Here is a 70,603-nt window from a genome sequence, read left to right on the forward strand (position 1 = left end):
CCTAGAGCCCCCCAGGGGAATACGGAGTGAGGATTTGCAGTGTAAACGCTGTCCTCACAACCCTCGCTTGAGATGCCCGCTCTCTGTCCTCCCTCTCCTAGGGCCAGGCAAGACAGAGGTTCCCCTTTTGCTGAACTGCGAGAATCATGCTCAGGGTTAAAGTGAGAGAGAGGGGAAGAGACAGACAGACGCAGAGGCAGTGCACGTGTGGGCATTCCTAGAGAGGCAATGAGAGGAAGCCGGGTCACTCTCTGGCTCTCTAGGATGGTACTGACAAGTGGGAGAAAGGAGGGGAGGGGTTTGGGTTTAAATTTCCCTAGAGCAGGAAAAAAAAAGGAAGAGGGAGGCCTGATCTGTCCAAGCCTGGAGAGGTGAGCAGGGAGGTGGGGGTTGGGGGGGATGCATTTGCAAGAGAAAGAGGGGGAGATAAACAGAGCGAACAGCATGTGATTTCCTTCACCTCCTTCTGCCTTGACCCAGAGGCTATCTAGTCCCAGCAGCGTCCCTCTCCCTCTATGCTTCTTTAGGAGCAAAAGTCTTTGCAAGAGCTCCCCGCCGCCCCTTCTCTAGTGCTTAAATGATGCTAAGAATAAGCAAAGATCTGGAAGTCCACCTCAGTCCCCTGAGTGCGTGTGGATTCTCTATCCTTGCTCAACAGGGGAGAGAAATGCCCTTTGCACCCGCTCAGAGGCAATGTCGTCTATGTTTCATAGAATATTAGAGCTGGAAGGGACCTTATTTTTGCATGTATTTTGAACTGATATCCATGGCGCAGTGGGGAAATGCTTGACTAACAAGCAGAAGGTTGCCAGTTCAAACCCCTGCTAGTATGTTTCCCAGGCTATGGGAAACACCTATATTGGGCAGCAGCGATATAGGAAGATGCTGAAAGGCATCATCTTGCAACATAGCAAGGTTGGAGTGGGCCCAAAGACAAGATTTTAAAATCCCCCCCCCCCACTGAAGTTATACACACACACACACTATGTGCCACAATAGAACATCATCCTAAATTATTTTTTATAAGGTTTTGTAAACTGTGGATGATGCAAGTCATTGAATGGTACTAGAGAAAGACATGCTTTTCTGGTAGCTCGAGGTCTTAACACTCACATCAGTTTTGGAGGATGAATACAACTGAAAGAAGCCTGGACGGGTGCGCGGCTGGGGGAGTCAGTCATGTGACTTGCCTCGGGCGGGGGCCAAGGCATTGGGGGCCCCAGACAACTGTCTCCCCTTGCCCTATTACTCCCCTGTCTCATACTGCACGGGAGGAGACAATGGTAAACCCCTTCTGTATTCTACCAAAGAAAACCACAGGGCTCTGTGGGCACCAGGCGTCGAAATCGACTTGATGTTACACTTTACCTTTACTTCCTCCAAGGAACCCAGAGTGGTGAGCATGGTTGTGTTTATTCTCACAACAACCCTATCCCCTGAGGTAGGTTAGGCTGAGAGAGAAGGTAACTGGCCCTATAACTGAACTAGCTTCAATTATATTTTTCCACTGACCACCAGGATCTACCTCCATTGACCTGAAGAGTGTCCATGGACCCCAGGTTAAGAACCCCTGGCCTAACAGTTCTTACAGTAAGCAAATTATTCCTAATTATTTATTATTTATTATTTACATTGTCCCCCATTATTTTTTATTTTATACATTTTTATATCTCGCTCTTCCTCCAAGGAGCCCAAACTTAAGTTTCTCCTCACAACAACCCTGTGATGTAGGTTAGGCTGAGAGAGAAGTGACTGGGCCAGAGTCACCCAGCTAGTTTTTCATGGCTGAATGGGGATTTGAACTCGGGTCTCCCCGGTCCTAGTCCAGCACTCTAACCACTACACCACCACACTGGCTTGTAAAGGTTTCATAAGTGTTCCATTCAGTCAGATCAGAGGACCTTCGAGGCAAGTATCCTGTTTCCTACAGAATGCTGCTGGGAAACTCATAAACTGGGCATGAATGCAATAGCTCTCCCCTACTATTTGTGCATAAGTCACCTAATGGCGCAGCGGGGAAATTATTTGCCTAGCAAGCAAGAGGTTTCTGATTTGAATCCCAGCTGGTATATTTCCCAGACTAGGGAAACACCTAGATCGGGCAACAGATGCACTGACATCTCTAAATAAGGCTGGGAAAGACCACTGCCTGAAACCTTAGAGAGCGGCTGCCAGTCAGTGTTGACAGTACTGAGCTGGATGGATGAAGGCAGCTTCAATCGAAGCAGCTTCATGCATTCAGTAGGAGCATCCATAGGTCTAGGGTAGAGCACCTGCTTTGCATGCAGAAGCTCTCGTGTTCAATCCCTGGCATCTCCAGGTAAAGTTGTGCCCTTGAGTCAGTGCTGACTCCTGGCGCCCACAGAGCCCTGTGGTTTTATTTATTTGTTTGTTTGTTTTTACATTTATATCCCAGAGCGGTGAACTACATACTTAAGTTTCTCGTCACAACAACCCTGTGAAGTAGGTTAGGCTGAGAGAGAAATGACTGGCCCAGAGCCACCCAGCAAGTCTCATGGCTGAATGGGGATTTGAACTCAGGTCTCCCCGGTCCTAGTCCAGCACTCTAACCACTACACCACGCTGGCTCTACAGGAGGGGTTGACTATTTCCTCCTCCCGTGCAGTGTGAGAGGATGCCTTTCAGCACCTTGGCTGGGAAATATGGGCCAAAGGTCTAGCATGAGCAAATCTTGCTGCTACTAACCAAAAGTCCATCTAAGATGGAGGGGGGAATGAAGCTGCCTTAAACTCCATATTCCCTCCACTTCCAATGGGCTTTTGGCTAACAGCAGGAGAATTTGTGTCTGCCTGTCCCCTGATGGTTGTTGCTTTAAAAAAAAAAAAAAGTCTACCATTTATGTTGGATTAACTTGTGCAGTTTATTTTGTAATGACATGTTTGTTTTTTATTTTCTTTTTTGTATACTACATATTCGTTGTATTCATTGTATATTGCCCTGAAGCATCTGAGTGAAAGGCAGTGTATAAAACTAACCATAAATAACTAAAATGAACCCTTGTCCATTTAAACACATGCCTATTTCCATGTCTTTTCAGAAGATCAGCTCAACTCATTCAGATCACAGTAATTTATTCTAGTTTTCTTTATTGCAACATATTTCTGAGGAAGCCTGAGGATGAAAATGGAGGACCAGAAACACACAAGCTCCACATTTTTGGAAGCATCACGTGGGATAAGAAAAGCCCCCCATGTCCTTCAGGCTGGGAGCATCTGGGAATTCCTGCAAAGGAGGCCAGGAGCAACTCTGATTAAACAAGAATCAGGTGAGGGCTCACTGCAGGAGTGGGAAGTCCAGTGGCAGGAGTTCCTAAGGTCCGTGGAGTCCCCTCTCTCAGGGCTGGAAATCCCACAGCTGCCTGAGCAACCCACCCCGTGGGATGACGCAAAGGCCTTCCTGGCCTCCTTTGAACAAGTGGCTGAAGCCTGCCACTGGCCCAAAGAAGAGTGGGCAACCCGACTCCTGCCAGCCCTGAGTGGAGAAGCTGAACAGGCCTTTAGCAAGCTGAAAGTTGGAGAAAGAGAGGATTATGGGAAGGTGAAGGCAGCCATCTTGCGAGGGGATGCCATGAGGCGGGAAAGGCAGCGGCAACACTTCAGGCGCTTTTACTACCAGGAAGCTGAAGGGCCAAGAGGGGCTTATATTCGGCTCCAGGAACTTTGCCATCAGTGGCTGAAGGTCGAAAGACACTCCAAGGAGCAGATCCTGGAGCTGCTGATCCTGGAGCAGTTCCTAATCATCCTGCCACTGGAGATCCAGAGCTGGGTGAGGGAATGTGGCCCAGAGACCTGTTCCCAAGCAGTGGCCCTGGCTGAGGAATTCCTGCTGAGACAACGAGAGGCCCGGAGGCAAGAAAGCCAGGTGAGGCCATTTTGCTGTCTTCTTCCTGTGGGCCTGTGGTGATGTCAAGGTTGAGAGTCTTTCCATCTCAGAAGTAAGGATGTGCCAGCTGGCTTGATTTGAACTGTGGTTCTAGTTGAACCAGCCCAGTTTGGCTGGTCCGAGTTCACTTGCCAGGGAAAGCAAGCAAAAGGGTACTTGGTACCTTCTATTTTCAGGTGCAGCAGCAGCAGTCTGGGTTTTTAAAATACCTGTCCCCAAAGGAAGGTCCTCAAAAGTGTATGTGTATCTTAAAGAGTCTCAGTGCTCATTTCTCCCCTTTCAGCAATGAGGCTGTGGAGTTCACCATAGGGGATATAACAGGACTCTTCTCTGCTGCTGCAGGTGGCATTTGAAGAGGCAGCAGCTTCGTCAGATGTCGAGCAGAGGCAGCTGTGCCTGGAAACCAAGCAAGAAGATGACAGTGGAGAGGCCAGCCTCTTAGGTAAGGAGCAGGAAGGCTTTTTGTGCCAGAGTCCTGGGGTGCTCCAAAGTTGCTTCCTAGGCTTATTTTATATATGGCTGATTCTTCTCCCTTTAGGGAGCTCAAGAGTTGCTCCGTCTCTGAACCCACAGAATCTGATGTCTTAAGGGAAATGATAATGTGAGGGGGAGAAGACAAGCTGAGAAATCACTCATGAGTTTCTGTAGAGTATTCTAGAATATATTTCTTTTGGCACTTTAAAAAAAAATATTGTTTCAGTTGCAGTGGGAGGCATATTCCTTAGCATGCCAGAAGGTTGGAGGATATTCTATGACATCATAGCAGTTCACCCAATGGCTAGGGGCCAACTTGTAGACTAGCATCATTTCTAGCTGGTTATACAAGGTAATATGTTTGACTTCATGTAGGGTAAGGTGAATGTATTTATTTAGCATCTTTGTATAACTCCCAAAATTCGTGCCTCTAGGCAGTTTACAATAAAACAGATTAAAAACAAAGTTAAAACATTAAAACAATTTAAAACAATGATAGATTCTAAAAGTTAATTAAACTTTTAATTAAGTTAATTAAACTGGGGGAATACATTAGGGGTGTGCACGGAACCGCGGAGCTGCGATCCGGCACTGGGGTGGGGGGTTCCAATAAGGACGGGGGGGGGCTTTACTTACCCCTCCCAACAACCGCGCCGTATTTTCTGGAGCAATCGGGCAGCAGGATACCTCCTTGCCGCCCGCTTCATTCCCCACTTGGCTGTGGCTCCTCCTGAAGTATTCAGAATCGGGCGGCAGGATACCTCCCTCCTGCCCCCTTCAAAACCCCGCTCGGCTGGCGGCCGCCCCCTTCAAGCCCCATGCCGCCCCCTTCTCCCCAGTGCCCCCATTGCAAACAGGCGGCAGGAGAACTCCCTGCCTCCCTTTGCCGTTTTGGCTGCAAATGGCTTCTAAGAAGCCATTGGCTGCCATTTGCAGCCAAGCAGGCAAAGGGGCGGCAGGGAGTTCTCCTGCCGCCCATTTTCTAAAAGGAACAACTCCCTTTAGAAATCGGGCGGCAGGAGAACTCCCTGCCTCACGCGCGCAAAAGGCTTCTTAGAAGCCATTTGCAGCCAAGACAGCAAAGGGGCGGCAGGGAGTTCTCCTGCCGCCCGTTTGCAATGGGGGCACTGGGGAGAAGGGGGCGGCAGGGGGCTTGGGGGCAGCAGGGGGCTTGGAGGGGGCGGCCGCCAGCCGAGCAGGGTTTTGAAGGGGGCGGCAGGGAGGTATCCTGCCGCCCGATTCTGAATACTTAAGGAGGAGCCACAGCCAAGCGGGGAATGAAGCGGGCGGCAGGGAGGTATCCTGCCGCCCGATTGCTCCAGAAAATACAGCGCGGTTGTTGGGAGGGGTAAGTAAAGCCCCCCCCGTCCATATTGGAACCCCCCACCCCATCTTCCCGAACTGAACCACCCCGTGTCCGGACTGGTCCGGAGGCCTTTAGAATGGCCTCCGAACCGGTCCGTGCACATACCTAGAATACATTTGTCTTAACAGCCCTTTTAAGAGCTGTCAGAGATTAGAAGGCTCTGCTTTCGACAGGGCATGCATTCCAAAGCCTCAGAGAGACAATGGAAAAGGCCCATCCCTAAGTAGCCACCAGACCAGCTGGTGACAGCAGCAGACAGCTCTCCCCAGATGAATAGGTGGCGGGGCTTATAGTGAAGAAGGCATTCTCTTAAATGCCCTGGGCCTGAACTGTTTAGGGCCTGTAAAGGGCCTTTGTTTTCTCTTACTTAAGTAAGATTCTCAGGAACCTGATGTGTGGGTTAGACATCTGCCAAAACTCTCTAATGTCTGTCCAGCAGGAACTGCTTCTCCCACAGAACTCCTTTCCTACTAGGTCTTTGAGAACAGAGGTGCACCTTGCTACTTTTGGAGCCTGAAACTAAAGCCCCCCCCCCCAAGTTAAACATCTCACACACACACACACACACACACACACACACACACACACACCATGACACACGCAGTATTTTTAACACATGGGTTCTTGAGGGCACAAACAGCAACAGAACTCACAAGAATGTAAGAACAGAAAGCAGGTATATTTATGCCAATATGCATTAGCGGAAATACTTCAGCACACAACTTAACATCTTTCCCCACTCCCCGCTCTGTCTCTAAAGCAGAAGTCACACTCTGCCATCTAGCTTAGGTCACAGTAATGCTTAGCTGCCCAGGCCGGCAGCAACCACACCACCCAGAGCAGACTAAAGAGGATTTGGGGGGCCCCAGGGGGTTTGGAGGCCCTGGATTTTGGCCCAGAAGTCTAGGGGTAAGAGCGCCTGACACCCATGCCATTAATTTCTTGCTTTCAAATTCAATTTCTCCCTAATCCGGGGCAGCCCAAAACGTTGGGCTGCCTAAGGTCAAGGTCAATAGGACAACCCACATCTGTGTGTGAGTGTCCCTGACATGGCAGGGGGCAGGGTTTGCCACTCCAGGCACTCCATTTCAGCTGCTTGCCTGAGGCTTCTGTCTTGTCCTGCTCTAGCCCAGAGACTGAATTATTTGGGATTCTCATTTCTCCCGCAGCCAAGCGGTGGATGGCCATGGACGAAGGAGAGGAATATGTGCCAGAGGATTCTGAACTGGGGGGGCCGCGCGGGGTGTCAACTTGGAAAGTAGAGGCACACCTCTCCCAGTGTTGTGTCCACGAAACTGCCTCAGCAAGTCAGGAAAGATTAGAGGGCCAGCCGGAAACCTACGTTGTGGAGAAAGCTGTTGATCCCGTTCCCTGTGGGGGAAGTTACAACAAGGCCCCCAGTGAAACCACTATCCCGACAGCAGCAGAAGTTGGTAAGAAACAGAACGTTTGCACCCCTTACAGCAAGAACACAGGCCTCCCATTGAGAACTCGTGCAGGAGGGAAACCCCTCAAATGCCAAGTCTGTGGGAAGTGCTTTCTCTGTAGCTCCAAGTTGGTCGTCCACCAGAGGTCCCATGCCGGGGAAAAGCCATATAAGCGGTTGTACTTGTGTAGCACTCAGCACATGTGCCCACCCAGCCTCCAGGTCGAGAGCCCGGAGCGGCCCACCGTCCTTGCCAAAATGGCTCCTCGCATCCGTGGGCAGCGGTGGGAAGGCAAGGAGGTGGTGGCCTTGTTGAGCAGCATCAGAACCAGCCCCGCCCTGGCCCTGCTCATGAGCAGCAGCTCACAGAGGGGACAGCAGCACTGGGAAAGGATTCGGGACCAGCTCCTTGCTCAGGGCTTCCACAGGAACATCGACCAGCTGCGGTCAAAGTGGAAGCAGCTGAAGACGGACTTTTTCGCTGCGGGCCGGCCTGCTGCGGAGGGCAAAGAGAGGCCCACCAATATACCCCCTTATTTCAACCGGATGCGGAGTCTGTGGGATGCAGCTGGGCGCCCCCCCTTCAAAGATCGTCACCTGCCAGGTAGGTTGAAACAGGGCTATTGTCCCCCTTTATTATTGGTTAACAGCAAATCCCATAGCTGCGTAAAATATCCAAATGGCTCACTTGTGCTACTGTGCCAGCGCTCCTTGCCATTAAAATGGACAGAGGAAGCGGTTTTTCTGCTTCCACGGGTTGCACCTCATCGGCCCTGTGTTTGCAAATATTAAGGTTGAAAGAGGGGAGAGGGGTTGTGTGGGAGCCAGGAACCAGGTAGGACAGGCGCGACCAACTTGCAATCTGTCCCCAGCGCAGGGGCGTAACTATAATAGGGCAAGGAGAGACAGTTGTCTGGGGGCCCACAGCCTTGGGGGCGGCCCAGAGGCAAGTCACATGACTGACGCCCCCAGCCGCGCACCCGCCTGGGCTTCCTTCAGTTGTATTCATCCTCCGAAATGGATGGGAGTGTTAAGACCGGGAGCTACCGGAACAGCATGTCTTTCTCTAGTCCAGGGGTTCTCAACGTTAGGTCTCCAGATATTATTGGACTTCAACTCCCATAATCCCCTGCCCCAGGGGCCTTTGGTTGGGAATTATGGGAGTTGAAGTCCAATAACATCTGGGGACTCAACGTTGAGAATCCCTGCTCTAGTCCCATTAAATGACTTGCATCGTCCACAATTTACAAAACCTTTTAAAAAATAATGTAGTATGATGTTCTATTGTGGCACATGGGAGAGATATAGATGTAGATATAGATATATAGATTTTACTGTGCTTTTTGTTACTACTATTCAGCCTCATTTAAGATTTCTTTACTTCATGAGCTGAGCTTCAGTGTGGAGGGGTCGGGCATTTTAAAATCTTGTCCCTGGGCCCACTCCAACCTTGCTACGCCCCTGCCCCAGTGTTTCCTCAAAAGTGGACAAAAAGCTATCCTCCCAGCTCCTGGCTCCCACACAATTCTTCTCCCCTCGCTCTTTCGATTCACGCGGCCACTGATCAGGAACGTGTATGGCTCTCCTCCCCTGGCTGGGTATTTTGATCGCAAGAATGAGCCTGTTGTCTCCATGAGGCAGGTGAGGTCTCCACACCAAGCCCAGGACATTTCAGCAAGCGGCAACTTGACCTTTTCTTATTACCTGCTTCCTTCCAGCCTCTTATCGGGCCCGAAGGCGTGAGCTGGAGAGGTGCCAAGAGGACGACGGCGAGCTGGAGGCCCAAGGTCCTTCCTGCTGACGGGTAACTGGCATCCAGAAGTGAGAAACAACCACCCGTCGCATCGCCTTCTGTGTGTTCCCGTGCACCAGTAGCAGAGAGATGGATGAGGGGGGCATCACTGGGAGGACAAGTGACCAGCGTAAGAGTGAATAATAGAACGGTTGTTATCATTAGTCGCTGACATCCAGATTAATGCTGGACTTGTGCAATCATAGGAACACAGGAACCTGCCTTATACCAAGCCGGACCATTGGTCCATCTTGCTCAGTATTGTCTTTACAGACTGGCAGCGGCTCTCCAAGGTTGCAAGCAGGAATCTCTCTCAGTCCTATCTTGGAGATGCTGCCAGGGAGGGAACTTGGAACCTAGATGCTCTTCCCAGAGCAGCCCCATCCCATGTGGCTGTTGCTGGTATCTGCCTTATGTTTCTTTTTAGATTGTGAGTACTTTGGGGACAGGAATCCATCTTATTTATGTATTGTTTATTTTTCAATGTGAACCGCTTTGAGAACTTTGGTTGAAGAGCAGTATACAAATATCCGCAGGGGTCTGTGTCTGTGTGTGTCTGTGTGTAAGCCATTCTTTCCTGACCTCTCTGTTTTTTTCTGTCCCTCTTAACCCAGCAGGCCCTGATCATGGGTTTTAAGGAAGGTGATTCTCCTGGGAAGAAACAAAAGGGATTCTTACCCCAAACATGGACTGCCTTTCTCCATACTGGGGACAAAGGAGGAGATCATAGGAACGAAGGAAGACGCCTTCCTGATCTCCCACAAGTTGCGCTGTCCTTTTTCAAGTGACAAAGGCCTGCCCCATTTCTCCTACTTGAAACTCATTCCCCACTTCTCCAGAAGCTCTTATATATTGTTTAAAAAATAACTTTTAAAAAACTGGTTTTGAATGCATATCTATTGACATTCTATTGGCCGTGGCTTCTGCCTGGAACTCCTTCCCACAAAGCGTCAGTGGTGCCACTGCTTTTCCTTCACCCTTCCTCAAAGCCCACCTTTTTGTGTGGATCCTTTGGCTCACTTCATTCTCACGCCTAAAGGCGGCTTCACAGGACTGCCGCCAAGTCCAGGAGCCGGAAACCTTTGGTTCCTTGTAAGTCAGCACTGCCAGTGGGGATGCTGTGAGGACCTTGGTCTCCATTGAAGGACATTGTAGAACTGGAAAAGGACATTGTAGAACTGGAAAAGGTGCAGAAGAGGGCAACCAAGATGATCAGGGGCCTCGAGCACCTTTCTTATGAGGCAAGACGGCAACACCTGGGGCTTTTTTGTTTAAAGAAAAGACGACCGAGGGGCAACATGATAGAGGTCTATAAAATCATGCATGGAGTGGAGAAAGTGGATAGAGAGAAATGTTTCTCCCTCTCGCATAACACAAGAACCAGAACCAGGGGTCATCCCATGAAATTGCCAGGAAATTTAGGAAGTACTGACAAAAGGAAGTACTTTTTCACACAATGTATGATCAATTTGTGGAATTCTCTGCCACAAGATGTGGTGACAGCCAACAGCCTGGATGGCTTTAAGAGGGGTTTAGATAAATTCATGGAGGACAGGTCTATCAATGGCTACTAGTCTGAGGGCTATAGGCAACCTCCAGCCTCAGAGGCAGGATGCCTCTAAATACCAGTTGCAGGAAAGTAGCAGCAGGAGAGAGGGCATGCCCTCAGCCTTTGCCTCTGGGCTCCCCAGAGGCTTGTGTGAAGAAGGATACTGGACTAGATGGGCCTTGGGTCTGATCCTTTAGGGCTGTCCTTATGTTCTTAACCCACCAAATGCTGATTCGTGCTCAAGGTCACTGTGACTCTACCCAGAATCTCCACCCAATTTCAAACGTTGGTTATGGAAGTTGAGTGAATCTTGGTAGAATCTTAGGAAGTAAAGTTTGGGGACCAGCATTTGGTGGGTGCATGCATGTGATGCATCTGCTGGGAATGTGCACTCGCTGGGAAGCAGAGATACATGGTCATGTGAAGCTGCCTAATGTCTGTGCAAATGAACTGAAGTCCTATTTACCCATGCTTCAGTTCTCTCCCCACCCCACCAAATCTGGAGAGGAGGGCTGGTCTTGGTGGTAGCAAGCATGAATTGTCCCTTTGCTAAGCAGGGGCCACCTTGGTTCGCTGACTACCTGTGAGTGCTGTGAGAGATTTCCCTTAGGGGATGGGGTCATAGTTCAGTGGAGGATCATCTGCATGCTTGTATGCAGAAGGTCTCAGCTTCACTCCCTGGCATCTCTGGGTAGGGCTGGGAGAGACTCCTGCTTGAAACCTTGGAAAGCTGCTGCCAGCCAATGTAGACAATACTGAGCTAAATGGACCAATGATCTGATTCAGTATAAGGCAGCTTCCTATGTTATGTTATCTCCCCTGAGTTAGAACACAGGAAACTGCCATATGCTGAGTCAGACCATTGGTCTATCTAGCTCAGTACTGTCTCCCCAGACTGGCAGAGGCTTCTCCAAGGTTGCAGGCAGGAATCTCTCTCAGCCCTGTCTTGGAGATGCTGCCAGGGAGGGAACTTGGAACTTTCTGCTCTTCCCAGAGCGGCTCCATCCCCTGAGGGGAATATCTTACAGTGCTCACACTTCTAGTCTCTCATTCATATGCAACCAGGGCAGACCCTGCTTAGCTAAGGGGACAAATCATGCTTGTTACCACAAGACCATCTCTCCTCTTTAAGTTAACAGGGATGTCACAAGAACATTTGTCCTATAGAGAAGATTATAACTGCTACCTCCTTCACTGAGGACTTTTGCACATATTCTGGTCCTAGGGCATGGCATAAAAACAGATGATACAGTCACTTTCCTGAAGCTAAGGAGGTTTACGGCTGGTCAGTGCCTGGATGGGAGACGTGTTTGCAACTCTCTGTATGCTGCCTGAATTCCATGGTAGAAGAAAGATGAGATATAAATTATACTACGTTTTGAAATATCCTCCACTAAACTCCTGTACAATATGATTTTGGAGAGCGAGGGAGAGGTTCTTTTCTGCTGTTTGCGGGAAGGGTGGGTTGGCTTTTAATATCCTCGGAACAGGAACCCTATCCATGCATTATTATCAATGTGCAGGCAATCTGTGAACAGCAGACTATACACTACTTCAACCCTCCTGCAGATGTTGGACTACAAGTCCCATCATCCCTAACTATTGGCCACTGTGGCTGGGGATGACTGGAGTTATAGTCCAACAACAGCTGCGGGAGGGTGGGGGAGCTGAAGTTGTGGAACCCTGGTGTACAGTGTACACACGTACAGTTATTCACATGTTACATTCAGCACATGTACACAGTAGTGCAGGAGATGGGCTGTGCCTAAGTTCGCTTTAAAAATGAACACAGGTACAGTCATCCATAGACAAACTGTACACACGAACCACATAATGACTGAATAGGGCTGGAATGGGGAGGAAACGGATCTAATGTACCGCTTTGGCTGCCCCCTCTCAAAAAGGATATTGAAGAGCTGGGAAATGTGCAAAAAAGACCATCCACAATGACCAGGAGACAGGAGCACTTTCCCTGCGTGGAAGGGTTAATTCATGTGAGCCTTTTTAGTTGAGTAAAAAAGGTAAATCGGCTTTGATACAGATTTATGAAACTGCATGGTGCAGAGAAAGTGATTAGACAGAAGTTTCTCTCTCATCATACTAGATCGAGAAGGGCCATTGTGGCTTGGGATTATGGGAGTTGTAGTCCAACAACATCTGGGGACCCAAGGTTGAGCTTTCCTTTACTAGAGCTTAGGATCAGCCAATGAAATTGTTTGGCTTGGGGACTCAGGACAGATCGGAGGAAATAATACAGTGCATAATTAACCTATGGAACTCACTGCCACAAGATGTGGTGATGGCCACTAGGTTTAGAGGTCATTCACACAGTCAAAAACTGTTTTCCCTAGGTTTGGGAACCCTGTGTGCTCCCAATTTTCGGTCGTGTGGAAGAAAGGTAGGAGGAAAAGCTACCCAGGATTTCCTCCCACCTTGCTTCCACACAACCGAAAACTGGGATCACACACCGCTCCCAAACCTGGGTAAAACACAGTTTTTTGACTGTGTGAATGACCTATTAGATGGCTTTAAAAGGGGATTAGACACATTCATGGAAGAGGGTTATTACCCATGATAGCTCAATGGAACCTCCGTGTTCAGAGGTGGTATACCACTGAATCCCAGTTTCGGGTGGGAAACAGCACCAGTGTGTGCGCGCGTGTGTGCTATTGCCTTCATGCCTTTGTTGTGGACTTCTTGAAACATCTGACTGACCATTTTTGGAAATAGAATGCAAAATGAGATGTACCTTCGGTCTGATCCAGCAGGGCTCTTTTTATGTTCTTTATTGTGAAAACGGTGCTGGGGATCATATGAGGGGGTTGTCTGTAGGGAGTGGAGATGAATTTGCAGGAGTGGGGGGACAGTAAGAAGAAACAGCATGAGAGATGGGGGAAGAGAGACCCCCATCTCCTCACTCTTCTTCAATTGCATTATTCTTACTAGATTAGGGTATGGAAGGAAAATTTCGTAGAATGTAAGAGCTGGACCTTGGAGGTCTTCTACTCCAGGGATTCTCAACGTTGGGTCCCCAGATGTTATAGGACTTCAACTCTCATAACCCCTAACCAAAGGCCACCGGGACAGAGGATTATGGGAGTTGAAGTCCAATAACATCTGGGGACCCAACGTTGAGAATCCCTGTAATCTAGTCCAACCCCCTGCTCAGCACAGAAATCTGCTACAAGTGCAACATCCCTGACCGGTGGCCATCCAGCCTCTGTTTAGAAACCTCCAGTGAAGAAGAGCTGCACCACTGCACGAGGCAGACCCGTGTTCCACTATCAAACAGTACCTACAGTTGGGAAGTTCCTCCAAATGTCTAGCCTGAATCTGCTTCCTTGTCATTTCAACCCATTGGTTCCAGTCCTGCCCACATCAGCAAAAGAGAATAATTCTGCTCCTTTTTCTATGAGAAAGCCCTTAAGATATTTGAAGACAGCAGCTGTCATATCTCCCCTGAGTCTTCTCTTCTCCAGGAGAAACAGATCCAGCTCTTTCCAAAGTTCCTCGGAAGACTTGGTTTCCATCCAGAGACCCCTCACCATCATGGTTGCCTCCTTCTGAACCTATTCCAATTTATCGTCTCTTTTCTGAACCAAAAATCACCAAAAATTCTTTTCCTCCTCAAAACAACAGAGTTGAAGAGAGAGTTAAGTGCTGGTGATCCAATTATTACCTAAAGCTTTTTTTAAAAGCTTTTTGTTTTGTCTTAGTTGTGTTTTATTGTAATTTTGTTTTTGTTTTAATATGCTTTAAATTGTATCTTTTAATTTTACTGTTCTACTTTGCACATTGCCCAGAGAACAATCATTATGAGGGTGGCCAATAAATAAAATTATTGCTGCTGCTGCTGTTGTTATTGAAGAAAATCAACCCCACCTCCAATAATCCCTGTAACAAGGATTCCTAGATGTTGACTACAACACCCATAATCCCCTGCCAATTGAATGATGGGAGTTGTAGCCATCAACATCTGGGAATCCCTTTTACAGGGAGCACTGCATTTTGAATAGTTCTATAGAATCTGGGATATTTCCAGTATGTCAAACGACACATATTACAAAGGAATGTACAAAGGGCTCATCACACCAGAAAAGTTTATGTTGAAGCGGATGATATTTGCAACATTGTGGAGCAATCCATGTCAAAGATTGTGGCTAGGGACGATGGAAATTGTAGTCAAGGAGATCCAAGGGTGGGTAACTCTTGTATTACACCATCTACTACTACTACTACAAATATTTATATACAGCTCTTCAACCAAAGTTCCCAAAGCGGTTTACATAGAAAAATAAATAATACATAAGATGGTCCCCTGTCCCCAAAGGGCTCACAATTTAAAAAGAAACATAAGGCAGATACCAGCAACAGCCACTGGAAGGATGCTGTGTTGGGTTGGATAGGGCCGGTTGGTCTCCCCCTGCTAAATATAAGACAATCGCCACATTTATTTATTTATTTGTTTATTGAATTTCCATACCACCTAATATAGAAATCACTAAGCAGTGTACAGATTAAAGACAATATAAAACATTTAAAATTCATAAAACAGATAAAAATCACAATAGATAAAAACACATTAAAATTTAAAAAATAGATTTTTAAAGGTGTGTCTTTGCTCATTTAGCAGGGGTACTGCTAAATGTTTGCAACAACAACAAAAATCTGCAATTTCCATCCCCCCTTCCCCTCTGATGTGTCCCATTTCTTGCTTCAAATATGCTTGCATTTTTCGGACCCTTACAGATAAAACCAAGAGTCCTGTGGTGCCCTAAAGATGGACAGATTTACTGGAGCAGATGGTTTCTGTGTGGGGTATCTCTGACAAAGTGGGTCTAAGACCCCGAACGAATCTGTTAGTCTTTCGGGTGCCACGATTCACTCGTTGTTCCTAACACGGCTTCCGCTCTCTAGATGTGTGGATATGTATGTTTTGTTTAACTAAATCAGGAAAAAAGAACACGTGAAGAGTTTTCGTACAGGGATGGTGGCAGCTAGCTGGGAAGGTTACAGGACAAGCTGGAGAAGAAGCGCGCTTGTCTTTTGCCCGCCGCCCTGTATCGAATGGGTTAAGCCAAGAGAGAGCTCGGCTTCCTAGAGAGGGCGGAAGAGGGTTGAAAAGAAGAGCAGAGATACCCGTTTCCTGTAAAGGGAGGAGGGGTGAGGGGGAAGCTGGCTTTGAATTTCCCTGAAGCTGCAAAGAGAGGAAGAGGAGGAAGAAAAAGGAGAAGAAAGCCTGGAATAGGGAGGTGCATGGAGAGGGGAGCAGGGAAGGGTGCAAAGATGCTTCTCCCCAAAGCGGCGGGGCTGCGGGGTGGGGGGCTAAGGTTGGAAAGCAGCAGAGAATGGGAAGACCCCCCATTTAGGGTTACCAGCAGTCCCTTATTAGCAGGGACGCCCCTTATTAATTCAGCCCTTGATTGAAATAAGGGATTTGTCAGCAATTTTGGGATGCCATTTGTCCCTTATTTTCAGCTATTGGGAAGAACCTATCGATGGCTTAGATCAAAGAAGTTATTTTCATTAATAATGAAAGGCTGTAATTCATGAGCGCCAACTCCTTTCCCTTCTTGCTGCCTAGTCCCTACCCGAGATAGAACGCTTCTGTTCTGGTGGGCTGCAGGCCTAGGGTTGCCAACAGTCCCATACTGGGGACATTAACAGCCATCGGTGATTGGTTAACTTGGTATTATCCAGGTATCGGGGATCATGGAAATCAGGCAGGAGATGACTACTACGTAATGTGTGGAACCGCTTTTCACTGGCTAATAATGCTTCTCTTTCTAGAAAACAAAATTACTTCTCAGCCAGTTGGGTCTACCATGGTTATATCGATCAGCAGAGAAGAAGCTATTTAAGTTGTAGATTGCTTTCAGCATAGACCCTGAAGTCCAAGTTGAAAGTGGTAAAAACACATACAGCACTCAGGCTCCCAATTACTCCCAATACTGCTCTCCTCGTGTCCCTTATTTGGGTAGTGGGATTGGCAACCCTAACCCTATTAAATCTTTCCATTTACACACATCACCACCACCATGGTCTTTCCTACTCAGTTCATTCCAGAAGGAAAAGCTTTATACCTCTCCTTCTTTCTTTCTTCAAAGGGATGTGGGCAATGTGGTGTAGTGGTTAGAGTGCTGGACTAGGACTGGGGAGACCAGAGTTCAAATCCCCATTCAGCCATGATACTAGCTGGGTGACTCTGGGCCAGTCACTTCTCTCTCAGCCTAACCTACTTCACAGGGTTGTTGTGAGGAGAAACCTAAGTATGTAGTACACCGCTCTGGGCTCCTTGGAGAAAGAGCAGGATGTAAAAAATCAAAAAACCAATACAATAATTCGGGGAGCGGGGCAGTAAGCTTTGTCACCCAGATGCCCTCTGGATCCCTTACAATCTGAGAGAATATGTGTGTATACTCTCCCCACTTTTTGCATTCCTGTGGAGGTTAAGTGTAACCTGCTTCCCACACTGAGTCATAGGGCAAATGCTGACCCTAGTGGACTTTAGTGAGCAGAGGGTGTTGGTTTTCTTATCTGCACTGATAATTTAAGATGATGGGAGTTGTAATCCAACATTTGGGGACCTATGGCTGGGAACTCCTGCTATAATACATGACTGCTTTTGGGGGGCGGGGTCAGGCCTCCCCCTTTTTAGAAAGTGAAAGTGTGCGTTTATAAAAGAAAAAGGTAACAACGCCCTTGATTTAAATTTACCATACTTTGCATTTTTTTTACCACACACCAACATTTCCAGAAAAGATTTGTGCCAGTGGATGACTCTTTATCTCTGTTAATTCTCTCTCACTCTCCCCCAGGCATCTCAGGACATGTGAGTAGGACACCTCAAGCTCACTGTACTTTTTTCTAGAGTTTTCTCACAGCGTGTGGCCACCTTTGTGAGTTTGTCCAAGGATGAAAATGGAAGAGCAAAGTTCCACAGGCCGGACACAAGGCGAGGTTTTGCAGGGGACAGGAAGAGACCTCCATGTCCTTCAAGATGCTACAGGTCATAAACCCAGGATGGACTTGGAGGGAGGGAGAGAACCCCCTAAATCAGTGCAGCCTGGAAGCAATGGGGGATCCTTCAGAAAGACAATGCCACATCAGGTGAAAGAGGAATCAGAAGAAGGTTTGGCCTATTGCTGGGAGGCCCAGTGGCAGGAGTTCCTAAGGACAGTGGAGTCTCCTCACTCCTCTTCACAGCTGCCAGAGGAGCCCTCACCATGGGATGAGGCAAAGGCCTTCCTGGCCTCCTTTGAGCAAGTGGCCGAAGCCTGCCGGTGGCCCAAGGAAGAGTGGGTGGCCCGACTCCTGCCAGCCCTGAGTGGAGAAGCTGAGCGGGCCTTTGACAGGATGGAAGCCAGAGACCGGGTGGACTATGGGAAGGTGAAGGCAGCCATCTTGCGAGTGGACACCATCAGTAGGGAGACGCTGCGTCAACATTTCCGACGTTTCTGCTACCAGGAGGCTGAGGGGCCCAGAGGGGCTCACAGCCGATTGCAAGAACTTTGCCATGGGTGGCTGAAGGTCGAGAGACACTCCAAGGAGCAGATCCTGGAGCTGCTGATCCTGGAGCAATTCCTGGCCATTCTGCCCCCGGAGATCCAGAGCTGGGTGAGGGAACATGGCCCAGAGACCTGTTCCCAGGCAGTGGCCTTGGCGGAGGAGTTCCTGCTGACACAGCGAGCGGCTGAAGACAATCATGAAAACCAGGTGAGATCACTTAATTGTATGGGCAGGCAATACAGATCCTTTGAATTGGCTATGCCTGCTATAAAAACAAGAGGCCTATCCTCATGCCTTGATATCCCATTCCCACAAACCATTAGGGCTGTGCATTCCATTTCGGAATTCCAGTCCCTCCACAACAAGGAGACAGCTGCTCGTGGGACAACTACCCTCAGGTAGGATGAGGAGGTTGAAGGTCCTTTAAAAGCCACCCCAGTACTGACGCAGGAAAAGCTGAGCGGCTGCGATGAATCTCAACAGCACCCAGGGGGTGGGCGGGAAATGATGCAGGGGAGGCTGGGCACGCACAGGGGGCAGCTGGGAAGCGCAGGAATGTCTGGGGGATGTAGTTTCTCCCAGAGGAAGGGAGAAGCACTGGGAGAAACTACATCCCCCAGACATCCCTGTGCTTCCCAGCTGCCCCATGTGCATCCCCAGCCTCCCCTGCATCATTTCCCGCCCACCCCCTGGGTGCTGTTGAGATTCATCGCAGCCGCTCAGCTTTTCCTGCGTCAGTACTGGGGTGGCATTCAAAGGACCCCCAACCCACACCACCCTACCTGAACAATGTTCCCTCTAATAGCGATTCCCAGGTGTTGTTCACTACAACTCCCAGCATCCTTAGCTGCAGTGGCCTTTGGCTGGGGATTCTGGGAGCTGTAGTCAACAACAACTGGGAATTCCCTCTGAATACTGTACTTGAAGCAGTTGCCCCGCGAATGGCTGCCTTCTTATGGTGGGGGGCAGGAATTCCAATGTGGAATTCCAGCCAGTCAGGAAGGCCTAAGTTTTCTAGCTGCTCCTACTGTCCTGTCCTGGAGTATCAAGAGCCGTGATCCAGAATATGTTTAGGGTCTTGCTTCCTCCTGAGCAAGGTTCAGAAAAGGGAGGCCTCATGCTACCAGACCTACTCCACAACTTCATGTTTTATATTACATATTTGCTGTACTAGATTTTAGTTTACTTGTATAGATTCTAGTATAGCATATATAGAACATAAAACCTTTTTGCTCACTCAGGCCTTTTAAATCTTGATTTTTAAATTTAATTTTTCAAACTGACTGTAAAAAAAAGTTTAAATATTTTGGGGGGTTTTGGTGTGTTTTGTAATTTCATGTGTTATGTGTTTTTACTTGATGTTTTAATGCTGTGTTGTGAGTTATGGGGTAGCTAACAAAGTTTTATTTATTATACAAACCCAGGCTTCAGCAGATTGCCTCTAATCAGATGACTTTTCACATCTCTGTATTTAGAATGTTGGATTAGGACTGGGAAGACTCAAGTTTGAATCCTCATTCAGTCATGAAACTCACTGGGTGACTCTGGGCCAGTCATGTATCTCTCAGCCTAACCTACCTGACAGGGTTGATGGGACAAAGGCCAAAGTCCATCTGGGACGTAACAGTTCTCTGTAAATCTGCATTGTACAGGATCTATTCAATCTATCTAATGCAGGCTTCCCCAACCTACGGCCCTCCAGATGTTGCTGAACTACAATTCCCATCATCCTAGCCACAATAAGTTGTAGCTGGGGGTGATGGGAATTGTAGTTCGGCAACATCTGGTGGGCCACAGGTTGGGGAAGCCTGATCTAATGTATTTCCTTGTTCCTGCTCCTGCTAAGATTATTGCAAGGAGGTCAGGCAGGTTGGGGAAGATTTTTCTGGCTACCCAAGTCCCTGAGATGCCTCTGATTTCTTCTCCTCCAGCAGCAGTGAGGCTGCTGCTCAGTGCAGAGTGAGAGGTCGGATCAGGCCCTTCCACCTACCCCTACGCCTCCTAGCCCTGCTGCTCTGTCCTGAAAGGGATCCTCTCTGCTGTTGCAGGTGGCATTTGAGGAGTCGTCTGCAAGTTTCTCCGAGGCTGGCCAGGTCCCATCTGATGCTGAGCAGAGGCGGCTGTGCATAGAAACCAAGCAGGAAGATGATGAGGAAGAGGCTATCGTAGTGGGTAAGGAGGGCTGCCTTCTGGTGCTTGAATCCTGGGAGACACTGAAGCTGCTTCCTTGCTGTGGTTCCTTATCCCACTTCAGGGCGCTCAGGGGTTGCTCCGTCCTTAGAACTCTGTAGATTTAGAAAGCAATAGCAGTGGAACTTAGGAAGAAAGCTGTCTTATACCGAGCCAAACCATTGGTCCAAGTAGCTCAGTATTGTCTACACTGACTGGCAGGGGTTCTCCAGGGTTTGAGATAGGTCTTTCCCAGTCCTACCTGGAGATGCTGCCAGAGAGTGAGCCTGGGCCTTCTGCATGTAAGCATGCAGATCCTGTTCCACTGAGCTATGGCCCCATCCCCTAAGGAATATCTTACAGCCCTCACATGTGGTTTCCCATCCAAATGCAAACCAGGGCAGACCCTGCATAGCAAAGGGGCAAAGCATGCTTGTGGCCTCAAGACAGCCAGCCAGCATGGTGTAGTGGTTAGGGTGCTGGACTAGGACCGGGGAGACCCAAGTTCAAATCCCCATTCAGCCATGATACTTGCTGGGTGACTCTGGGCCAGTCACTTCTCTCTCAGCCTAACCTACTTCACAGGGTTGTTGTGAGGAGAAACTTAAGTATGTAATACACTGCTCTGGGCTCCTTGGAGGAAGAGTGGGATATAAAAAATAGTTTGTTGTTTTTTTAAAAAAGACCAATTCTCCTCCCCAATGGGAAGAAGTTATATAAAATAAATAATAAATAAATATACAAGAGAACCTCCATTCCGCCGGGGGTGGGAATAACAGGGCATTAAATGTAATGTAAATTGGGGGGTTAGGTTTGCGCATTGCACAAAATTGCCCCCAAAATGACAAAACAGGCTAAATAAAGTGCCCTACTATGCTCCACTGCTCTTAAGGAGTCCAGCGATGCCCTCCAAGAATTAAAAATTGTGCGAAAATCACATCCTCCTCACATTTTTTATTTTTTATTTTTAAATGATCCATGAGATTTCTCCCGAACTCAAAATGGCAGGTGGAAATAACCTCGGAGGTCATTTCCGGCCACCATTGACGCACAGATTTAACCCTTTTTCTGCCGGAGTTTTTCCGCATATACTAAGGTTGGGTGCCTATTACCCAATTTCAGAACCACAGGTGCTGGAGCTGCAATTAATGAGGTTTTCTTGTATTTGGTCGATTTTGGACAAAAGTACAGATGTGTGAAAATCCTGGGGAGCTACTGCCAGCCCATGTAGGCAGTACTGCATGAAATCAGAAAGAAAACTGAATAAACAAAATCAGGACAAAAATGTGGAACCAAAGTATTCAGAACAATTAACACGTGCAATTTACTGTCAATGTAAAAACGGCATATGTTAGTATACTGAGATTGTATCCATTGGGACATGCATCACAGTCTAGAATCTCAAGCAAAACCACATATCTAGACAATTGTGATGACACACAAAGTAAAAACCCCAAATAGCAAAATCCCCCAAACCAGAAGGCTTGAAACTGAATAAGTGTCCAGCCAAACATCACTTGGTCTTCTGCAGTGGCACAATTCACTGTCTCCAATTCACATCCTCCAAAGCAGGTTTGCAGTCTTCCAAAGCGGGTACAGCAAATATGCTGTTTAAATGAAACTCCGAGATCAAACCACAAAAGACAGAAACAGATGCTGTTTTACAGGTAGGTTCCAGACCTTGTCCAGAAAAATCAAAAATCCCAGGAAAATTGACTAATTTGCCAGAAAATATGGGGGGAAATCCCCCATTGAAAAAGAATGAGGAATGATATCTTCCAACAAATTTTGGCAGTTTTCTCGGATACTTCTCAAGAAAGACAGAAAATCCACATTTTCACTGAATTATGAAGCAATGAACTCCCTCCCAGTTAACTGCATTTCAATAGAAATACATTTTTCTAAACATAGACACTCTTCTGCACATGAGTGAAGGGAGAGTGCATGGTCATTTTGTGATGCAGGAGGAATGCTTGCAAACTGCGAGTCTTTTTAACTAGCATAAACATAAAATACAAATCCTGCTTGGCAATGAAATATCCTGCAAATCTCCAGAATCGGGGGGAAATGTGACCCCAGCACTGAGGTTTACCTCTACCTAGAGGAAAAACTATCGGGAGCAGGGAGAGCCTACCTCGGCCTGGCTCCCTGATCTGAATGTCAGCCTCCACATAGACGAATAGGATGAATATTTATATACTGCTTTTCAACAACAGTTCCCAAAGATATATATAAATGAAATGGATCCCTGTCCCCAAAGGGCTCACAATCTTAAAAAAAAAAAAAATGGCACCAGCAATAGCCACTGGAGGGATGCTGTGCTGGTGGTGGAGAGAGCCATTTGCTCTCCCCCTGCTAAAGAAAAAGGTTCTTCTTTGCTCCGTTGGCAGGGGATTTATCTCTTAGAGCTGGAGCGGCCAGAGCCAGTTTCCTCAGTGGAGGAGCCCTGGAGCACTGCTGACCCAGTACCCTGTAGTGGAACTCCCACCCTGCCTTAGAACCCTCTCCATCACCCCCAGGAGTGAACCCCAAAGGGCCTACTCAGGAGGAGGGGAAGGCTAGCTGAAGTGCCTCCACCTGAGTAGGGTTGGCCTGAGGATCCAGAAAGGGGCAGGGTTCTCACCAATATCAGCCTCTTATTGGTTCAACAGCTCCCCTTTAGCACTTGCACTTCCAGCCTGCCTTGCCTGAGCTGGGTCTAGAAGTTCAAGTACTCCCTGGGGAAAGCAGACAAAGGACATTAAACCAACCAATAAATAAAAATATACTTTGATAGGTAAATAAATAAATTATACTTTGCAGGAGGGTCCTGCTGAGGTATATGAGGTATACAAACTGAGGTATACAAACCATCATGGTTTGTTCATTCATGGCCTTAACCGCTTCTTTTGTTGGACGGTTCTCATTGCATCTTCTAGTGGTCTGGTTTATTGAATAGCTTTGTTTCTCTCACCAGTTGTATCAGAAGTCTCCATTTATTCCAGCAGGTGATGGGTGGGAAAGTGAGAATGAGGAGGAGCTACCTGGGATATCATCCGAAGCAGGCAAGCATGAGGCGCTGAAAGAGAACTTCTGGAATCAAGAGGGATCAAATAGGCAAGAGGGAAGCCACATGGAGAAGGGAAGGGATCAGCCTGTCCCGAGTCCGGGTGGGGACTTCCATGAAATCACAGTCGAAGAACATCCGGCAGGAAAGAGAAGGAACAAGTGCCTCAATACACACTGGAGAATCCACACAGGGGGGAAATCAAACAAAAGCTTAAAGTTTGGAAAGACCTTCAATCAATACCAAAATCTTTCGGAATGCAAAATGCTTGAGTCTGGGATGAAACCATATAAATGCTTGGAATGTGGAAAGAGCTTCAGTCAGAGTACACACCTTACTTCGCACCAGAGAATCCACACAGGAGAGAGACCCTACAGCTGTGCAAACTGTAGCAAGAGCTTCAATCAGAGCACTAGCCTTATACAACATCAAAGAATCCACACAGGCGAGAAACCTTACACATGCTCAGTGTGCGGTAAGAGTTTCCGTCATAGCACAAGCCTTACGTCGCATCAGAGAATCCACACGGGGGAGAAACCTTATAAATGCTCAGACTGTGGAAAGGGCTTTTGTAATCAATCAGGCCTTATTAACCATAAGACAATTCACACAGGGGAGAGGCCATATAAATGCCTGGAGTGTGGAAAAAGCTTCAGTCAGAGCACACACCTGACTTCACATCAAAGAATTCACACAGGGGAGAGACCATACAAATGTTCAGACTGTAACAAGACCTTTTGCGATCAATCAGGTCTTGTTAAACACCAGAGAATCCACACAGGGCAGAAACCATACAAGTGTTTGGCGTGCGGAAAGAGTTTCAGTCAGAGCACAAACCTCATTAGACATCAAAGAATTCACACAGCAGGGGAAACACCCATGTTAGCTTCTCCATATGCTTAGGTCAGCCAGTAGGCAGTGCTCCCTGTAAGAGAGATTCCCAGATGTTATTATCTACAACTCCCATAATCCCCAGCCAAATACCAGGGCAGCTGGGGATGATGGGAGTTGTAGTCAACAACACCTCTTACCGGAAACACTGCCAATGGGGCCCTGATGCAAGTTCCCTGGGTTATAGAGGCTTGTAAATTTTTTCCATGAAGCTGGGCTTTTTTAGTGGGTGCCCCTTCTCCATCTAAGGTTTGTGAGTAATTCACAGTTTTAATTGGTTGTTTAGTTGGAAAGTATAAATTCATTCATTTTAATCATCTGAATAGTTTAATTAGATTTTATTATTTATGTTAACCACTCTGGGGATCCTTTCTGGATTAGAAAGTGAGGTAGAAATTATGAAACTTTACATTCTTGGAGTCCTTTCTCACAACACTAGAACCATGGGTCATCTCATAAAACAGATTGCCAGGAAATTTAGGACCAACAAAAGGAAGCACTTTTTCACACAGTCCATAATTAATCTATGGAATCCTCTGCCGTGGGATGTGGCGTGGCCACCAGCCTGGATGGTTTTAAAAGGTGATTAGATCTCTTCATGGAGAACAGGTCTATCCATGGCTACTAGTCTTGATGGCAATAAGACTTCCTCCAGGTTTAGGGATGGGGGAGGGCTCTGAATCCCAGTTGTAGGGGAGCCACAGAGCTAAAGGGGGCATGCCTTCATCTCCTGCTTGTGGGCTTCCCAGAGGCATCTGGTGGGCCACTGTGTGAAACAGGATGCTGAGCTAGATGGGCCTTCTTGGGCCTGATGCAGCAAGGCTCTTTTTATGTTCTCATTATGTTCTTAAGTGCTCCAATCTGAGTAGTTAACCAAGTTCATGGGAATGAATCTATTTGGGGGAAACCAGAGAAATTAAGCTTTTTCCACTGATGAAACAATCCCACCCGCTCTCTTATTAGAAGTCAGAAGGCATTATCACTACAAGGAATCCACCTTTATCGCTCAGATCAGAGCAAAAGCTTTTCTGATAAACCAAGCTGGATCAATCCATCAGAGGAATCGTACAAAGGAACTGTAGAGGAAAACTTGAATCCACACAGAAGAGAGACTGAGGAGGGAGAGAAATGTTTGCAAAGCTTCTGTTGTTTCTCCATCATTCAGCTGAAATGTTAAAAAAAAAATGGGGCAGTAGCTGTAACTCATTGGAAGCATATATTTTATTTGGCCATAATTTAACAGCCTGACCCTGTGCAAGATTTCTGTGTGTCTACGCCTCATAGAAGTGTTTATCTGCATCTAATACTGCAAGCCTATTCATATTCCCTAGGGCAGGGGTTGTCAAAGTTGGGTCCCCAGATGTTGGACTACAACTGCCATCACCCCCTGTCATCATCCCAATTGGGACGAGGGAAGTTGTAGTCCAACAACATCTGGGGACCCAACTTTGACAACCTTTGCTCAACATTGGCTTTCAGCCATTGTTGCTGGGGGTGATAGGAGTTGTAGTTCAACATCTGAGGACCCAAGTTTGGAGAGCCCCCAATGGAGTAAACCCATTGAGCATAAGGATGTGCATGGACTGGTTTGTGCACTTCTGAGAGGCGGTTGGGTGGCTTTAAGGGTCAGGGAGGATGCCCTTACCTGCCCCGCCGCTTTCCTCCCATAAGTGCTCTCCCCCAAACTGCTTGAATGGGGTTGCAGCATACCTCCTTGCCAGCATATCTCCTCCCAGCATACCTCCTTAAAAGCCCCCACCCGACCTCTGAACGGGCTCAAACGCTGGACTTCCAAACCGGTTTGGTGCTCCGTAAAAGGAGCGCCGAACCGGTTCATGCATATCCCTAATTGGGCACAGTGGGACTTCTTTGTGAGTAAACATGCACTGGATTGCCTTGCATTTCTCAGGACTGGGCTGAGATTGTGTTTGTGAACTGAAGTAGCATTATGTGTTTGTTCGTCTTTCCAATAAAGTTTGTATGTGTGTTTTTCTCTATGTTTTCTTACATTTCCAGTCGTAGATAGAGCATACAAATTAAATTGCAACTGTTCACAAAGGAATACATCTAGCTCAGTATTCTCCACTCTGACCAGCAGCTCTCCAGATTTCAGGCAGGCGTCTTTCCCAGCCCTACCTGGAGATGCTGTCAGGGATTGAATCTGGGGCCCTCTGCATGCCAAGCAGGTGCTCTGCCACTGCTTATCTCCTGTTCCTCTTCTACCTTCTTTCCCTCTTTCTCTCATTAAGATGCTCCTCATTGGAGTTTCAGGATCAGGGGCCTTCCCAGAAGGTAGCCACTGACTCCTCTACCCCAACCCAACCCACCCCTTGGGCAAAAAGGCCCCATTGGACACTTGGCAGAAGCCTGAGTTCAGAGGGACCCTGCAGGAGACTAAGAAGACAAGACACCTACATAGGAAGCTGCCTTATACTGAGTCAGACCATTGGTCCATCTTGCTCAATATTGTCTACACAGACTGGCAGCAGCTCCTCCAAGGTTGCAGGCAGGAATCTCTCTCGGCCCTATCTTGGAGATGCTAGTGAGTGAACTTAGAACCTAGAACTTGGAACTGGCCCCATCCACCCCCAGCACAGTACCTCCAGTGACTGTTGCTGGTGTCTATCTTATGTTTCTCTAGATTGTGAGCCCTCTGGGGACAGGGAGCCATCTTAATTGTTTATTTTTTTTCTGTGTAAACTGCCCTGAGCCATTTTTTGAAAGGGTGGTATAGAAATCAAATTATTATTATTAATAATGATGATGATGATGATACTCTTCCCAGAGCAGCTCCATCCCCTGAGGGGAATATCTTACAGTGCCTACACATCAAGTCTCTCATTCATATGCAACCAGAGCAGACCCTGCTTAGCTAAGGGGACAAGTCATGCTTGCTACCACAAGACCAGCTCTCCTCACACTTCAGTGCAGGGCTGGCATCAGCACCAGGCTTTCTCTGGCAGCTACCAAGGGCCTGGCAGCCAGAGCAGGGGTTATTGCCACTGAGAGTCAGGGAATGTCTGTATCCAGGTCTAGCAAGCCAGCAGCTGAAAGAAGGAACTCAAAAGAAGGAACTGTTGAACCAGCTGAGGCTGGCTGTAAATGGAGGGGTGATGTGGGAGACCAGAACCCCACCCCTTCCTAGAGCTGGTCCCTCCTGATCCAATTGGGAGGGAAGTCTCAAGTAGCCAGGCAAGCACTTTACCTACTTATTTGCCTCCAGTGCTGGAGTTGGGGCCTGGCAGTCCTATGCCGCAGGGCTGCTGCACCCGTCAAGGGCAGTGTCCAAGTTGTTCCCATAGCATACTTCAAGGTGTAACCCCAACACTGCCCTTGTAGGGTGTTAGGTGGTGTAGCGCCACGCTGGATTCAGCCACTATTATTTTTATTTTGTTTTTCAACCAAAAAAAGTCCTTAAAATGGTTTGCACAGCAAGAGGATAAAAATAAGAAAATGGTTCTCTGTCCCCAAGGGGCTCGCAGCGTAAAAGGAAAAAGAGACACCAGCAACAGTCACTAGGAGGGATGCTGTGCTGGCTGAATAGGGACTGTTGCTCTCCCCCCACCCCTGATAAGGGAGAAGAGAGCTGGTCTTGTGGCAGCAAGCATGAATTGTCCCCTTTGCTAAGCAGGGTCTGCCCTGCTTTGTACTTGAATGGGAGACCACATGTAAACACTGTGATTCTCCTCGGGATGGGGCCACTCTGAGCACTTGCATGCAGAAAGTTCCCAGTTCCCTCCCTGGCATCTCCAAGATAGGGCTGCCGCCTTGGAGAAGCTGCTGCCAGTCTGTGTAGACCAGGGGTGCCCCAGTGGGCCAGAACCAACCATGCCTTGCTGTGCGTGGCCACGGTCAGTTTGCAGCACATTAATTATAACGTCACAGTTAATTATTTAAAATATTAATAAAAGTGAGGAACAGAGGGTTGGAGTCTGGGGGAAAGAGGGATAGTGTCAGTAGGTCGACTGTATTGAGCCACTGCTGCTTATCCATGGGACAAGTCAAGAAATCCTCATTGCTCTTGCTGTAGGATATTCCTACCTGGGGGCCAGCAAGAAAGTCCCCGCGGGCCAGATCTGACCCCCGAGGCTTATGTTGTGCAGGCCTGGTGTAGACAGTACTGAGCTAGAGGGACCAATGGTCTGACTTGGCATAAGGCAGTTTCCTGTGTTCCTAAATGTAAGAGAACCACCACTTCAAAAGTGGTCCCCTTTCCCAGCTAACAGCACCCTCTCCACACATACACACACACACTTGCCTTGCAAACACATCCAAGTTGGTGTTAGGAGGGGTGTGTGCGTGAAATTCAAGGATTTGCCCTTTTTTTTCTGATCAAAAGAACCTGAATTGTGGAAAAGGCTTGCACTCCTGTTTTTGCTTCCATGGGCAAAAAAAAGGGTTTATTCTCAGCTTTTCCCCCAGCCGATCCTGGCAGCTGGGGGGAAAGCTTCTTGGCTTCTTGCCAAGAAGCCGATCCTCAATCTGTGCACAACCCCCACACACTTTTTCTAACTGGGGGAAAATGAAAAATGAGAACCAACAGAGAACTTAAGAGACAGAAAGGGGGAAGGGAGGGAGGATAAGAAAATAAGAGAAGGATAATGGATGAGATTGTCTGTCTTCCCTAAACTATAGTTGAGGACTGAGAGTCCCTCCCCACAAAAGTATAACTGGGGATGATAACTTGTCTGCTGTAGAATTTATCCTGTATAACAAAATGGTCCTCCTGCAAAATATATCGAAGGATCTGTATGGTAGGAATAATCGGTTAGGAAGCTGGCACAGGAGAAAAAACCTTTGCCACGATAAAATCCGGACGTTCTCCCTTGTCCCCCATAAGCATTTCTGGCACTTGACTTTTACCCCTCTAAATGAAAAAGCTATGGCGTCCAAAAATAACCCGGAAATCCGGTCTGCAAACAAAAGGAGTGGGTGGCACCCAGGCAAGCAAAGGAACGCTCTTCCCCTCCGCCTTTTGCTAGCTTGGATTTGCCCCAAGCCAGAGAGGATTGGAGCTCGGATTCCTAGGCGCATCTGAACAAGAAGAGATAAGAATAACCACGCCTCCCCTCCATATCTGGGCACGCCCTTTTTTCTTGCTCGGCTTGTCGCCGCTGCCCCCCTCCCCCCGGACATTACACACAGGGCAGGCTGCTCTTTTGAATGTCCTTCCCTCCCCCTCGGAGTAGCTGCTGCTACTACTGGAATTTGATCATTGCTCCTTTTTTGGCATTGGAGGTGGCTCTGGGTGAGTTAAACAAAAATTTGCACCTCCACAGAGGAGGAGGAGAAAAAGAAAAACCAGGGAGATCTCTGACTGGTGGGAAGGGGGTGGGGGGGGGCATATGGTCAGGAAGGCGCGTTGCCAGCTGTAACTGAAGCTATTCCTGGAGTTATTTAGGAACATAGGAAGCTGGCTTCTACTGAGTCCGACCATCGGTCCATCTAGCTCAGTATTGTCTACTACACAGACTGGCAGTGGCTTCTCCAAGGTTGCAGGCAAGAGTCTCTCTCAGCTCTATCTTGGAGGTGCCAGGGAGGGAACTTGGGACCTTCTACGTGCAATAGCACTTAGCAATAGCAATAACATTTATATACCGCTTTATAGCCGGAGCTCTCTAAGCGGTTTACAATGATTTAGCATATTGCCCCCAACATTCTGGGTACTCATTTTACCGACCTCGGAAGGATGGAAGGCTGAGTCAACCTTGAGCCCCTGGTCAGGATCAAACTTGTAACCTTCTGGTTACAGGGCGGCAGTTTTACCACTGCGCCACCAGGGGCTCTTGCAAGCATGCAGAGGCTCTTCCCGTCCCCTAAGGGGAATATCGTCCAGTGCTCATGTGTAGTCTCCCATTCAAATGCAAGCCAGGGGCAGACCCTGCTTAGCAAAGGGGAAATTCATGCTTGCTAGCACAAGACCAGCTCACCCACCCACCCCAATTTCCCCCCACCCTCCACAAGATCAAGCCATTCAGATTTCCAGGATGGCTTTGTAGAGTCCCCAGGAAATGGATGTGGTTTCCTTGAGACTCAAGGCCACTCCTGTAGGGTGGGCAACTCAAGGAAGACAAGAAGGTAGAGAGAGATTACCACCACCACCACCACCACCTAAGAGCTGGAGGGAAATGTGACTGGGAGTCTTAAGACAGCCAGGAAAAGTCATTAGGCTTGCAAGCACAAGGCAAAGTGTGTGTGTGTGATTTTCTTTTTTAAAAATGGCAATTCTGGGGTTGGGTGGGTTTTGTAGAATGGGGGGGGTGCCTGTAGTGCTTTTAGGGGGCTGCAGGGGTGCAAACAGAGGGAAAGTTTGAGAAGCAACTCCTTATTTAATTCTTTTTGCAGGGTGAGGTAGAAAAGACACTTCTGTGGAGGATAAAAATATTTTTTTGAGACTGATGATATGGGTCATTAGATTTGATGAGGGGGTTCAGTAAAAATGGGAGGGAGCTCCAATCCTTAAGGGACGGGTGTGCACTTTTGGGAGGCTGAATGATAACGGCCATCCCTTTGGTTGAGAATATGACAGGGTGAATGTGATTTCAGTCAAATAGATTTAAACATTAGCCAGGAAGAGTTTATTTAATTGTTGTTTTTTAGAAAAAGTGGATTCTTATTTTATTAACTGCATATCTTCAATATTCAGAGATAAATGTAGGTTTCTTTTTTAGAAGGTAATTGCACTCTACATTGTAAAGCAATGATTCACTTTGACATTTTTTCCAGGTTAATTTTAACCCTACATCAAAAAACAGAATGGTAGGTTGGTCATCTTATTTGACCCCAGAGATCACTGAAGCAGAGTCTACGAGCATGTTCGTAGCATATAATTAGAAGTTAGAATGCTATTGCATGCAGAAGGTTGAAAGTTCCCTCCCTGGCACCTCCAAGGTGGGGCTGAGGGGGACTCCTGCCTGCCACCTTGGAGAAGCCGCTGCCAGTGTTGACAGTATTGAGCTAGATCAGGCCTGCTCAACTTAGCCCCCCCCCCAGCTGTTTTTTGACTACAGCTCACATAATCCCCAGTGGCCAATAGCCAAGGATTATGGGAGTTGTAGGCCAACATCTGCAGGAGGGCCAAAGTTGAGCAGCCCTGAGCTAGATGGACAAACAGTCCAACTTGGTATAAAATCACTGTGTTTATGTAGGTAGGTCTGGTTTTCATTTTTTAAAAAACAAACCTTCCTAGACAGCCTTAAACCTCCCAGTTATACCATAGTAAATTATACTATACTATAGTAAGTTTGATATTTTTAGTATAATTGGGAGCTTAAGGATTTTTAGGGAGTTTCAAAAGAAAACCTGACTCAGTACAAGGCAGCTTCCTATGTACTTATGCTGATGATGCTGATATTCTGATGAGTTTCCTTTGTGCCTCCCAGTGATTCTTCCCAGTCTTGTTGCTCTCTTGGATATCTCTATGTGTGCTCCCTCCTTTTAAACATGAGAGCCAGCATGGTGTAGTGGTTAGAGTGTTGGACTAGGATCAGGGAGACTCGAGTTACATAGGAACATGGGAAACTGCCATCTACTGAGTCAGACCACTAGTCTATCTAGCTCAGTATTGTCTTCACAAACTGGCAGCAGCAGACTGGAAGAGTTCAAATCCCCATTCAGCCATGAAACTCACTCGATGACTCTGGTCCAGTCATGTATCTCTCAGCCTAACCTACCTCACAGGGTTGTTATGAGGATAAAAATAACCATGTACTCTGAGCTCCTTGGAGGAAGAGCGGGATCGATATTGCCCCTGCTGACTGGGCAAAGAGGCACCTTTTACTGTGGTGATTCTCTTTATTTAGCAGGGGGAGAATAACTGGCCCTATCCACCCCCCAGCACAGTACCCCTCCAGTGACTGTTGCTGGTGTCTGTCTTATGTTTCTTTTAGAATGTGAGCCCTTTGGGGACAGGGAGCCATCTTATTTGTTTTATTTCTCTTTGTAAACCGCCCTGAGCCATTTTTGGAAGGGCGGTATAGAAATCGAATTATTTATTATTGTTATTGTTATTATTATTATTAAAATAAAAACAAACAAATCTTCTTTCCCCCAGGGAAGAGCCCAGACTTGGAAGAAGGGTGTCTGCTGCAAGACAGCAAACATGGCTCTGGAGCAGGAGACCAAGTCAGGTTTTAGCCTCGGATTCCCCGTGGTGCTGGAGCAACGGATGGCGTCAGGGTTCAAAGTGGAGCACCAAGATGCAGCAGGCCTCGATGGAGGGGGCAAGTCAGGAGCAACAGGAGGAAGTGCCCCTCTGGCCACCGCCCAGGGTGGGAGTATCAGGGACATTCCACAAAGGCCATCAAGAGAACAAGTTAAAAAAGAACCAGCTGAAGGTTCACTTCAGCAGTGGGAAGTCCAATGGCAGGAGTTCCTGAAGGGGGTGGAGGCCCATCAGCCAGAGGAGCCAAGGCCCTGGGAGGATGCGAAGGCCTTCCTGGCCTCCTTCGAACAAGTGGCCGAAGCCTGCCACTGGCCCAGGGAAGAGTGGGTGGCCCGACTCCTGCCGGCCCTCAGCGGAGAAGCCGAGCAGGCCTTTAGCAGCCTGGAGGCCGGAGACAGAGAGGATTATGGGAAAGTGAAGGCCATCATCTTGCGATGGGATGCCCTGGCCAGGGAGAGGTGGCGGCAGCACTTCAGGCACTTCCGCTACCAGGAGGCCGAGGGGCCCAGAGGGGTTTACGGCCGACTCCAGGAACTTTGCTCTCAGTGGCTGAAAGTCGAGAGACACTCCAAGGAGCAGATTCTGGAGCTGCTGATCCTGGAGCAGTTCCTGACCGTCCTGCCCCCGGAGATCCAGAACTGGGTGAGGGAACACGGCCCTGAGACCTGCTCCCAGGCGGTGGCCCTGGCGGAGGAGTTCCTGCAGCTGCAACAACAGACTCCTAAGAGACCGGAGCAGCAGGTAAGGGAGAGTTCGCTTGAGAACTCCAAATACCCCTGGCAAAAGTCACGGGGGGAAATAAAAGCTCTGTTAGCACATTATGTTCAATGTGTGCACACGTGAGCTCATATTATTTTCTAGACATTTATATTTATTTTTTTATATTGTATACATTTTCTCTACATATTGTTTTCAACACGCATGTAATCTGCACAGTATTCACCTTATGCTGACTGCAGGTACAGCAGTACACCTCCTGTCGGCAAACTACATTGGGAAGGGCCTGTAGCCAGGTTCACTTTTAAAATGAACACAGGTACCGTCATTCACACAAAAACAGATGTCTGTATGATCGTACAACATGATGGGCTAGTAACCCATAAGGGGCTAGTAACCCATTAGTAACTCATTAAACTAGTTAACCGCCCAGACACGACAGTGTGGGTGGTAAAGAAGTTAAATGAATGAATGAATGAATGTACAAATGAGATGGCCCAGCAGCACACATGAACAAGAAGGGGCATGCCAAGAGCACACCTATTGGGACATCCTCCATTGCTCCACTGGGGCAGTGGTGGCTGGTCTGTAAGGGCAGGTGGGACTTCAGCCCCCGCCCCCTCAACCAGACAAAAACTAACAAGCTAGTGAAAAAACAGAGTTATGAGCAGCCAGGGAATCTTCCGGAGCAGGGAGCTTCCTCCAGCCCCTCCTCGCCTGCTTGTAACTTCCTTTTTGGTCTTACTGGCTGGAACAGCTGCTACTCAAGCTGCTCCAGCCAATCGGATTCCTAGGGTTCTGCCCTCTCCCTCCCCACCTCACCCCAATGCTCACCAGCCGCTACTGCAGTGGGGTGGGGGTGGCATCCAGTGTGGCTGATAGGACAGAGAATATATGTGAACAAATGAGCGAGGCCTCTGGCTTCCTAGATCCCAGGGCAGAGAACCGGGCCTAAAGGGCGTTTGTCACTGTATGGAATTTCTGTATATGCTTGCCCTGCAGCCATGTCTGGTGATAAATATAGATCTGCTAGCCAGAGATAGAAGGAGCCTGAACAAAAGGGACCTAAAGAAGCTAAAGGGTGCCAGTTGAACATAGGTCTGTGCTGTGTTTATGTACATGTACTTTCTGCTGGATTACGACCGTAATAAATCATCCATAAAGGATGCCAGTCAGTCATCCAGTTCTTCAAATTGTCTGGCCTTTCATGGAGAGGAGGGACGTGTGCTGCAAGCTTGTACCAAATTATGATTGGGCATTGGCAACCACAGAAGCAGAAAAATCAAGGAGATCCACTAGATTCATTAGGAGCCAGGTTTTTACTCTATGGCAAAAGGGACCAGATGGGCCTTCCTAGGGAAGTTATCATACGGTAAGGGTGCCTTGACTAAGAAGGCCCTGCTTCTCATATCAATCCTTCACATTGTTGGGGACGTGGAGGAGGACTTCCCACGTTGATCTGTGTATGTGTTTGGCGGGGGAGGTACTTTAGCCACCCCCGCCCCCTCTGTGCTGAAAAACATCCTCCTTCTGTTTCAGTTGCTAACTCCGGTGGTGATACCCATTTCCGAAGCAGAGCAGGCTTCATTTGACACAAAGAGCAAGCTGTGTGGAGAGGCCAAATGGGAGAATACTGATGGAAAAATGAATTCTCATGGTGAGCTACCGGGTAAGGATTCTTGGCAGCGGGCAGTTCATCAGCATTTTTATATTCTACTGTATCTTTGCACAAACTGAAGTTTGCGGAGTGGCGTGTAATTGTGGTGCTCTGTGATGTTGCACAGCCACTGATGGGAGTCCTTCTCCAGGACATGTATAAGGTTGTGCAATCTGGAACATAGGAAGCTGCCATATACTGAGTCAGACCATAGGTCCATCTCGCTCAGTACTGTCTACACAGACTGGCAGCAGCTTCTCCAAGGTTGCAGGCAGGAGTCTCTCTCAGCCCTAACTTGGAGATGCCAGGGAAGGAACTTGGAGCCTAGATGCTCTTCCCAGAGCGGCTCCATCCCCTAAGGGGAATATCTTACAGCACTCACACTTCTAGTCTCCCTTTCATATGCAACCAGTGTGGATCCTGCTTAGCTTAAGGGGACAAGTCATGCTTGCTACCAGAAGACCAGCTCTCTTCCCTGCCAACAGTTTTGTCTGTCTGTCTGTCTATTGTTATATCTCATTCATATATATATATATATATATATATATATATATATATATATATATATATATATATATATGACGTACCATGGCTAATCCCATGTGTGGCAGCTCTCGGGAGAGTTCGTGAGCGAGGAGGAGAGGAAAGCAGCTGCAGCAAGGAACATAAGGCCAACCAACAGGCCAGCGAATAGTGGCACCTGAATACAGACCCTTCCTGATGATCTTGATGAGCTGGTCCTTAATTAGCATGAGGATTATTCGGAAATAGGAGTCCCACAGCTCATGCAACATCCTTCTGCTAGTGCAAAAGCGCAGGTTTTTCAAATACTACCCTCAAAAACTGCATACATACATACCTGGAGATGCTACCAGGGATTGAACCTGGGACTTTCTGCATGCAAAGCAGACTCCCCACCACTGAGCTATGGCCCCGTTTTCAAAACATAAGAAGCTGCCTTAGACGAAGTCAGATCCTTGGTCCATCTAGCTCAGTGTTGTCTACAATGACTGGTAGTAGCTCTCCAAGGTTTCAGGCAGGAACCTATCCCAGCTCTACCTGGAGATGCTGCCAGGGATTGAACCTGGGACCTTCTGCATGCAAAGAAGATGCTCTGCTGCTGAGCTACATCCTCAATTAGCAATCTGCTAAAAAAAAAAAAAAAAGACCCCCGCACTATACAAATGCTAAGTATTATTATTATTATTTATTATTTATTTAATTATTTATTATGCATAGCTAAGCCACCTAATGGCGCAGTGGGGAAATGACTTGATTAGCAAGCTAGAGGTTGACTGTTCAAATCCCCACTGGTATGTTTCCCAGACTATGGGAAACACCTATATCAGGCAGCAACAATATAGGAAGGTGCTGAAAGGCATCATCTCATACTGTGCAGGAGGAGGCAACGGTCAACCCCTCCTGTATTCTACCAAAGAAAACCACAGGGCTCTGTGGTCGCCAGGAGTCGACACCAACTCGATGGCACACTTTACCTTTAATGCATGGCTAACTGACCAGATCTGCTAAAGCTCATAAAAGATGCTCATGCATGCAAAGCATGTTTGAACTCTCTTAGCTATGGCTCTGCTCCCTCTGCATAGCAGTTAATCCAGTTTGACACCAGTTCAGAAGCTCCATTTCTCCCTCATGATCTCCTACACTTCTTCTCTCTATTCCAGCAGGTGACGTGTGGGAGAATGAAGAGGAAACGGGTGAGGTCTCGTCAGAAACTGCAAAGCGTCAGGAGCTGGAAGAGAGGTCTGGGAATCCAGGGGAACCCAAGAGGCCAGAGGGCAGCTTCCAGAAAGAGAAACTGAGGAAAAAACCCATTGGTGAGCAGGCTGCTAACTTCCAAGAAATCCAAGCCCAGCAAAAAACAACCAGAGGCAAAAAATGGATTAAGTGCCCAGTGTGTGGGAAACTCTTCTGTCGTCAAACTAGTTTTTATGCACATTGGAGAGTCCACACACGGGAAAAAGCCAATAAGAATTTGAACTTTGGGAAAAGCTTTGGTTGGACCATAAACCTGACATCGCATCAAAGGATTCACCCAGGGGAGAAACCGTATCAATGCCCGGGCTGTGAAAAGAGCTTTTCTGATCTACCAAGGCTTAAAAGACATCAGAGGACTCACACGGGAGAGAAACCCTACAAATGCTCACACTGCGGAAAGAGCTTCAGTCAGAGGCACCACTGCGCTTCACACGAGAGAATCCACACAGGAGAGAAGCCATATAACTGCTCGGACTGCAGCAAGAGCTTTTGTACTAAATCAAGCCTTAATGCTCATCGGAGAATCCACACAGGGGAGAAGCCACATAAATGCCCTGAGTGTGGAAAGAGCTTCAGCAAGAGCACCAACCTTACTTCACATAAAAGACTCCACACAGGAGAGAAACCCTATAAATGCTTGGTGTGTGGAAGGAGCTTCAGCCGGAGCGAACACCTTACCTCACATCAAAGGATCCACACTGGGGAGAAACCGTATATCTGCTCCTACTGTAGCAAGAACTTCTGTAGTAAATCCAGCCTCAAAGCACATCAGAGAATACACACAGGAGAGAAACCCTATAAATGCCTGGAGTGTGGCAAGAGCTTCAGGTGGAGCACATACCTGGCTTCCCATCAAGAAATCCACAAAGAGGAGAAAGCATATAAATGCTCAGAGTGTGGGAAGAGTGAGCATGTTACTTTACATCATGGAATCCATACAGAGTAAAAGCCATAAAAATGCTTTCTGTGGAATTAAAGCCTTATTAACTCTTAGAGAATTCATGCAGAGGAGAATCCAAATGGTTGCTCAGAAAATGGCAAAAATATCCAGTCAACCTCGGCTGCGTATCGGCACAATTAGAGGACACTAAGGATGTTTTGTGTGCGGGGGGGGGGGGTTGGGGTGGGGGGGACTGTATGAAATTAGCCATCCTGTGATTCGGGGGTTCTCAATCTTGAGTCCCCAGATGTTGGACTACAACTCCCATCAGCCCCAGCTACAATGCCTGGGACCCCCTGCTGTAATTAGTAGGGCTGTCACCTGATAAACAAAAATGTAGTTAATTATAATTAATTATTAATAATTCATTTTCTATAACGCCCTTCCGAAAATGGCTCAGGGCGGTTTACACAGAGGAATAACAAACAAATAAGATGGCTCCCTTGGAGGGTTCACAATCTAGAAAGAAACATAAGAAACAAAAGTTAATGGCTTGTTTAGAGTTTAGTCAATTCAAAGGACTGATTTATTCGGCACACATTTGTGTATGAGGAAAAATAGTTCTAAAGAAAAAGCATCACGTGTGTTTCTAAAGGGTATATTTCTGTGATGCAAGAAGGATCATCTTAGAGGAGGCTTTCTCTATCCTCTCATATGGAGAGAATGCTTCTTCTAACAGGATACTTTCCACCTGCAGTTTTCATATGAACTCAAATTAATGGCTTACATCAGACCTCAACTTAGCCCCCCCACCAGTTGTTTTTGGACTACAACTCCCATAATCCCCAGCCACAGTGGCCAATAGCCAGGGATTATGGGAATTGTAGGCCAACATCTGCAGGAGGGCTGAAGTTGAGCAGCCATGGCTTACATGAATGGCACAGTCTATGCTGCATTCCACTCAAAAGCACATGCATGCTGGTTGCAGAGGTTGGATGCCTCCACGCCTACTAAGCACAGTGTCATCGCTGTTCCGATGTTGCTCCCATCATTTCCAATGGGAGCCGTGTCGAAGCAGCAACGATGACGCTATGCTTAGTAGGCATGGAGGCGCCCCACCTCTGCAACCAGCACCCTTGTGCTTTTGGGTAGGACACAGCAGCGTATGTGCATCTCCCTCAGAATGACAGTGGACTGTGTGGTATGTATGCCAATATTATTATTATTTGTAATCTACTACCCAGTTATCTGGGGGAGTGATTTTTTGATTGATTTACAGTGCAATGCTCTGCATATCTATTCAGGGGGAGTTACTCAGAATTAAATCCCACTGAATTAAGTGGAGCTTACCCCCAGGTAAGTGGAATATCAAAAGCTGCCTTCTACCGAGTCAGACCATTGGTCTATCTAGCTCAGTATTGTCTACCCAGACTGGCAGTGACTTCTCCAAGGTTGCAGGCAGGAATCGCTCTCAGCCCTATCTTGGAGATGCTGCCAGGGAGGGAACGTGGAACCTTCTGCACGCAAGCATGCAGGTGCTCTTCCCAGAGCAGCCTCATCCTCTGAGGGGAATATCTTACAGTGCTGACATGTAGTCTCCCATTCAAATGCAACCAGGGCAGACCCAAAAATTCATGCTTGTTACCACAAGACCAGCTCTCCTCCCACAGTGCCATCAGGTTACAGTCTTAAATGCCTTTAATAGAGTAATCTCGCTTAGGGATTGGGGATATTCCAAGGCAGGGTTTCTTAACCCTGTCCACAACGGACATGGCTGGGGATGATGGGAGTTATAGTTCATCAACATCTGGGGGCCCAAGGTTAAGAAACCCTGTTCCAAGGCATTCTAATTAGTTAATAAGAGGAGAACTGGTTTTGCAATAAAAAGCATGGATTTTCCCCCTTGCTAAGCAGTGTCTATCCTAGTTTGCATTTGGATGGGTGACTGCATGTGAGTGCTCTCTGCTGTTAGATGGGGCCATAGCTCAGTGGTAGATCATCTGCTTGTGTGCGGAAGGTCCCAGATTCACTCCCTAGCACCCCGGAGAGCCACTGCAAGTCAGTGTAGACCAGGGCTGCACAACTTCAGCCCTCCAACTGGTTTTGAACTACGACTCCCATCATCCACGGCAACAGTGGCCAATAGTCAGGAATTGTGGGAGTTGTAGTCCAGCATCTGCAGGAGGGCTGAAGTTGTGCAGCCCTGGTGTAGGCCCTACTAAGCTAGATGGACTAATGGTCTGACCCAGTATAAGGCAGCTTCTGAAGTTTGAACCTCAACCTTGTAGCTAAAATGTCATTGCCTTGCCATCTTCTCGCAATGAAAGAGTGTCTGGTGAAAGTTCTGGATATGACTCATTGGGACAAACTGGTTTATTGAAGTGACTGATAAATCAGGTAGATGTTCCTATAGAGCGGTTTCCATTTATTTCATATTGGAATTGAAAGTGTGCCTCTGCTAGGATTGGAATTCTCTGTATTCATGTAAAGTGTATCTTCTGTTTGTGGGGGAAGGAGATGTATCTGATTGATCAACGGACTGTGGCTGCCCTCGTAATTGGGCCCTCGTCTGGTCAACTTGGTAGCTAAATGCTACCTCCTTGTAGCCGACGACTTCTTCATTGCTGGAGAGAGAAACCCACTGGTATCGCTGCTGTTGCAGTGGAGAGCGACTTCATAATCGAAGCCTGAGCGGTTTCCGTCATTCCGTGGAAATGCAAACTGGGAGGCTCCATCTGCCATTTTTATTTCCTGAGTGGCCAAGCTGAGGCTGTACAGCTGTGGTTGGACTACAACTCCCATCACCCCACTATGATTTATTGCCTATAGATGTTTTGTGTGCTTAGTGACATTTATTTTATTTTGATTTGATAGCTTAGAAGCTCTCGTCAGTTCTTTGTGGTACCCTGCTAACAGAGCAAAGAGACACCTTTTTGAAGTGGTGTTTCTCTTTATTGAGCGGGGGAGAGCAGCTGGCCCTATCCGTCCCTAGCACAGCATGCCTGCAGTGGCTGTTGCTGGTGTCTATCTTATGTTTCTTTTTAGATTGTGAGCCCTTTGGGGACAGGGATCCATCTTTATTTATTTTTATCTATGTCAACCGCTTTGAGAACTTCTGTTGAAAAGTGCTATATAAATATTTGTTGTATTCCCCATTCATAGTGGCTTCAGGAGGGATCAGGTTCTTCTTTGCACAACATGATAAACCATGTGGTTCTCTGCTTTGCAGATCTGCCTTCTCAAACACTAAAGGTTTTTTAAAAGAATAAAATGATAAGCTGTTTCTCCAAAGATTTTCTCTTAATATAGCACAGAGCAGCTGAGGAGGTGCCACAGATCAGGGTTTCTTAACCTTGGGCCCCCAGATGTTGTTGGACTACAAATCCCAGCATCCCCAGTTGCAATGGCCTTTGGCTGGGGATGCTGGGAGTTGTAGTCCAACAACATCTGTGGGCCCAAGCTTAAGAAACCCTGTCATAGATCACTAGCAAAACACCTGCTTTAGGAACATAGGAACCTGCCATATACTGAGTCGGGCCATTGGTCCATCTAGCTCAGTATTGTCTTCACACACTGGCAGGGGCTTCTCCAAGGTTGCAGGCAGGAGTCTCTCTCAGCCCTATCTTGGAGATGCTGCCAGGGAGGGAACTTGAAACCTTCTGCTCTTCCCAGAGCGGCTTCATCCCCTGAGGGGAATATCTTGCAGTGCTCACACATCAAGTCTCCCATTCATCTGCAACCAGGGCAGACCCTGCTTAGCTATGGGGACAAGTCATGCTTGTTACCACAAGACCAGCTCTCCTCTCTCATGCTTTGCATCCAGAAGGTCCCACGTTTAATCCCTGACATCTCTAGCTAGCTTGAGAAATCTCTTGTCTGAAACCCTGGAGGGCCACTGCCAGTCAGTGACAATAGAGAGTTAGATGGACCAAGGGTCTGACTCAGTAGAAGGAGCAGAATATGTAACCTTCATAGGGGAAGCTCAGTGGAAGAGCATGTGTTTAGCAGATGCGTCCATAACTCAGTGGTAGAGCATCTGCATGCAGAAAGTCCCATGTTAGATCTGCAGGTAAGAATGGGAATGACCTCAGCTTAAAACTAGGGATGTGTACGGACCGGTCCGGAGCCCATTCTAAGGGCCTTCGGACCTGGGGCCAGTTCGGCAGTTTGACTCTGGGGTGGGGTGGACCTTTTAAGGGTGTACTTACCCTTCCCACCGCTTTTCTCCCTCCAGCGCTCCCGTTTTTGAAAGAATTTGCGGTGGCAAGGTACCTCCCTGTCGCCCCTTCCCCCGTTCCTCGTCAAAAAGCTTCAAAAGCCTGACTGTGCACGCACACCGCACGCGCATCACGTCCGTGCGTGTGCACGTCAGATTGCGCACGCACGCAACACACAGATGTGACACGGGCGACATGCACACGCGCAGTCAGGCTTTTGAAGCCTTTTGACGAGGAATGGGGGAAGGGGCGGCAGGGAGGTACCCTGCCACCCCAAATGCTTTCCAAAACGGGAGCGCTGGAGGGGGGAAGCAGCGGGAAGGGTAAGTACACCCTCCCCTGCCCTTAAAGAGCCCCCCTCCCCAGTCCCGGCCTGCGGAGGTGCCGTTCCGCGCACACCACTACCTAAAACCCTGGAAAGCTGCTTTCAGATCAATGTAGTCAGACCACGACTGCTCAACTTCAGCCCCACTGCAGATATTGTCCTTCATCTCCCACAATCCCTGGCTATTGGCCACTGTGGCTGGGGATTATGGGAGTTGTAGTTCAAAAACAGCTGTGGGGGGCCTAAGTTGAGCATGCCTGGTGTAGACAATACTTAGATCAGGGGTAGGCAACCTTGGCTGTCTCTTTGTTGCTGCACTACAACTTCCATCATCCCTAGCTACAATGAATTGTGGCAGAGATTGTGGGACTTGTAGTATATCAAGAGCTGGAGAGTCCGGGTTGCCTACTCCTGGCTTAGATGGACCAAGGGTCTGACTCGGTAGAGAGCAGCTGCTTCTTAAACCTGGCATCAGCAAAGATTCTCCACTCCCCACCGCCTTTGCTTGAGTTGGCTGCAGGACAGCTAAATCTGGGGCCTCCAGGAAAACAGGGCAAGAAAGGGCAAAGGATGATCCTCAGCCAGCCAAGCAGAGAGCTCAGTGGCATTATGGCACATTATAGAAGAGAGGGATTCAGGAGATCAAAGTCCTAAAGGTGAGTCAACAACACACACCACGGTAAAGCTGCTGGATGCCAGAGTTAATGTCTTTGTCCTTTTTAATTTCTTGTTCTCTTTCTGAATGCTGTCAATTAGGTTGGGCCTGAGTGGGTATTTTGCATTCCAGGGGGGTATATACTATTTTGCATTCCAGGGGGGCATGGTCAGCTGAGTAAAGTGAGCCCTAATACCACACAGGGGCCGGATTCTGCTCTGGTATATTGTATAGTAAGGAAGAGACTGGGCTATAGAACAAGAGCATTCTGATTCAAATCTCACCTTGCTATGTACCTTCAGACGCGTATTCCTTCATAGAAGCTCATAAGAACTGCACCCAGGTAATTCACATGAGACACTTTGTACTCCCAGAAGCTCTACACCCGGGCTTCTTAACCTTTTTGCACCAACAGACACCACCCCCTTCCCCAGATCCATATGTATTACTCATGGACCCCCAGTCCATTTATATATTTTCATAATGTTCCCTTAAAAATTAGATTTAGCAAACTAAAGTCAGTGCAGCAAAGAATTTGCATTTTTAAAGCTCTGGGCACTTTTAACATGTATTGCTGGGAGCAGTAGAGTCTTTTACACTCTGGTGTCTTTTCTTGCCAACTGTACATTTCAAGAAAAATAAAGGACGTATTTGATTATAAATGATGATTTGAGGGAGCTACCTTTAATTCTGTATTTCATTTCCCACAAACCACTTGGACCTATGCCATGAACTCCAAAACACCTGCCCTAGACAAACAATTGTGATTATTCAGTACTCCAAAAACTTTCCATTTAAGAGAGTTAAGAAGTTTTCAATTTTCACTCATGTTCTAAAAAGCACGGGAACTGTAAGTTAAGGTGCCCATTTTAATTGCTGCACCCTATAAGCTGTAAAGACTTTGTCCAGCGTCCTACATGACGCAGGCTTTACAAAGGAGGCTCCATTTGCCTTGGTCTTTTAACTCGTGATTGGGGGAAGGCGTTTAGGTAGAAAATCAACAGGCACAACTTCCCCAATCACTGACTAGAGATTCCATTGTTTAATTTCTGCCACTATGAGGATAGCGTGGGTGAGACTGACCATGTACACTGCCCTGAGCTCCTTGGAGGAAGAGTGGGAGAAAAAGATATATAACTATGATGATGATGATAACGATAACAAATAGCAAAAGCACTTTGCTTCTCAGGCCAACCTCTGCTCCATATTTGCTTCCCCCCGCCCCAGTTGTCCTCCATGGATCCTGCAGTGGAATGAGCATCTGCAATCCTCAATGGGGCATGCTGAGATTCCCCCCCCCCCTAATTTACAAACACTCTTTTTCTGCACAGCGGGGAAGTCCTCCAATATTCCTCTCCCTTAGCTGGCAGTAGCCCCATTTCTTCACTGAAACAGCCTCAAGGGAGCACAGAGCTATCAAGACTAGTAGCCACTGAGAGGCCTGTTCTCCGTGAATATGTCTGCTTGTGAGCAGTCCCATTTGTGCCGCAATCCGGTTTTGGGGCAGCTGACCTGTTGCAGGTAAATAGGCTCACAGAAGCTCTCTTTGGTGGGGCCGATTTGGACTTGGACCACCTGAACCAGGCCAGTTCGATTTGAACCGGTTTGAGCTGGTTCACGCACCCCTAGTGAGCAGTGTAATGATGGAGCAGTGAATTCCCGTTTGATTGCAACTTGATTGCCATGCACAGCATGATCAAACTGTGACTGGGTCACATGATGTATAGTATCATCATCAAAGTTTCATCTGATATGCTGCATATGCCATACCTCAATTACATGCTGTATAAAGGAGCGCTTGCTTCTGGTGCCTATCCTAAATCTCCAAATCAGGTTCATTGGATAACTCTTGGCATACTGAGCCTGAAGGTTGTATTGAGGCATCAAGAATAGCGCAGTCACTGATGACGCTTGCCCTCCATGAATTTGTCTAATCCTTTTAAGCCATCTTGGCTAGTAGCCATCACCACACCTTATTTATGCCCTGTGCAATGGAGTGCTGCTTCTCCCATCCTATATCTCCTGCCAATCCGTTTCTTTAGTTGACGCCCATTTATAGTGCTGCGAGAGAGGGAGAAATGCTCTCTGTTCTTAAACACTCTCTATGTAAGGGGAGACATGACTAAAGATTCTGTCTCCCCTTACATCCCATTTTATTGCATGGTAAAAACCCCATGTTATACTCTCTCCTAATAAGGAAGGTAGCCACCTAATGGTGCAGCGGAGAAATGACTTGACTAGCAAGCCAGAGGTTGCTGGTTCAAATCCCTGCTGGTATGTTTCCCAGACTATGGAAAACACCTATATCAGACAGCAGCGATATAGGAAGATGCTGAAAAGCATCATCTCATACTGCACGACAGGGCTCTGTGGTCGCCAGGAGTTGACATTGACTTGACGGCACACTTTACCTTTAATAAGCTCCAGGTCATTGATAATTTTGCTTATCCTCTTTTGCACTTTTTCCAGCTCTAGAATATCTTTTTTGAGATGCTATGACCAGAATTGCTATAGTGTTCCCACTGCTAATTAGGCAAAGGGTAGGGATGTGCCCAAACTGGTTTGGCGCCCCCTTAGGTTTGGAGGCGCATGCATGGCAGCCATTTCTGTGTGCATGTGTGGTGGCCATGCACGTGCCGACGTTGCACACAGACTGCAGCCGTGCGCAACCTTTTGGAAAGCGAGTGCTGCACCTGGAAAAACGGTGGGGCAGCAGAGGAGCAGGTAAGGACCTGCTTAAAGGTAAAGAGTGTCGTTGAGTCGGTGTCAATTCCTGGTAACCACAGAGCCCTGTGGTTGTCTTTGGTAAAATACAGGAGGGGTTGACCATTGCCTCCTCCCGCGCAGTATGAGATTATGCCTTTCAGCATCTTCCTGTATCGCTGCTGCCCAATCTAGGTGTTTCCCATAGTCTGGAAAACATACCAGCAGAGACTCGAACCAGCAACCTCTGGCTTGCTAGTCAAGCCATTTCCCCGGCTTACCTGGTTTTTAAAAGAACCAATCCCCACCCCGCCCATGGTTGCCCGAGGCAGTTCAGGCACATCCCTAGCAAAGAGACTGCTTTTCATGCGGTAGCTGAATTATTTCCACCACCAGCAGAGCAACTGTCCCTATCCAATACCAGTACAATGTCTTTACTTAATAGATCGTATTATTCTATTTCATTTAGTATATTTGTACACTGCCCCAAACTCACATCTCTGGGCAGTTTACAACAAAGAAAACAAATTAAAACAGAAATTAAAATATTAAAACAGTATAAAACCACAATTCTAGTTAAAAAGCTTGGGTGAATAAATGCGTCTTAAGAGTCTTTTTAAAAGCTGAGGAGGATCTTATTTTGGCCTCGGGTTGTCAACAGAGACAATTAGTCTTACCAGTGGCTGTTGCTGGTGTCTAACTTATCTTTTTAGATTGTGAGCTGTTTTGGGATAGGAAATCTTTTTATTCCTAGCTGGCATCATATTTAATTACATTGACTGTGCCCAAATATTGCTGGGCCTTCTCTATGGCCTGTTTCAGTGCCCTCCCATTGGCCCTATTAGAAGGCAGATATAAAAATATCCCTGTTGTGCAACATTTTTGCCCTTAGGGATCAGGAGAGATCAAAACAGTTGACCACGTTTTTCTATTGCGTTTTTTAATTATGATTTGCACCATAAACTAATTCTACCAGTGTTAAAGGATCTCCTAGGCCAACCTGATGAATTTTACATTGTTTCTTTTAGCAACCTGATGAATTTTACATTCTGTTTCTTTCAGCAGATGAAGATAGCAATATTTTTAATAATGTAGCCGAATTTTTTATTTTAGCCTCTAGATCAAATTATGCAATTGTAGCTCTTCCCTAAAAGGGAAATATCTTTGAAAACTATTAAACTCCATGGGCTGCTGTATCTATTGTAGTTTTCTTACTTTATTATTTGAAACTCTGAAATACAAAGTGCTGGTTATTACCTATAAAGCCCTTAATGGTTTGGGTCCAGGCTAGTTGAGAGAGTGCCTCTTTTGTCATAATCCCTGCCGCCTGTTACGATCTTCTGGAGAGGTCTGGTTACGGTTGCCACTGGCTCATTTGGTGGAGACCCAGGACCGGGCTTTTTCTGTGGCTGTCCCAGGGCTCTGGAATAAGCTTCCTGCTGAGATAAAAGCATCTCCTTCTCTGATTTCAGGAAGAACCTCAAGACCCTCCTGTTCTCTCAGGCTTTTAATTAGAATTAATTTTAATAATTTTAAAAACTTGTTTTAATAATTTTATTCTATTGTTTTTATTGTCATGTATTTTAATTTGTGACTTTTAAATATTTTAAATTTTGTACACCGCCTAGAGATATACAGATCAGGCGGTATAAAAATATGATAAATAATAAATAAATGTGTATAGATAGAGAGACAGATACAGATATTTGGTCTCTGACTGTAATGAAGATGATGTTGTTGTTTATTCCTTTTTAATTTTATTTTATTTATTTATTTTTGCATTTTTATACCGCCTTTCGTTAAAATATAGCCCCAAGGCGGTTTACAAAAGTTAAAAACATACAATAAAAACACAATAAAAACAACATGCTAAGAGTATAAAAACATATAAAAACAGGCATAAAACAATACAAGAAATAAAAACACCCAGAAGCAGCAGTAAAAACGATTATGTAAAAGCCTGGGTAAAAAGCCAAGTCTTTACAAGCTTTCTAAAAGCCATGATGGAGTCCGAGGAGCGAATGACCACTGGGAGAGCATTCCAGAGTCTGGGGGCAGCAACAGAGAAGGCCCTGTCCCGAGTGCACGACAGCCGGGCCTCTCTCATTGTCGGCACCCGGAGCAGGGCCCCCTCAGATGTCCTCGTCCAGCAGGCAGCAACCCTTGGGAGCAGGCGGTCCCTCAAATACCCTGGGCCCAAACCGTTTAGGGCTTTAAAGGTCAAAACCAGCACCTTGAATTGGACCCGGAAACGAACTGGTAGCCAGTGCAGCTCTTTCAAAATGGGGGTGATATGTTCCCAACGGGCAGCTCTGGATAACACCCTCGCTGCCGCGTTTTGCACTAGCTGCAGTTTCCGGATATTCTTCAAGGGCAGCCCCACGTAGAGCGCGTTACAGTAATCCAGCCACGACGTGACTAAGGCGTGAGTAACCGTGGCCAGATCTGCCTTCTTGAGAAAGGGACGCAGCTGGCGCACCAGCCGAAGCCATGCAAAGGCACCCCTGGCCACCGCCTCCACCTGAGCTTCCAAGAGCAGAGCCGGGTCCAGTAGTACCCCCAAGCTGCGTACTTGCTCCTTCAAGGGGAGTGCAACCCCATCCAGAACCGGTAAAATCTCCTCATCCCGATTGGCTCTCCTACTGACCAACAGTACCTCCGTCTTATCTGGATTCAATTTCAGTTTGTTAGCCCACATCCAACCCATCACGGCCTCCAGTCCCCGGTTCAGTACATCCACCGCCTCCCTAGGATCAGATGACAAGGAGAGATAGAGCTGAGTGTCATCCGCATATTGCTGACAACTCAGTCCAAATCCCTGGATGACCTCTCGCAGCGGCTTCATGTAGATGTTAAACAGCATGGGGAACAAGACCAAACCCTGCGGGACCCCACAGGCCAACGGCCACGGGGCCGAGCAGTAGTCCCCCAGCACCACCTTCTGGACCCTCCCCTCAAGAAAGGACCGAAACCACTGCAACGCAGTGCCTCCGATTCCCATACTCAAGAGGCGGCCCAGAAGGATACCATGGTCGATGGTATCGAACGCCGCCGAGAGGTCCAGCAGAACCAACAGGGACGCACTCCCCCTGTCTAGTTCCCGGCGTAGGTCATCCACTAGAGCGACCAAGGCAGTCTCAGTCCCATACGGCGGAAGCCAGATTGAAAAGGGTCCAGATAATCCGTATCATCCAAGACCCTCTGCAGCTGGGACGCCACCACACGCTCTATCACCTTGCCCAAAAAGGGCAGGTTAGACACAGGTCTATAGTTGTCCAGGCTGGAGGGATCAAGGGAGGGCTTTTTTAATAGAGGTCTTACCACCGCCTCCTTAAGGCACGATGGCATCCTGCCCTCCCTTAACGAAGCATTAACGATCACCTCCAGCCATCTGCCTGTCCCCTCCCTGGCAGCTTTTATTAGCCATGAAGGGCAAGGGTCAAGAGCGCACGAAGTCGCCCGCACACTGCCCAGGATCTTGTCCACATCCTCAGGCCACACCAACCGAAAAGAATCCAACACAACGGGACCAGATGGTACCAAAGGCACGTCTGCCGGAACTGCCAAAACTCTGGAGTCCAGGTCAGCACGGATGCAAGCGACTTTATCTGCAAAGCGACAGGCAAACCGATCACAAAGAGCTGTAGATGGCTCCTCCCCCATTGTCCGGGGGGATGTGTGGAGCAATGTTTTCACCACACGAAACAGCTCTGTTTGCCTGCACTGAGCAGACGCAATGGAGGCGGAGAAAAAACGTTTCTTCGCCGCCCCCACCGCCACGGCATAGTCCCTAAAATGGGTTCTAGCCCGTGTTCGATCGGATTTGAGACGACTCTTCCTCCAGCGTCGCTCCAGCCGTCGTCCGAGTTGCTTCATCGCCCTAAGCTCCGAGGAAAACCAAGGAGCAGAACGGGCTCCACTAAGCCGGAGAGGGCGCTTGGGGGCAACCGTGTCAACAGCCCGGGCCATCTCTCCATTCCAGAGATCAACCAAGGCCTCGACAGGGTCACCAGCTCTGGACACTGGAAACTCCCCAAGGGCCGTCTGAAATCCAAGCGGATCCATAAGCCTCCGGGGGCGGACCATCTTAATCGGCCCACCACCCCTGCAGAGGGCAGACGGAGCAGTCAAACTAAACCCCACCAGGTGATGATCTGTCCATGACAAGGGAGTGGTCTCAAATTCCCCCACCTCCAGATCATTTATTTCCCGGTCGGCAAAAACCAGATCCAGAGTGTGTCCCGCCACGTGGGTAGGGCCCGATACCAATTGAGACAGGCCCATGGTTGCCATGGAGGCCATGAAATCCTGAGCCGCACTCACTAGGGGGGCCTCAGCGTGGACATTGAAATCCCCCAAAACAATAAGCCTGGGGGAACCCAAGGCCACCTCCGAGACCACCCCCGCCAGCTCAGGGAGGGAGACTGAAGTGCAGCGGGGTGGTCGGTACACCAACAGAATCTCCAGCCTATCTCGGAGGCCCACCCTCAAGGACAAACACTCGAAATTCTGAGATTGCCTGACCGGGCACCTGGAAACGGGGAGGGTCTCTCGAAAGATGACTGCAACACCTCCTCCCCGACCCTCGAGGCGGGGCTGCTGCACGATCTGGAAACCTGGAGGACAAAGCTGAGAGAGACCGACCCCGCCCAGCGCATCCAACCAGGTCTCCGTCACACATACCAGGTCAGCATGCTCATCCACAATCAGATCGTGGATGAGAGATGTTTTTGCGTTAACTGACCTGGCATTCAGCAGCAGCACCCTAATCCTCGAAGGAGTGTTCCCAGAGCTCCCTAGGGTCAGAGGGTTGGGAGAAGGGCCGGAAAAAGGAACAGGCCTCAATTGCCTGGACCGTTTCCCCCTGTAACGGCCTGCCCAACTCCCACCGCCATACCTCCCTCTGCCCGCTACCTGTGATATTGCTGCCCCCACTCCAGACCCACTTTTTCGCTCTCCCAGACACATGTCCCCAGACTAACCCACCACGGCTTCTTGGCTTAATTAAAAACAAAACAAAACCAGGCTTGCGTAGTCTCCTGCTGACTTCTTAATTGTGAGAAGATTGCTCTCCAGGGCGGAAGGAGAGAGATCTTCTGGTCCTCAGGCAGCTCACCCCACGGCAGAGAGCCACAAGGACGAGAGCCCTTGTGCTCTCGCCCTTCGGCTCGCGCCAAGAGGCTCGCGCCCTTGGGCTAGCCTGCCCTATATAGCAGCAGCAGCAGCAGCCGCCAAAGCCCCAGCAGCAGCCCAAGGAGATGTTACACACACCTGAGGAAAGGTGGGGCAGGGGCAAAGACAGCAGTCAGTCAGTGCCCCACCCAAGCTGTTCTCCTTCTGTCTTCTTCTTCCCCTTTTGCACATAAATCACTTTGAGAACTTTTTTTTTCTTGAAAAGGGGTATTATAAGTATTCTTTATAGTTACTATATAGTTACCAGTGTACACAGAACTCCAAATAAGACTGCACCATGGAAGTGTAGAAGGGCAAGAACCTCTTTTGTACACAAAGCCTAACTACCAGTTTAAACTCCGGCTGCACAGACTGCGACATACCCAACACAAGAGGACCAGCTAGTACCTGAGAAAAGAATAGACATCAGGCTGCAAGAACACACACACCACACAGCACTATCCCACCACCCTGTAATAGAGAAAGGGGACCACACACTTTATTTAAACAAGAAAAGGAATAAGATGCATGTTTGGTCTTGCAAAGAAGTTTAAAACCACATAAAAAAAATACAAGTTTCACAAAATGTATGGCTATAGGTGCGTGTATAACCCTGCTGCTCCATACCACATTAAAAGAGACAGACATTGGATGATTGCTTCAGCGTTGAGCTTGAACTGCATCATGAAACATTACCTTTCATAAGTAAGGCCCCTCTTTTGTGAAACACATAGGCTCATATCAAATAAAAATGTAAGTTTTAAAGGTGTAAGAGGTTTGGGGTTTTTTGCTGTTTTTGCCACAGCAGATTAATGTAGCACTTTTCCAGGAATGTGTTTACAATCTGAAACACTAGAGTGGGTTCTTTGATGTGAAATAAGAGACTGCCAGTAACAGAAACTCTTTCCACATGTCAGGCATTTATAGGGTTGCTCTCCAGTGTGAATCTTTTGATGAGAAGTCAGTTTTGAGCTTTGCCGGAAGCTCTTTTCACACTTGAAACATGTATAGGGTTTCTCCCCAGTGTGAATCCTTTGATGAGAAGTCAGTTTTGAGCTTTGGCTGAAGTTTTCCCCACACTCTAAACATTTATATGGTTTTTCCCCAGTGTGGGTTCTTAAATGCCTGGTAAGACTTGCCTTCTCTCTGAAGCTATTTCCACACTCCAAGCAGGTATGTGGTTTCTCCCTACTGTGGGTTTTTTAGATGCCAAGTAAGGCTTTCCTTCTCTTTGAAGCTCTTTCCACATTTCAAGCATGTATATGGTTTTACCCCAGTGTGGGTTATCCAATGCTTAGTCAGGTGTGTGCTCCTACCAAAGCTTTTCCCACACTCTAGGCATTTATGTAGTTTCTTTCCATTGTGGGTTCTTACATGCCTAGTAAGACTTGCCCTCTCTGGGAAGCTTTTCCCACAGTCCAAGCACTTAGATGGTCTCTCTCCACCATGGGCTCCTAGATGCTTAGTAAGAAATGCACACTCTCTGAAGCTTTTTCCACAGTCCAAGCACTGAAATGGTTTCCTTTCAGTGTGAATCCTTTGATGTGTAGTGAGGCTTGTGCTTTGAGTGAAACTTTTTCCACACTCCAGACACGTATACAGTTTCTCCCCAGTGTGGATCCTTCGATGAGAAGTGAGGGTTGCACTCGTACTGAAATTCTTGCCACACTCCATGCATTTGTACGCCTTCTCTCCTGTGTGACTCCTTTGATGAGAAGTAAGTTTTGAGTTTTGATTGAAGCTTTTTCCACATTCTGAGCATTTATAGGGTTTCTCCCCAGTGTGAACCCTTTGATGTGTCGCAAGGTTTGTGCTCTGGCTAAAGCTTTTTCCACACTCCAGGCATGCATATGGCTTCTCCCCTGTGTGAAACCTGTGATAGGAAGTAAGGGAATCAGTTCGATCAAAGCTCTTTCCACACTCCAAGCATGTATATGGTTTCACCGCAGTGTGGGTTCTTCTATGCTTAGTAAGACTTGACGCCTTTGTGAAGTTCTTTCCACACTCCAAGCATTTATATGGTTTCTCCCCTGTGTGAATTGATTTACCAAAAATCCAGTTCTTTGTCTGGGTGGTATCTGATGCCAATAATTGATCCCACACAGCGGAAAAGTTTTGATAGTTTTTACTTCTGCAGATCAGTAAGACAACGGGGCAAGGCAGCGCCCAAATCAGTTGTGAAGGGATACAGAGCTTTAAGGAACTATTTATACATTTCTAAGTTCTTTGTTCTACCCATCTATGACATAGCAATACACTGAAAGAGGACACTTTAGCAATTACATACGTAGATCAATCTCCAGTTGACATCAAACAACAAACTATTGACATGGTAATTGGCATTTTGTGGTCTCAGATGTTGATCAACCCTTTTAGTCACAGTTTCACTCTTATTGCCTTTGGCTATGCTCTTGTAACAATTGTTTTCCTACGTCTGTATGGCTAGCACTTCCTTATCTCCAAGGCTAAGATGTGCGCAGAGGAGGAGTGAAGCTAGCAATTCTAATTTACATTCCAAAGGTTCAGAGACAGCTCTGGTGTGAAGAAAGGAAGCGAAGGGAGGGCCTGTGGGCCCAAATATATTCTAAAGGTAAATTAAGAGTTTAATATTTGGTCACGAAATGGTTGTGCTTAGTTTCAGGCGTTGGGCCTGTATGTAGTGTTGTTCTGTGTTAACTGTAGTTTTATGGGAATTGGGGTCCTGGGTTATATCAGAATCCTTTGATGGCAAGTGAGATTTGTGCTTTGACTGAAGCTTTTCCCACACTCTATGCATGATAGGGTTTCTCTCCACTGTGGATTCTTTGATGCATGCTAAGAATTCCACTCTTCCTAAAGCTCTTCCCACATTCAAAGCATTTATATGGTTTCTCCCCAGTGTGAATCCTTTGATGAGAAGTGAGTTTTGAGCTTTGACTGAAGCTCTTTTCGCACTCCTGGCATTTATATGGTTTCTCCCCTGTTTGAGTCCTTTGATGTATAGTAAGGACTGTCCTCCATCTGAAGCTTTTTCCACACTCCAAGCTAGAGGCGTAACTATAGGGGGGCAGGGGGGGCACGTGCCCCGGGCGCCATCTTTTCTGGTCACGTGGGGGGCGCCGCCATGACAAAAAAATTGTTTTTTTAATTTTTTTTTAATTTGTTGTTAATACAAATGTTTCCTGCTCAGTGCAGCAGCGCTGCAGCAGTCAAGGGAGCGCGTCGGCGCCCCCTCCCCCACGAGCGGTCCCTTCTGTGCTGCCCACGCCCCCCCCCCCCATTGCTTTGCTGGCGCCTGGCGGCCAGTCAGTGGCCTGGCTTGGCGGCGGTGGCGGGCGCTTGTGAGGAAAAACCTAAGTATAATGTAGTATGTTGGGGGGCGGGGGGGCGCCATTTCAGTGCTTGCCCCAGGCGCCGTTTTCCCTAGTTACGCCTCTGCTCCAAGCATTTATACAGTTTCTCCTCAATGTGAATTCTTCGATGAGAAATTAGGCCTGATCTTTGACTGAAGCTCTTTCCACACTCCAAACATTCATATGGTTTCACCCCAGTGTGGATTCTTTGGTGTCTAGTCACATGTTTACTCCAACTGAAGCTCTTTCCACACTCCAAGCATTTATATGGTTTCTTCCCAGTGTGAATCCTTTGATGTGAACTGAGGTTTTTCCTTTTACTGAGGTTCTTCCCACACTCCAAACATTTACATGGTTTCTCCTCTTTGTGCATGTTCCACTGTAGTTGGAGGTTTGGTTCCAAACTGAAGCTTTTCCTGTACAAAGGACTCCTCTCTGCTTCTCTCTCCATTTCTTCCTGGACTGTGATTGCATGGAAATTGCCACACTGAGAAACAGAAGACCATTCCTCCTCTTCTGTCTTGCTTCAGTTTTCATTCTCTGTTGTTCCCTCTTTTTCCACCTGGCACCTCCAAACAATCCTCCATGGGTTTTCCCTTCATTCTCACTCTCCCACATGTCACCTGCTGGAACGAATGGTGGGGGTGGGGTGGGGAAATGGTAGGAGTCTCAGATAGAAAAGCAACCTCAGATCAATTAGTAAGCCCCCAGTTACGTGTTCTCTTAAGGGAAGAATAACAAAGCCAGCTTGCTATGCTTTACTGAGATATGGGTGGATGTAAGGAGAGGAAAACTGGTCTTGTGGTAGCAAGCATGACTTGTCCCTTAGCTAAGCAGGGTCCACCCTGGTTGCATGTGAAAGGGAGGCTACAAGTGTGAGCACTGTAAGAGATTCCCCTCGGGAGATGGAGCTGTTCTGGGAAGAGCAGAAGGTTCCCAGGTTCCCTCGCTGGCATCTGTAAGATAGGGCTGAGAGAGATTCCTGCCTGCAACCTTGGAGAAGCCACTGCCAGTCTGTGAAGACAATACTGAGCTAGATAGACCAATGGTCTGGACTTGGTAAATGGCAGCTTCCTATGTTCTGATGTAGCAGACAGAGTTCTAGTAGTGTTTATCTGGGTTCTCACACCAACAGCAAAACCCGACTCAATGCAGGAGGCCACTATGGGGATTATATCTCATTTACCACAGGTCTTGACAAGTTTTCTTTTGAGGTAGGAGCAAGCCCAAGAGTTTAGGAACCAGATAACGGACATTTGACAACACCACCAGCCTTAGTAAGAGCCCCTGGTGGCACAGTGGTAAAACTGCCGCCCTGTAACCAGAAGGTTACAAGTTCGATCCTGACCAGGAGCTCAAGGTTGACTCAGCCTTCCATCCTTCCGAGGTTGGTAAAATGAGTACCCAGAATGTTGGGGGCAATATGCTGAATCATTGTAAACCACTTAGAGAGCTCTGGCTATAGAGCGGTATATAAATGTAAGTGCTATTGCTATTGCTATTAGTGACGGTATTGTGGAAGGAGAAGATAAATGGGCTTCTCGTTATCCCCTTTACAAGTAACATACAGGAGAATTTCATTACTCATGGGGGTTCCGTTCCTTGCCTACTATCATGAGTAACAGAACCACAAGTAATGAGGCATTATAGCTATGGGGAAAGGGGTGGTTAAGTTCCAGTATGGAGGAGACAATTTTTAAAAGCCCCCAAACAGCCCAGAACATACTGTGCTGTGCTCCGCTGGTCCCCCAAGAGTGCTCCCCTCAAAGAACAAAATACACACACACCCCAAAAAAACACAGCCAAAAAAATCACAGGAAAAAAATCCATTTTTTCAAGAAATGAGCCAAAATGGCTCCTCCTGTCTCCCCCTGGGCTCTGGGCAAATAACAATTTGCCCCCTGGGCAAATAACAATTCTTCACTCCTGGACAGAACCTAACCTGAGACTTACACAGACATTGAAAATCTGCAAAGTTTGGGGGTCAGTGTCAGAGCCTGAACAAGCTGGAACTAAATCCAGACCAGACCTTTTTAAACATCTGAGCAGGAGATTTACACATACGCACCGAACTGCTTCACAACCTTGGCTACAGTTGATGGGCTCAGACGGGGACTTTCCTCTGACTGCACAGCAGGCCCCTCACATGACTTAGCTGGCAATATCCTGCTCAGGTGACAATTCCTTCACAGAGCTGATAGGATAAGGTCTCTCTAGAACCACTCTCTGCACAGATGCTGGATCTCCCACAGCAGGCTCAAGAAGGTCGAGATCTTCCTCTCTTTTGACTATCAAGACTTCTTAGGGGAGTGTCTGTAGCTCAATGGCAGATCACCTGCTTTGCATGCAAAAGGTCCCAGGCTCCATCTCTGGCAGCACCTCCAGACAAGGAAAATCCTTTTCTGAAACTCAGGAGAGCTGCAGCCAGCCACTGCCAAGAATAATGAAGAAGGGCAAGGATCAGTCCCTGAATAAGGTAGCTTCATATCTTCAAGGATCTGTCAGGCATAGGATCTGCTTTATACAGAGTCAGACCATTGGTTCACCTCGCTCAGTATGGTCTACACAGACTGGCAGTGGCTTCTCCAAGGTTTCAGGCAGGAGATCCTCTCATCTCTGTCCTGGAGATTCCAGGGAGGGAACTTGGAACCTTCTGCATGTAAGCATTCAGGTGCTCTTCCCAGAGCAGCCCCATCTCTTGAGGGGGATATCTTACAGTGCTCACACATGTAGTCTCCCATTCAAATGCAAACCAGGGTGGACCCTGCTTAACAAAGGAGACAACGCGTGCTTGCTACCACAAGACCAGGCAGAGCTTCCTCAGGGTCCCTATGCTTTTATTTCTGGCATTTATCTCCCACCTTTCCTCCATTGTGTGACTCCCCTTTTATCTTCACAGTAAACCTGTGCTATGAACCTATGAACCTCAGTAAACTTGTGGTTCAGGCAACATGCCCAAAGCCACTCAGTGGAGAGTTTCATCATGGAGAGTGCATTTGAAACCAGATTTTCCACATTCTAGTTTGACATTAACAGCTATTCTGCACTGGCCTGTATGCGGCTTGAACCCATGACCCTGGCATTATTCACAGCATGCTCTCACCAACTGAGAAAAGGAGTTCCGTTTCCTCGCCTCCCTCCCAGTCTCCCCTTTACTGAGTTTGATATAAAGGTAGTTTAATCAAGGGTGTTGCTATAATTGAGCGGATGGGTTCAAGGAACCTGGGGTCCCCAGCTCTTGAGGGCCCCCCAGGTCCACCCCTCCCAATTTTCTTCATTATCTCCCTCAGTCCAAAGGGCCACTGGAGCCCCTTAGCTACACCCCTGGTTTTAATAAATATAAAAATGAATAAAAGTCCTGCAAAACCATAAGAAAGAGATACAAGTTAGGGGGCGGGTTTAGCACTTCTTTAAAACGATTATCATCAGATAAGAGGGGAAGCAAAATTCTTACCCAGAGAGGCCACAGTCACAAAATTCTCCTCCATGACTTCCCTCTGCAGAGTTCTTTGGTCGGGATCCAGCAGAGTCCACTCCTCCTGACCGAAATGCACAGCCACCTCCTCAAAGGTCACCACACTCTGAAACAGAAGAAGAAAATATTTTCTTCTCTGCAGGTAACATAATGGTTCTTTCCCTTCTAAGCGCAATCCAGAAAAGCAATTAAGGGGAGGCAGTGTGAGTGGGGGAAGTTCCCTTGCAGGGTTAGTAAGAACAGGTATATTCTGCTTTTCAACAAAAACCTGCAAAGTGGTTTGCATAGCAAAAGAAGTGAGGTTGGGAGGGAAATGGCTCCCTGCCCCAAGGGGCTCACACAGTCCTACAAAAATGACACAGTGGAGACACCAACAAGAGCCAACAGAAATGGCATGATTCTGGGATGAGCAGAGGTTCTCCAAGATGATCAGGGGCCCAGAGCACCTTCCTTATCACGCAGGGCTACAGCATCTGGGGCTTTCCATTAGGAAAAGGGGTGACATGCTAGAGGTGTATAAAATTATGAATGGAGTAGAGAGAGTGGATAGAGAGAAATTTTTCTCCCTCTCTCACAACACTAGAACTAGGGGCCATCCCGTGAAACTGAAGCTCAGGAAACTTAGGACCAACAAAAGGAAGTACTTTTTTTCACAAAGCACATAATTAACCTATGGAATTCCCTGCCATGGGATGTGGTGATGGCCACTAGCTTGGGTGGCTTTAAAAGGTGCTTAGACAAATTTATGGAGGACAGGTCTAGTCTGAGGGCTATTAGTCTGGTGGCTACAGGCCACCTCCAGCCTCAGAGGCAAGATGCCTCTCAATCCCAGTTACAGAGGAGCAACAGCAGGAGAGAGGGCATGCTTTCACCTCTTGCCTGTGGGCTTCTCACCGACTGACTGGTGGGCCACTGTGTGAAACAGGATGCTGGACTAGATAGGCCTAAAGCCTGATCCAGCAGGGCTGTTCTTAGATTCTTTCAGGGCCCCAGGGGATGTGCCAGGAACCAAGGTAATCTGGCCTTACCCCATCTTTCTTCCCCAATGATTCTTCCCCTACCTGAACTTGTCCTACTGAAGCTTCTTCCATTCCACCATAAGGAAATGTTGGCTGAGAATGCATTGCCAACATAACTGCAGCACCTGCAAAGGACATAAAGGTGATGAGAAGATGTAGGGAAATTAAATAAATAGAGAATCAACAATAGAGTAGGAAGACACAGTTTTTAAAACATGTCTTGTATGTTTCTATTTCAGTTTTGCAAAAAAAAAAAACCAAAAAAAAAAATCTGTCCTCTTCTAGACTCTGCACACAGTGACAAATGTGGATTTGGATGCATAAGATAACATACACAGCCAGATCGAAACTATGCCCTCCTGTGCTATAACTCAGCAAAAGAAGGCTATGGTGAGGGGTTGGGGAACATCCCTTTTCCCTTCTCTCCTGAAACCCCGCTCCCATCCAAAGACTGTTCTAACCCAGCAGGAGCCCTGGACAGAAACCCTCCTCTTAAGAGGGGAGGAAGTTCAATTGAACATTTTGTGGTAGGACCCTCTTGTCACACAACAGTAAACCTGATGGTCTGTGACTATCAATGGGAAATTGAAACTGGGATACCTATTGATAAGAGAAAAGAATTCTGCATCATTAGAGGACTCCCCAGACAGGCAGAGACAAGGAAAAAGAAAAAAAGGTGGGGGGGGGATCTAAAGGTGTCCCAGTGAGAAATTATGATGCCCATTCCCTTCCAGGATCCATGGACTGCTGAAGGCAGCGGGAGAAAAAGAAGGAAACCTGGAGCAGGGATTGGCTGGAGAGAGAGCCTTGCAGCTGACGTGAGGATAGTGATTAGCTATTGACATTTCTTTCCCCTCACACCCTTCCTCCAAGGAGCTCCGGGCAGCCCACATGGTCCCCTCCCCCTCACAACAGCCCTGTGAGGTAGGCGAGGCTGAGGGACAACACTTAGCTCAAGGTCACCTGGTGAGTTTCCAGGCTGAGCAGGGATTTGGAGCCAGCGCTTCCTGCTCTTAAGTCAAACCACTACTCCACACTGTCCTTATTATCCTGGACCTATGCCCCAAGCCTAATTCCTCCACCCACCTTCAGTCCAAGATGTTAAAGGGCCTCTGGGGCAAAAGAGAGTTCTAAGGGGATTTCACAGGATCGGAAAGGATGCGGCCGACGACCTGCCACATTCCAGACGGAACACTGTGTTCCAGAGTAGTTGTGCAGCCAGAAGGTAGCCTTGATGCTTGTCCCCTTTGCTAAGCAGGTTCTGCCCTGGTCAGTGGTGGAGGGAGGGCAGCAGTGGCTTCAGCCCACCACCGCAGCCCCGCCAGCCCCACCCCCACATCAGATGTCAGTGTCCAACGCAGGGGGTGAAGGTTAGCCACGTCCCGTGTCTGACATCAGACGCAGGGAGTGTAGTTTAGCTCACCAATGAGGCGCGCGGCCCTGTTTACGAGCAAGTTCGCTCAGTGCTGCATTCGCAGCATGGCTGGGAGTGGCTCTACTTGCCTTTTAAAGGCAGGGAGAGTCACTCCGGCCATGCTGTGAGTGCAATACTGTCGGATATTTTTCTGGAAATGGGGCCACGTGGCCCCATTTGTGAGCTAAACCACACCCGCCCCGCCCCCCCCCACCCCGCATCTGGCATCTGAGGCGCAGCCCTGGTTCTTTCCCTGAGGGACAGCGACCCCCCCCCCCCCCCGTTCAAGCAATGGTGGCTCCACCTCTGGCCCTGGTTTGCATTTGAATGGGAGACTTCATGTGAGCACTGCAAGATATTCATGGGGCTGCTTGGAGAAGAGCAGCTGCCTGCTTGCATTATAGGTTCCCTCCCTGGCAGCATCTCCAAGATAGGGCTGAGAGAGACTCCTGCCTTCAGCCTTGGAGAAGCCACTGCCAAACTGTGGAGATAGGGGCCTAGATGTCTCAATTTTCGGGGGGGGGGGCACAGAGCACATGGGAGGAAACGTCTGTAGTAGGAAGCATGAATTCTCCCCTGTGCTAAGCAGGGTCCTCGCTGATTTGCATCTGAACCGGAGACTACATGTGAGCACTGTGAGATATTCCCCTTAGGGGATGGGACCAGTCTGGACTGGGAAGAGCGCCTGCACTGTGGACTAACCTCTTGATGCTTTGCCTTAGCTAATAGCAGTTCAGGCCTTTAAAAGTGCACATTTTCTCTGGAGATGCATCCCCTGCCTTCTCTCCAAAGTGTCCTCTCTCTCTCTCTCTCTCTCTTTCCATTACATCAGTTTTCCCCAACCCTTTTCATCCCAAGGCACACTTAAATAAAAATATTGGGGTACGCTGCCCCCACCCACCCCCAGGCACAGTCACACTTCCTTTTTTAAAACGCCATGCTATTTTTATTTATTTCAAGCAAAGGCGCCCCTAGCTAATTTTGGAACTAGAGGCTTTTGAATGGCCCCACCCATGCAGTATTTTTAACACATTGTTAATGTGACCACACCACCTGGGACAGACTAAAAAGGATTTGGGGGCCCCCAGGGGGTGTGGAGGCCATGGACTTCGGCCCAGAAGAGCGCCTCATTTCAAGTGAGCACAGAAGAGTGAGCACAGAAGAGCTCATTTCAAGTGAGCACAAAAAGCAAGGCGTTTAAACCCCCAGCTTTTGGCGCCAACTCATCCCAAAATGCTCAAGGGAGGACACATTTCACCTTTAAATGCCCCGCTTTGGGAGCCAATTTGCTCCCTTATGCACAGGAGGGAGCGTGTCCTTCCCAGTGCATTATGGGATGAGTCAGCTCCAAAAGTGGGGAGTTTTCACTCCTCACTTTTGGAGTGGATTCAGAGCGAGCCAGCACAGCACATCAGCCCATGTTCACAGCAAACTAGTGTGCCATGGCATGTGGGTTGAGAAACACATGACATGTAACCCACAGAAAACCAAGCAGCAGGAGCCTCTCCCAGAATCTTTAAAAGCAGCATCAAAGGAACCAATGCATGTGTTCATTCAATTGCAATGACAGGGCCACCAGGAGGTGGTGTTTTATAGCGGCTTTGTTAACAAACACAAAGTAATTTTATATAGATTTAACGAAGAGTTTCTTCAGAAACAACCAGTGGTGGAGCCAAGGGACAGAGGCCAGGGTTCTCACTCCATCCCTAGCGGCACTGCTGTGTGTGCACCGTGCACACCGGTGACACCCCTTGTGTGTGACGAGCCCTCTGGAACATATTCTCAGCCCGTGTTTGCTGGAAGGACAGAAAGCACCCAGCCCAGGGGCGTAACTATAATAGGGCAAGGGGAGATAGTTGTCTGGGGGCCCCACTGCCTTGGGGGGTGGGGGCCCAGAGGCAAGACACATGACTGACTATCCCAGCCGTGCTCCCGGGCTTCTTTCAGTTGTATTCGTCCTCTGAAATTGATGTGAGTGTTTAGACCTGGAGCTACCAGAACAGCATGTCTTTCTCTAGTCCCATTATTACCACTGTTCAGCCTCATTTAAGACTTCTTTACTTCATGAGCTGAGCTTCAGTGAGGGAAGGGGGCATTTTAAAATCTGGTCTCTGGGCCCACTCCAACCTTGCTACGCCCCTGGGAATGAGCTCTAGAGGGCTTGCACATGCCCTCCAGAGACTGGGCCACACCCATGTCTCAAAGGCGCGGCCAGGTCTCTGGAGTGCCTGCACGAGCCCTCCAGAGCTGGTGATGAACTCAGAGGGCTCGTACGGCCCTTCCGTGGCTCGCGGCTGGCTTCTCTGAACCCATCCACTCAATGGTGGCTCCGCCGTGGAAACAACTCCATTTTTCTCCTTGCCCTCCTATTTCCTCTCTGACTCCACCCCACACACTCTCTACAGCAGGCCTGCTCAACTTCGGCCCTCCTGCAGATATTGGCCTACAATTCCCATAATCCCTGGCTATTGGCTGCTGTGGCTGAGAATTATGGGAGTTGTAGTCCGAAAACAGCTGGGGGGGGCTAAGTTGAGCAGGCCTGCTCTACAGGATCCCCACTGGGACAAACTTCTAAATAACAAAATATAAAAGATACTGGATAGAATACAACAGGTGGTCACTGTCCACCCAGGACCAATGCATGTGGAATCCACTCTGCACTAAAGGGTGGTTGGGTTCAGCCAGGTTTTGATAGCAGAATTCCCATCCCCACTTGTGTTTGCCCTAGCTCACTCTGCTTTAGAGCAGTTAAGAACGAATGCAATAACAAGCACTATCATGATTTCTTACCTTGGAAATCCAGTTCTTTATAATAAACTCAAAGTGTGGGGAGTGAAGATACTCCTCAGCAATCAAGGTATCTTGGGCTACAGAGGTACCAAATGGAATGAAGAGGCAGAGTCCTTGGATGAGAGAGAATGGAGTAATGGGCCCTTTTATAGGAATGTCCTTATATGATATAATGTCCTTATATATGAATCATAGAGCTGGGGGACTCATGGAGGCCATCTTGTTCAACTACCCAACCACTTGATGTAGGAAATCCAAAGCTTGAGCATCCCCGACAGATGAAATCAACCAAAAATTGGGAGCACGCACAGCTCCCAAACCAGGGCAGAACACATTTTTGGTTGTGTGAATGACCCCAATAGATGTTTGAAGACCCCTCTTTAGTCTTCACTTCTCCAGGCTAAACATGCTCAGTTCCTTCAGCCTGTCCTGACAGGGCTTGTTTCTAAAACCTCAGTCATCTTCATTCCCCTGCCCTCCTCTGAACCTATTACAATTTGTCTATACTTTTTTCTTTTAAGTACAGCACCCAGAACTGGACAAAGTACTCCAGAGGAGACCTCACTAGTGCAGAATAAAGTAGATATTGCTTCTTGAGAGTTGGAAACCGTGGTTCTATTCATGCCGTCTAAAATGGCTTTAGCTTTTTCTTTTTGTGGCAGCATCACACCACTGGCTCACGTTCAGCCTATGATCAGCTGCAACCCTGAGATCCTTTTTAGATGTCTCACTGCCAAGCTAGATACCACCCACATTCTATACTAGTGCATTCAATTCCCACCCCCCACCTCCCAGGTGCAGAACATTTCATTCGTATATGTTGAATTTGATTTTGTCAGTTTTAGCCTAGTTTATTGAGGTCATTCTGAATTTTATTCCTGTTTTCTGAAGTGTCAGCTATCCCTCTGTTTTGCGCTACACAACTCCTATTTTATGAGGCAAAAAGGAGTTCAGCAGTTCTGTCTTTTGTCATCCATTAACACTTCCCAATCCTTACTAAGCAGCAAGCCTGTTTTCCTCTTCCTCCAAACATACCAGGAAAAGCCTTTTTATTAGCATTGGCATCCTATGAGGGGCCTTTGCTCTGTGTGCCAACAGTGAGAGAGGCTAAATTGTTGTACACACAGGACAGGGCCTTCTCTGTTGTTGCCCCTGGGTTCTGGAATGCTCTCCCACTGAATTTCCACTCTTTGGCATCTGTGGCTGCTTTTAAAAAACAACTAAAGGCCTTTTATTGGTTCTGGCGTCTACCCCTTAGGGGCTGCCAGGTTTCTCAGCTTTCCTGCTTCTGTTTATCTTTTTTATGGTTGGTTGGTTTGTGTATGTGTGTGTGTCTTTTATTATTTTGACTGTTTTGAGTGATGGTAAGATTTTTAATGTGATTTCTATGGAGTTTTATTGTATTTTAACTTTTGTAAACTGCCTTGCGATGCCTGATGAAAGGCAGTATAAAACGGATCAATGATCGATCCCTTGCCAACCTCAACTCATGCTTGACTCTATTTTCCTTACGCAGTCCCTACAGGCCTGGGCTCTTCTGTATTTGTCCTTTGTGACTGTTGACATTCCTTCTGTTTCTTATATGCGTCTCTTTTTATTTTTATTTCAGTTTCTTGGTCAGCCACACTAGCATTTTTAGATGCCTCCCATTTTTGTCATTGGAATTATTTGTGACTGCACCTTTAGGAACTACTCTTTTTAAAGGAAACCTCACCTATCTTGCACTGCTTTCCCCTTTAGCCTATCTAGCGCTTCTGAAGTTATGAAAACCAGCTTTCCTGAAATGTATGAATGTGAATAATTTGTTCAAAACTGATGTATAGATATTGTTTAACAGTATATGGTTTCTATTCATTGCCTCTGAATTGATTTGTGTTGGTCTCTAGAGTGTGGACTCTGAGATAAATAGTGGAAGGTTACATGTTCTTATATTCACCTTTAGCTTTCCAAAAGATCAATAATTCCAGCAGTACCTGGTCCCTTTCCCCCTAAATTCCTACTACTTTAATCCCCAGTGACCAACTCTTTCCTATTGGTCAGGATACATACAGAGGTAGCCCATCCCCTTGTTTCTTGCTCCAGCTTCTGAAAGAGTCCACAAGGCATGTCCAGAATTTGTGGCAATTTGATATCAGGGTAGTTGAAGTATCTCGTTCTTGCTCTTGTTCTCGAAGCATCTGCAATATGTTTCGAGAAAATAGCCACATCCTCTCCTTGGTTTGATGATCTATCATAGATTCCAACTACAATGTTGTTTTTATTTCCTGCTCAGTTTATTTTTACTCAGATGGATCTCCACTGCGTGAGATCCTCTCTTGTGGGTTTCTTTCTTGTGGAGATCTGTGCAGATGTGCAGTTTTCAAACAGAATGCTACTCCCCCTCCCATTCTGTTGCATATGCAATAGGTTCTAGCTTTCAGCGGCAGTATTTCACTCCTGGGAATGATCCAACCAAGTTGCCATTATACCCATCAAAGTTGTACTTATTGCCCTATACTAGGAGCTCAAGCTTATTTCCCATATTCTGTGCATTAGTATTCACAAGCCGTGAATACGGCATTATGTTCCCATGCGTCTCCTGCTGTTTTATTGAGAGCTTTGCTAGGCAACCCAACTCCCTCATTTTTTGTTATAGCTCTAAGATTGACACATGTGTTGGATTGGAAGGGAATGGTCACAGCTGTCAAGAGAGGGGAGTACAAATGTTAACCAGGAGTGGGCTAACATGGCCCTCCAGCTTTTGTTGAACTACAGTTCCCATCATCGCCAGCCACAATTTATTGTGGCTGGGAATGATGGGAGTTGTAGTTCAACAACAGCAGGTCAAGTTTGCCCAGCTCTGTGTTAATTATCCTACTTTTTTGACTGAGTTTGGAAAGAGTTCTCATCAGTGGAACTTGCGTCCCCCCCCCCGCCCCCACAGAGTTCTTTACAGAGAAGAGAGTGAGGAGCTTATATCGTTTCAGGAGCAATAGCTGGGGGGAGCAATAGCTGGTGTAACAATAAAGGCCAGTTGTGCTTTATGGCCTGCTACTCCTCTCCTTTCTTCCTGCTACTCCACACAAGGAGCTACTTCCTGTTGACTAAGAGGGGCCCCTGAAGGCTGCAAGAGAATGTTCTAGAAAGAAGGAAGATTCAAACAATGCTGCTAGAGAAAAGGGAGTTCTCACTGCCCATTAGGGGTATGCATAAACTGGTTCGATTGAGGACTGAACCGTAGGTGGGCTGCTGCAGGGTGTGTGTGTGCCAGGGGCCTTCTGGAACAGTGGTACGGCTGCTGCCAAACCAGTCAGGCTTTTTCGAAGCCTTTCAAAGGATTCCACCAGCCCTTTGGTTATAAAGGGGAATCCTCACCAGATTTCCTTTTACAAGTATAGCCCTTGAACCGAGTTGAACCGGTCTGATCAATCTAACCGAACCAGCGGTCGGTTCAACCAGAATGGCTCGCGGACCAGCAGTTCGTTTTGAATTTGGCTCAAATTCAAACTGAACTGCAATAAATGGTTCTGCACACACCCCTACTGCCCGTATATTTCACAGCTAAACCCAAAGGCCCACTATTCATCCTCTCTAGAGATGATTCAGAAAGGAGGGGAAGGAGTTTAGAGAGAGAGAGAGAGCAATAGAGAGCCAGCCTAGCCAGTTGGCAGCACTGATGCTCAAGAAAGGGTAAGAAATATAGGGCTTTTTAACATCATGTTTACATCATGCAGCTAGAATGCCTGGATAGAAGCAGCAGAAAAAAGGATAAAATTCATTAAAGCAATCTTCCCGCTCAAATATTTGGATATTTTGTGTCCAGAGTGACACTTTCCCAACATTCTGGACAGGATGTCCAGTTCCTGGACATGTGGCAACTGTAGTTATATCTCTCAAAGTTGTATTTATCTTCCTGTACTAGGTGTTCAAACTCATGTTTAGTTCCCATACGCTGTGCATTAATGTGTAGTGTGTAGACACTGCAAGCCATGAATATTACATTCCAGTGTCTCTATTGCTATTTCGTTGCAGGCTTTGCTAGGCAATCCAGCTCCCCCAGTTTCTGCTGTAGCATTCCAGATTTCTCACTTTGGTATTTGTGTCCCCACACAAATATGGAATCCCTCTGGCTTACAAAAGAGAGGGAAGTTGTGGCTCGTAGGAACATAGGAAGCTGCCATATACCAAGTCAGACCATTGGTCCATCAAGCTCAGTATTGTCTACACAGACTGGCAGCAGCATCTCAAAGGTGGCAGACAGGACTCTCTCTCAGCCCTATCTTAGAGATGCCAGCGAGGGAACTTTCAACCTTCTGCATGCAAGCATGCAGGTGCTCTTCCCAGAGCAGCTTCATCCCCTATGAGAAATATCTTACAGTATTCATGTGTAGTCTCCCATTCAGATTCAACAAGGGTGGACCCTGCTTAGCAAAGGGGACAATTCATGCTTTCTAACTGAAGACCAGCTCTCATCCAGCCTCTGTCCTGAGTTTTCCAGTCTGATCTACCCCCCTGTGCCACACTGGGAGTGCAAGATGCATCTTATAAGCTGGCCCTCCCATTGAGAAAGCAGAATTCACCCTAGCGGCCTCCCTGATGATGCAAAGACCTCTGATAGGAGGAGGTAAAGACCACATTGCCCTCACCATTGAGCACTTGGTATTCTTTTTGCTTGTCCTCTTTTGCATTTTGTATTCTGACAATAACCCTGTCTTAAGATGGGCAAGGTATCTTCCCAACCATGCCCATGGGAATTGTAGTCCCACAACATTTGGGGGCCCACAACCGAGAACCCTTGTCGCAGACCAAAAGGATGAAGAGAGCCATTCTCAACTCTCTGCCCAACTGAGCAATCAATCAATCATGAAGGGGACCTCTTCTGAGAAACGTTGTATCATTTTATTATTTTTTAAATCTCCATGTTGGAGATGGCAGGCCCGCAAGCCAGAGAACTGGTACAGTTTCTCATGTCACAGAAAACCCTATTTCCTCTTAAAAACAACTATGATTACAAACAATGTATGATAGCATCTTCGCAAGTAAAGGAAATGCATTAACCACCTAGCTATCCATCGCTCTCTCTATAAAAGCCACACTCCGAAACATGTCACACGCTAGTGTGACCGAGAAACAGAAATCAGAATGAAGCAATGCAGGCAGGGTAGCAGGTAGGACTCTCAATGGCTAGGGTTCCTGGGGACAGGGTGCAGCCCCCCACCTCAATGAGGTCCCTGAGTGCACCCCTTTGTTTTTATCAATGAGTGGCAGTTATTTGTTCTGGGGGCGGGAAGTGGAAAGCAAAAGGCTGCACCTGGAGCACAGGGCAAATCCATTCAGCATTCCTAAATCTGATTGACCCACAGCCACCACCAATGATTGGGTGATGGACAGGGTGGCAATGTCCATTTCCCCCACTTCCAATCGACATGAAAGTTTGCAGTAGAGGGGGGACAGGAGAGAAGGAGAACATGTAGGAGCATAGTCCCTCCTCCAGCTCAAGAAGAATATGGATTTGGGGGGGGGGGGCGGGATTCAATTCAGGACTGAATCCACCACCACTGTATCAGACAGAACAAAACAGGGTTGAAACACCAAAGAACTGACCAGTCAAATACTGCCAAATATTCCATAAAGCCAAGAATGCCCATGTGTGCAGGAGGCAGCTCCCTGTTATTTTTTAAAATCAATTTCACGGCATGTCATCTGTTAGCAAGAGCAAGAAGGAGGGCTTCTACCCACCAGCAACATGGCAGCAGTTAGAGCCTTTCCCAAGCTGCTCCTAGTGGTCACTTGCAGGCATCTCCAAATGGGAACACAAGCAGCCTTTGGGGGCAAAGGTCACCGCCGAGGAGCATCAGTGACTCCATCTTGCTTGCTACAAGGTCTAGTGGGTACCCCCTCCATGTGATCTGCCTGTCTGCTCTGTAAAACCTGTGAGAAGGATTGGGTTTGGATCTAGAGAAACAATCACAGCTGATAGATCCAAGGATCTGCTCTGAGGTGACTGAGGGACATGAGGAGACGCTAGCTGGAGACGTTATCTTATGGAGGGTGGGGAAGAACAAAACCTTTTCTTGTTCTAATAAAGTGAATGTTTTAAAAAATACTATTATTTGACCAATATTTAACTGGCCTGATGCCCATACCTATGCAAAGAGCGAAAATCATGATGGTTTCTCTACCTGCAGGGCTTTCATGTTAGAGGGGCCCTCGTAAAAGTGGTTTGCCATCCCCTACCAGGGGCTGCTGGTCATGGCAGGGAGTCTACAGCGTTCTAGCTGGTAGGCATCTACCACGTTTGTTCCTCTAAAGCCAAGTAAGGGGAGGAGGCCTCGCCCAACTGGCAGCTTCTGGTTGCTAGCTGGGCCCAATCCGCCCTGAAGGCCACCAAGGCAAGCATCAGCAGTAAGCTCCACCCCACACAAACACCTCTAGGCCTTCAGCATCTGGCCATGAGTGTTGGGTGTTGACACTGGCTCTGTGGCCACTCAGGCTATAGGTAAGAAGAGCATGTTTGTGGAAGTGGTGCTGAGCGGGGCTGGAAAAGAGACTGCAATGCTATTTTCTTCCCCTGTTCCTCACCCACGAAACCTGACAGGCCTAGGGCAAGTTATCAAAGAAAAGCAGCAGAGATACAGCCTCCCCAGTTCGCACCCCACTCTGAAGGACAGAAAGAGCGCTAGTGTTTATCATGTCTATCAGGCAGCTGTGTATGTGGCTCTGATTCCTGTGGAAGTGGAAACTGGCGCAGTTGCTGAGAGGAAAACGTAAACACACTACAGGCAACCAGGTGAGGGGCTAGTTACCAGGTTGCCCTGAGGTCTCATAAGGTGTTGCCTCCAACTGAAGTTTTTCCCCACATTCAAACACATTGATTGTGTCACTCAAAGTGTATGTTTTCTGGTGCGTTGTGCACCCTGCATGTGGACTGAAGGTCTGGCCGTAGTCGGAAAATTTATAGGGCTTCTCCTCTACCTGGATTCTCTGATGGTGAATAAGACCTGACTGCTCAGGAAAGCCCCGGCCACAGTCAATATTTTTATATGTTCTCTCCCCTGCATGGATTCTCTGATGGGAAGTCAGGTAAGTACTCCGGCTGAAGCTGTTCCCACACTCCATGCATTTATGTGGCTTCTCCCCAGTGTGGATGCGCTGGTGTGAATTCAGGATTGCCTTCTGGCTGAAACTTTTCCCACACTCCACACACACATATGGTTTCTCCCCGGTGTGAATTCTACGGTGTTTAATAAGGGTGGACAGATCACAGAAGCTCTTCCCACAATATGAACAACTATATGGTTTCTCCCCTGTGTGGATTCTCAGATGTGAGGCAAGGAGGTCACTCCGAATGAAGCTCTTCCCACACTCCATGCATTTATACGGTTTCTCTCCCGTGTGGATCCTCTGATGGATTTTAAGGCTCGACTTGTAACTGAAGAGTTTGGCACATACATTGCACTTATACTTTCTCTTATCCTTTTGCTTGTCATCTGGGACAGAAGGATCGTGGAACCCACCACTCGGACAAGCAGCAGGGGTCTTCTTCCAGTTGTTTGCTTGGTGGTTCCTCAGCCTCCTCCTTGGCCCATCTTGGTTCCCAAAATTCTCCTCCAGCTTTTGCAGTTCAACTCTTTCTGATGAAACTCCAGGTAGCTCCCGGTTGTTCACACACTCTCGGACATCACCAGCTGGAACAGAAAGAGAAATACATGATAAAAGGGTGGAGTGGGGCTTAACTCTGTGCCCCACCCCATTTTCCTGCCAAGGAAAGGGTTCTCCACTTATACTGTGGTTCCAATCTCGTTTCCCCACTTCCTCGGCAGCTGCTTTTTTTAAGGTAGACAAACAATGAACTTCACAGCTCACATCAACAGTGTGCTTCATGGCTGACTGAGGACTCGAACCCAGCTTTCCATAGTCCTAGTCCAGCACTTTAACCACTGCACTGTGCTGGCTCTCTTGTTTTATTTATTTCATTGGTACTTGTATGCTTTTGTTTGTCATCTGGGACAGAATCCACCACTCTGGCAAGCAGCCCAAAGCAGTAAAGTTGTGTTTATCCCCTCAAGTTACCCCTGCTAACTTGGCAAAGAGGCACCTTTTAACATGGTGATTCTCTTTATTTAGCAGTGGGAGAGTAACTGGCCCTATCCACCCCCAGCACAGTACCCCTCCAGTGACTGTTGCTGGTGTCTATTTTATG

The 70,603-nt window shown here is 47.6% G+C and overlaps 3 protein-coding genes across 5 annotated transcripts in view; 2 read left to right on the forward strand and 1 right to left on the reverse strand.

Moving 5' to 3' along the window:
* The first annotated feature begins 253 nt into the window (after nt 1–253).
* On the forward strand, nt 254–14,337 carry LOC128342641 (zinc finger and SCAN domain-containing protein 20-like). 3 transcript variants are annotated; one of them, XM_053290247.1, is made up of 7 exons: nt 281–371; nt 1,519–1,590; nt 3,059–3,882; nt 4,246–4,345; nt 6,913–7,773; nt 8,888–9,091; nt 9,576–14,337. In XM_053290247.1, the coding sequence occupies exons 3-6, from the start codon at nt 3,139–3,141 to the stop codon at nt 8,968–8,970; spliced, it is 1,788 nt and encodes a 595-aa protein (XP_053146222.1). In that variant the 5' UTR covers nt 281–371; nt 1,519–1,590; nt 3,059–3,138; the 3' UTR covers nt 8,971–9,091; nt 9,576–14,337. The 3 variants fall into 3 exon arrangements, with proteins under 3 accessions (XP_053146221.1, XP_053146222.1, XP_053146220.1); XM_053290245.1 differs by having other exon boundaries at nt 9,579–14,337; XM_053290246.1 differs by lacking the exon at nt 1,519–1,590 and having other exon boundaries at nt 254–371; nt 9,579–14,337.
* A 1,303-nt stretch (nt 14,338–15,640) lies between these two features.
* LOC128343918 (uncharacterized) lies at nt 15,641–37,542 on the forward strand. The gene is made up of 6 exons (XM_053293349.1): nt 15,641–18,226; nt 20,068–20,191; nt 23,173–24,134; nt 32,179–33,030; nt 34,546–34,675; nt 36,346–37,542. Exons 1-6 carry the CDS (start codon nt 17,426–17,428, stop codon nt 37,383–37,385), a joined length of 3,909 nt encoding a protein of 1,302 aa, XP_053149324.1. The 5' UTR covers nt 15,641–17,425; the 3' UTR covers nt 37,386–37,542.
* Nucleotides 37,543–51,123: 13,581 nt separating this feature from the next.
* The window catches only part of LOC128343919 (zinc finger protein 420-like), a 31,199-nt gene continuing 11,719 nt past the window's right edge, over nt 51,124–70,603 (reverse strand). Inside the window, exons 4-7 of the mRNA XM_053293350.1 lie at nt 69,200–70,088; nt 53,166–53,397; nt 51,654–52,608; nt 51,124–51,568 (exon numbers count right to left, since the gene is read on the reverse strand). Of these exons, the coding sequence (XP_053149325.1) occupies nt 51,201–51,568; nt 51,654–52,608; nt 53,166–53,397; nt 69,200–70,088 (2,444 nt within the window). The 3' untranslated portion in view covers nt 51,124–51,200. The remainder of the gene's footprint in view (nt 51,569–51,653; nt 52,609–53,165; nt 53,398–69,199; nt 70,089–70,603) is intronic.

This window comes from Hemicordylus capensis, chromosome 2, assembly GCF_027244095.1.
Source record: "Hemicordylus capensis ecotype Gifberg chromosome 2, rHemCap1.1.pri, whole genome shotgun sequence".
NCBI lineage: Eukaryota > Metazoa > Chordata > Lepidosauria > Squamata > Cordylidae > Hemicordylus > Hemicordylus capensis.

Coding starts and splice junctions, on each gene's coding strand:
- LOC128342641 (XM_053290246.1), top strand. CDS start 3,139: ATGAAAATGGAGGACCAGAAACACACAAGCTCCACATTTTTGGAAGCA. Junction 3,883..4,245: donor CCCGGAGGCAAGAAAGCCAG/GTGAGGCCATTT, acceptor CTGCTGCTGCAG/GTGGCATTTGAAGAGGCAGC. Junction 4,346..6,912: donor TGGAGAGGCCAGCCTCTTAG/GTAAGGAGCAGG, acceptor TTTCTCCCGCAG/CCAAGCGGTGGATGGCCATG.
- LOC128343918 (XM_053293349.1), top strand. CDS start 17,426: ATGAAAATGGAAGAGCAAAGTTCCACAGGCCGGACACAAGGCGAGGTT. Junction 20,192..23,172: donor GGAAGAGGCTATCGTAGTGG/GTAAGGAGGGCT, acceptor CATTTATTCCAG/CAGGTGATGGGTGGGAAAGT. Junction 24,135..32,178: donor TGTTAGCTTCTCCATATGCT/TAGGTCAGCCAG, acceptor TCTTTCCCCCAG/GGAAGAGCCCAGACTTGGAA.